This window comes from Magnolia sinica, chromosome 16 (assembly GCF_029962835.1).
Source record: "Magnolia sinica isolate HGM2019 chromosome 16, MsV1, whole genome shotgun sequence".
NCBI lineage: Eukaryota > Viridiplantae > Streptophyta > Magnoliopsida > Magnoliales > Magnoliaceae > Magnolia > Magnolia sinica.
The window spans coordinates 72549232-72621320 of NC_080588.1; the positions used below are offsets into that span (position 1 = coordinate 72549232).

General features: G+C 40.5%; 2 protein-coding genes across 2 annotated transcripts; one reads left to right on the forward strand and one right to left on the reverse strand.

Moving 5' to 3' along the window:
• The first annotated feature begins 2566 nt into the window (after positions 1 to 2566).
• LOC131228654 (uncharacterized) lies at positions 2567 to 14555 on the forward strand. The gene is made up of 9 exons (XM_058224469.1): positions 2567 to 2748; positions 3311 to 3359; positions 4574 to 4662; positions 4861 to 4917; positions 6675 to 6737; positions 6824 to 6889; positions 12460 to 12546; positions 13245 to 13338; positions 13828 to 14555. Exons 1-9 carry the CDS (start codon positions 2644 to 2646, stop codon positions 14382 to 14384), a joined length of 1167 nt encoding a protein of 388 aa, XP_058080452.1. The 5' UTR covers positions 2567 to 2643; the 3' UTR covers positions 14385 to 14555.
• A 2225-nt stretch (positions 14556 to 16780) lies between these two features.
• Positions 16781 to 27987, reverse strand: LOC131229116 (outer envelope pore protein 24A, chloroplastic). Its single transcript, XM_058224990.1, has 3 exons — positions 27670 to 27987; positions 26745 to 27107; positions 16781 to 17031 (listed from the first exon to the last, which is right to left on the reverse strand). Exons 1-3 carry the CDS (start codon positions 27868 to 27870, stop codon positions 16951 to 16953), a joined length of 645 nt encoding a protein of 214 aa, XP_058080973.1. The 5' UTR covers positions 27871 to 27987; the 3' UTR covers positions 16781 to 16950.
• Positions 27988 to 72089: the final 44102 nt, after the last annotated feature.

The window sequence follows — 72089 nt, forward strand, 5'->3', positions numbered from 1 at the left end:
AGATGGGCCACACGAAAGGGAGTAGTTGTAATGCATGAGCATTTTCACATCGGGTTCGAGTGAGGTCGCTTGTGGGATGCAGGGGCACATTCAGGGTGGGCGAGGCCCACAGGAGAGGTCTCGTGTTCAAAACTCTTCACCGGGAGTGATTAATGCACATTTCACACCAAGCTTGAGTATGGTAGCCTGTGGGATGCGGGGACACACTCGGGGTGGGCGGCTCGTGTGAGGCAGTACCGATGTGATTTGGGGCCCACGAGAGGGTTCGGCCAATGTCCTAACCCATGAGATATGAGGCTTGAACTATGGGATAAAGGGATCAATTCGTCATACTCTAACAGTTTGAGCTTTTAGAGCAAGTGAGTCATTCCAATGTAGGCCATTAATTGTTGTTTTTAAAGGTTTTGAGCATGATTTTACATAATGTGGCCCACTTGGCTTTTAGATGCCACAGAAAGCACAAGGGAACACATTATAGACAGAATCGATGTCATGAAAATGTTAAAGGTATGCTAACAATCGTGGTTATTCATTTCCTTTAAGGCTTGGAAATGAATGAATCCATTGATTTGGTGAGCATAGCATGTTAGGAATTGATGTTTGGATACATTAAAAATATAAAAAATAAATCAAAAAATTATTTCACTAGGCTAAATCACGTATAAAATACACTGTCCTTAAAGCGTGATTCGCTCCCTTATCAATTACTGATGGATTATAGGCGAATTGCTTCCAGGATAAGACAAGCCTTATCTAAATCCAGCGCGCAACAATCATGACAGGTTCGCAGACTCAGACGGTAAAATAATCAAAGTATTCTATAATAGAGATTTGGATTGTATCTGATTTGATGGAAGAGATGGTGTATTGAGATGATGAAATTGGACTATAATGGTCCAGTTTATATAGGCATCGGGTGGTGGACCATTGCTAGATGGCTATTAATGGTTCAGAACGTTTGGATTACGTTTCTGACCGTTGATAATTAAATCAAGCTGTTTCTAGTCATTGGATCAAAGGATCTGACTGTTAGATCATCTTGGTCCGTCCGTTTTCGGCATTTGACTTTCAAGGCAGAAATCCGTTTTTAGAAACTGCTGAACGTTTTGGATTTATGATCCGACCGTTCTTAGTTTTCTATAAAAAAGTGCAAAGTGCGCCATCTAGCGCTACTACAGCAAAACTGCCCACGCCCGAGCGCATGCGAGTATCATCTCCTCCAAAAACTCCAAGTAAGAATGCTCTTCACAAAATCTCATATAAACCACAAAACTTTTCTTCACATTTCCGATGTGGGACAAAGCACATACATCATACTTTTTAATTCAAAAATTTTAAAAGGCGTTTTGAAGGAAATTCTTGAAATTTTGAAAAAATCGAATTTTCTTTTTATTTTTTTAAAAGCCACTAATTCTCAACATAGCAAGTGCATTTTTCGCTTAAAAAAAGAAAGAAAGAAAAAAAAGACATTCTCATTGGGTATGTTAAGAATCTGTACTATAACAAATGGGCAACCTTATGCAGAAGGCAACCGGTGATTAATAATGCTGAGGAATGTTGTTAAAACAAATGTCTATAATCTTGAGTTCGGGGTGCTCGACCAATCGAGGGACCACTTATGCACCGACTTTGGAAAAATTCAGAAACCACCTCAAAAGAGAGGACTTATGATTCGAACAACTTCGAATCTCACCCTTGCTACAAGGAGTTCAAGTCCCTATGGGAAAAACTCTTTCTAATCGAAGAGAGAAAATAAGACCAAACGGGCATGAAAATAGCTTTATATAGACTTCAACTTCAATGGTGATGTTATGAAAATGTAACATGCCATCAATGTATCCTAGCCAGCCATGACACATTCAAACATTCCACACCCACTTGGCTCTACAAAGAATACAGGGCGGGTGGGTATATGAAATTTCTGCCTCTGATATTTCACCTCCTCTACAAGCAAACACAAACCACGGATGATCAAACCCTTGGAAATGGGCCATGTGGGGCCAACCTCTTGACAGCCACCAGTGAACTGTAGACCTTACCTGACAAAATTCTAGAATCATATTAACGAAATGCCATTAGATTTATGTTGAACACATTGGCAAATGAATGGCCTGCCAAGTAAGGGGTGAAACCCAACTTAGAAATGACAATGGGAGAATGGACATCACCTTTTTCATTAATGGGCTGAAGTCCATATAAGCTGCTCTTCCAGCCCTTTTGATTCCACCAGGATGATCAATGTCTACTCATGCTATGTAAATCCATATCAGTTATTGTTCACGCCTCTACATATGTAGCTCAATACCGGTAAGAAACTAGACCTAGAGTTGAAGGGGCCTGAATTCAGGTAGCCCAGATACTAGTAATGTTGGACCCAACCCATTGACGGCCCTACATATGACTCCACTTACAGGGTGGAAGTAGAAAATGCGAACAATATTTCAAGGTTGAAATAGATTTTCACATTAGTGAGTTCGTGGCGTAGACGAGTAAGACGGTTCCGGGTTCATTAAGTACGCGACCCGAATCCACTCCACCGTCCGGCGGTGCTCCGGTCCTAATATAATTACCTTACTTTATTTGTATCTCGCGGCGGTCAGAAGAGAAGAAAAGTGTGAAGAGAGCGGCGAGCAAAATCTATCAATGACGACTCGAATCGCTCCAGGCGTTGGAGCGAATCTACTCGGCCAGCACTCGGCCGAGAGAAATCAAGATGCTACTGCGTACGTCGGCAATCTTGACGCTCAGGTCCGTCGCATTTCTCCCTTTCCATCCCTCTCTCTGTCTCTATATATAATCGCAGCACCTGTCTAGGGTTTTTAGGGTTTCTATATAGATACTGCAACTAGGGTTTTATTATCACAGTTTTTATGTAGCTTAGACGTTTTAATTCAAGGGTATGTTGCCTTTAAGAAACTTTGAGTCCCGAGTCAAAATTCTAACGTCCCGGTAGCTAGTTTCTGTAAAATCAGCTGATTTTTGGTTTGTCTCGGTCGGTTGGAACTTGGAAATGAGTAATGAGTGGAGGCGGATTTTTTTGAAAATTAGCTAGTCATGTACTGCACGTGTCATGCTCGATCTTTTGTCAGTGTGAATTCTGACTACCCGTGCAGAGATATAGTCTAGGTCATGTTTTGATGAACTGTGGAATTGAACCGAGTTGCAGTAATTGTTACAATGTGTTAATTTTTCAGCATTGGCTCATGCAGGCAATACTCGTAAATTATGTGTATTGTATTACTATTGCAATGATTCAAAAATCAAAACCATATCAAATTTTAATTATAATTATATTTATTTATTTTCACAGGTTACAGAGGAGTTACTATGGGAATTGTTTGTCCAAGCTGGCCCCGTTGGTATGTTTTGTTTATTTTTCTTTATTATTATTATTTTTTTATGTGGCTGATAAAAACCTAACTCTATTTAATAATATAAAAAAAATTGCTACAATAAAGGGAGAGAATTTCCAACATTGACTGAAAGATGATGCGCACTGTCTTGGCTAAGTAAACAACTGTAGAATTAGCTGGACTGCACCCCCAAAAATGAAATCAATATCTTGTTAAGAGATGGTTCCGCTATCTTGTTACTTACTGAAGGAGATAGGTTTTTCGAACCTTCTTAAGACTAAAGATGGTTGGGAATTAATTCAACACTGCTGCATGACCCTTGGCCAAACCATCTAGCTCCCATTCTATGAAGTCAACTGCTTTGGTGAGCCTGGGGGAAAAAAAGAAGCTAAACAGCCGTCCCTCTTTCAATCTCTCAGGACTATTCTGAAGCCAGAGTGTGCTGCTGCTACTGGTGAGGTCCAATATGTTAGAAATACTCTCATGTAAAAAATGCAAAGCAGTAAACCATAACATGTGTACAAGATCTGGCCTGTTCATTAGGTGAGCCTAATGGACCCTACCCAAGAAGTCCAGCTGGTCTGCTCATCAAGTGAGCCATGTTCATGTTGCATGTGGAGCATTAGATATCCTTTTTTCCAACCATCCATTTTTATTTTTATTTTCCCCGCACATGCACAGCTCATCTGAAGAGTAGACCATCTTGTTTCATTGGGATAGGGAACCCACTGTGGATCCCACCTGATGACCACTCCAGATGTTGCATGTCTGTGCTGAATCGGTGCATTTTGGGCACATGTTTTTGGTGTTTGTAGATGGGTGCTTAAAAACTCGAGCACCACTTTCATCAGAAAATATATGTAGAGTCCATGTGCATAGGGCTGTAGACGATACTGGTATGGGGTTGGCTTTGGCCCAGATTTGAGCTGGTTGGGCCAGCCCTACTCAAAAATTTCATTTTCTGTCCCAGGCATTGCCTGTTGACAGCCCTACTCGTGCATTATCAGTTATTACCAAAATTACAAAACTGAACTACAAAGAGGGGCACATTGTCCGAGGTTTGATGAATATGTAACAAGATGGTTATTCAGTAGACATTTTCTCGACTATTGTATTTGGCTAAAAAAGATCGAAGACAGGAATTGGCAGCCAAGTTTGCATAGAAGTGTCTCTTGATGGTATAATAGCTCAATCTCACCCTTTTTCATTTATATTTCCAGTTAATGTTTATGTTCCAAAAGATAGGGTGACAAATCTCCATCAAGGATATGGCTTTGTGGAGTTTCGTAGTGAAGAAGATGCTGATTATGTAAGTATTACTTATCGATTAGAAAAAGAAGACCATCCAAGTATTGCCTGTGATTTCTTGATTTCTTTATACCGATTACAGTTTGCGCATAGAAGGTCATGTGATTTATCATGTGTTGGTGAGCAGTTCTTTACCTCATGTTGGAAGTCTCTCTCTCTCTCTCTCTATTTGTATTTATGTTGTCATTTTTCAATGCAGGCAATCAAGACTCTGAACATGATCAAACTTTATGGGAAGCCAATACGCGTAAATAAGGTGCTTACATTTTTTTAATATTTATTAAACTTTATGGGAAACCTATACTTATAAATAAGTTGCATATGAGTTTTGTCTTTTCGGCTGGTGGTTGTCCAGGTTTGGTTAGTGCTTTTGGACCACCTAGGATGTATTCATTTTGTTCATTATATCATTAGCTTTATTCCATGTCAGTAATGTAACTTCTGTCACAAAACACATTGTGTCATTAGATTAGTATGTTACTCAATAGCTGCTTAATTGTCTTAGTGCCCAGTGCGCCTTGTGTCCTTCTAAATTCATTGGTATTGCATTTTTTCTTGATTTTCTGACATGTCCTCTTCTGCAGTACCCTTTATGGGACACAAACAAGTTATCTGACACATCCAAACCTGATTTGCCTCCATGTTTTGGACATCGTTTGTTTGTTGCGGCATTGTGTTCGCATACATGTGTGTACTGACAATTGTAATCAGTGGGATGCCATTGAAATGATCTGCCAAGTTAATACTGATTGCAATATGTAGAATTCACTGTTTTATGCTCTACTGTACCATCTTTCTAGGAGTTACACTAACCGTCCGTCATGGAAAAAGGGGAAATTTACTCAAACATGCTTGTTTTGAATTTCCTAGTCTTAAATCTTCTCAAATATTGTGGGGTTTGGACCAGGGGCTCAATGGTAGGCATGGCTTCTTTCAACATTGAGGCTTCGATTTTGAGCTGTGCTTTACCTATCAACTCAGGAAAAAAAAAAAAAACTCGAATATTTCTTATTTGCTATTGGGTGTAACATTTCTAGAAATATTTAACAAAATACTTTTATTATAAGCTTCCATCTTTTTTAGGGTGCATTTTCGTTTATTAAAACAATTTACCCCTACTTTTAAGAGGCTTTTTGTTTCATGTGGAATGGTATTCCTTGGTTTTTATTTTTCCCATGGAAACCTAGGGAAGGTCTTAGATTTCCTGGAAGTAAAATTCTATTTGGTCGAGAGTATTGTTTTCTAGGGAAAGTTTGAAATATGTTTGGTTAGCACTTGGTGCTCATTGGAAGAGTCTGAAATTTGTTTATAAGGACAAATATGTCGTACAATTGGCACTATTATGAACATGTGTGACGGATCCAAACCATTCATCAAGTAAGCCATTTACAATGGTGCAGAATGGACCGTTGGTCTAGATGTAAGTTAGGCTTCACTACTTTAACCATTCAACCACCTGAATATATCCATCTTTTGTTTTCCATTGCCTGACACATGGTGTACCTAGTTCTTGATACTAAATGTGCCATTCAACCACCTGAATATATCCATCTTTTGTTTTCCATTGCCTGACACATGGTGTACCTAGTTCTTGATACTAAATGTGCCCGAGTACATGTCCCAGTGAAGTTACAAGGAAGTGACCAACTAGAAAAAGTTTAAACCTGTAACATCTTATGAGGGAGCTGGAATAAAACAGGAAATATGCTGAGATGTAGCACCTTGTCTTTCATGGTTGGTACATTTAGTCTTGGACAATGATGTATGGGGCTTAGACTATTATCTTATGAACATGAATATTATACATACTGGGTTGATGATATGATCTGTTTGCTTTAAGTCTTCCAATCCTGCAAGTCTTAATTATCTTTGATTGATACCGTCTTCAAATTTGCCAAGTACTTATAAAGTCTAATTGTGTATGGCTATGAGCTTTTCCAAAGAATTACACTGTTCCATTCATGACCTATCAGTGCTGCAAATGTTATCTAATGCTTCTTTTTTGTGTCTTAGGCTTCCCAAGACAAGAAGAGCTTGGATGTTGGGGCAAACCTTTTTGTTGGAAATCTTGATCCAGTAAGGCATTAATTCTCAGGCATGTGCATGTGAGTGTGTGCATCTCAAAATTTGGTACTGGACCTAACTCTGATATCTGTTTACAGGATGTGGATGAAAAATTACTGTATGATACTTTCAGTGCATTTGGAGTCATCGTGACAAATCCTAAGGTCATATCTTCTCTTACATTGGTTGTATTGAATAGTTTCATAATTCCATTGCAGATTTCTTTTAGTTGCCTTTGTTAAAAAGATCCCTTTCTTTCCTTTTTGTAACTTCCTATTAGGGAGGTCACTTCCATGCATTCCCATGTAATTAGTTTTAAACATTTAATAGTCAGCCTTTACTGATATGCTACCATCTGGACGCTTGTATGAAAGGCCATAACTTTAGGTAGACCATAGGTCATCAAGTCTTTTCTTACTACCTCCACCCATGTCCTTTTGGTCCCGTCTCTTGCCCTTCTAGAGCCTTCAACTTGCACGGTGTAGTTCTTGGTCTCCATTGCACATGATCAAACAATCCAAGTCTGCTTTCCCTCATCTTATTACCCCTTGGTGCTGCTCCAAGTTCCATCGATGCATTTGTTTCTATTTCTATCCTTCCTTGTCTTGCCACTCATCCATCTCAACATCCCATTTCAGCTACACTCATCTTATGAACATGTTCCTTAACTGCCAACATTCTGTCCCATAAAGCATGTCTGGTAGGCTGGTCTTATAGCTATCCTCTAAAATTTCCCTTTCAGTTTGGTTGGCACAGCACACTCCCATAAAATTCCATCCACATCTCCATTTCTTCCACCCAGCATAAATTCTATCAGCAACATCCTTATCAATCATTTACGTTCATGAATTATCGACCCAAAATATCGAAATGATCATTTCTGGAAACTTCTTGGTCAACAATCTTAATTAACTTCTCGTTTCCACTCCGATTGTTACTAAAATTGCACTCGGTATGTTCTGTTCTATTCCAACTAATTTTACATCTGTCATATTCTAAAACCCCTCTCTACAAATCTAGCTTTGTGTTATGCTCTCCCTCGTCTTGTCAATCAAAACTATGTCATCTGCAAACAACACACACCATGGGATCTCTTCTTGCAAATGTCTCATTACCTCGTCCATAACTAATACGAAATGGTACAAGCTCAATGCCAGCCCTTGGAGCAAGTTTATAGTAATTGGGAACTCTCCGCTCAATATCTTTCAAAAAGAAAAAAGAAAAGAAGAGAAAAGGGAACTCTCCACTATTGGTCCTCACATTTGTTACTGCTCCCTCATACATATATTTAATCATGTCGATATATCCTCTTGAAACTCCTCTTTCCCAACACCCACTAGATTATCTCTCTAGGGACCCTATTGTATGCTTTCTCCAAGTCAATAAAGACCATGTGGAGATCCTTTCTCCTCTCCGTATATTTCTCCATTAATTGTCCAAGTAGGAAAATTGCTTCAATGGTAGATCTCTTTGGCATAAAAGTGATGAAACCAAACTGATCTTCTGATATGTGTTTCATGCATCAGTCTTTTATCAGTTACTCTCTCCCATAGTTTCATAGTATGGCGGCAGGCTAGCTGTATTATACAAATTCAAATATATTTTTAAAACTTAACAGCTCGCATCAACTCGAAAGTCCATTTAGTTGAGTTGAGTATCTTGGTTGGGCTTTTATTTATTTATTTATTTTTTCCGAACAAGATTTTGGTGTTATTTAGTATTTAAAATTAGTGAAAATTACCAAAATACCTTACTTTTAACAAATAATTTCCTAAAATGGCCTAAGAGTACTGAAAATTCTTATAAATCCAACTTTCCAGAAGGTTTTTCTTACTAGTCCTGTTTTTGTCCTCTTGTGAAGCTTTCGTCATATTGGGACAAATTTTCTCCACTTTTACCTTTTAAAACTGCATAGTGAAGGAATGTGTATTCACAAACCGAGAGGCACTCAAGTAGAAATTTCATGAGATCCACACCATCCATTAGGTACGCTGCCTCATGTTAACTGTTGAGTCCGAACATCATGATAATCCAAAACTCAGGTGGGCAACAACATAGGAAACAAGTGGGATGGAACACCTAAAATTAGTTTTGTATAGGGCCCACCGTGGTGTTTATAAGCCGTCCAATCCATTCAAAGGACGTGCCTCATCAAGATGAAAGCATTACCCAAAATTCACAGTATTCCAAAACCCAGGTGAGACATAACCACATAAATTTAGAGGTTTTAGGTATACCTTTTCAGTGTGGCCCACCTGAATGTTGAATCAGCCCAATTTTTTGTGATCAAGGACAAGAAAGGGTGGCATACCTGATGGATGGAGTGGAATGGATTTCATGCACATTAAGTCATTTCCCCCATGTCAGAGAAAGTAACTCTGGTGGGTAACTAGCTAGACGGATGCAAGTGTTTTCCAGAGCAGAGAGTCTATTATTCTCTCTCTCTCTCTCTCGGTTGCTATCTACTCTCTCTAACGAACAAAAAAGGGTGTTTTTATACTATGATGGAATGTGGTGCTCTAATACAAGGGCCCTTAGAAGATCTTCACTTGGCAATTTTTACTGAACCCAAATCATCCAAATTGTGTAACCTATTGTAGATAGATTATTCTGCTCTCTGATTAATGGGCATTTGATTCTTGATTTTTGAACGTTGATCTTTCTTATTCAGACGGTCCATTAGATGTCCACTTCCTGGCCATTTAAAAAAAAAAAAAAAAACGAGTGCAATTTCGATTTATGCTCCATCTAGGTTGGGACCCACACTTTGACAGGCTATCGTGAAATACCTATATGCGATGCATAAGGTTGCCTGGTTTATGAACCATCACACTGCCAAGTCAGCTTATGAAAGTAGCAGCGTTTTCATTTCAGGGAGTTATCTGATACTTTGACATCCTATGTTTGATATACAGGCACTCAGAAAGTGCATTGGTGGGGTGGTATTCAACCGTGTCCTCTATAAATAAATCATGATCCCAAAATCAGATTAGTGTGACAATCTTAACTTCTGATTAGTAGACTCTGGTTTGCTGAAACAGGACCATTGGATACTATCCATTTCTACTGTCTAATAAATGTCCACTGATCACATGGTCAACCAAATTAGTTTAAGTTTTGGTATATAATGTCTAAACGGGAATAATAATTTGGGCGGTTTAATTTGAATTACTTGCACTCCACTTATATGACTTCTTAGTGCTTGCATATCATCCATCACATCCTGCAGAAATATCAAAGTTATTTTTTTTTATTTTTATTTTTTTTTAAAATAAAAAAAAATAAAAAATCTTTCCTTAAACAGGAAACTGGGAGAGAACAGAGGTAGCAGGTGATGTGGTCATGACTTGTGGCACGTGGAAGGGGTGTGCCCGCTGCTAACATGAGGGAGCTTAATGTTCACGAGACCAGCCCATTCATTAGGTGTGCTACCTCGTTTTTGGCATTGATCCTGAAAATCTGGCTGATGCAAACCTCATGTGGGCCACATCATAGTGAATGGTTTAAAATCATGCCTAAAACCTCTGGATTAACATGACATGGGCCATCTGAGTTTTGGAATAGTGTGATTTTTTGTCCCTTTATCGTGGTGAGGATCATCAATTGCTTGGATGGCATATAATTTATGTTGTGCATCCCCCACCCGACTAATGGTGGCCAGTGGCCGTTGTCATCCGCCTGTTGCCTATGGTGTGGTCCATCTGAGTTTTGGTTCGGCCTGTTTTTGGGTCCCAAGGTGAAGATGAGGCACCCCACTTGGTGCTCAGCTAGGGGTAACTATGTCTATTCACGTGGTTCATTTGTAAGGGCATTTTCGTCCATCTGCTCTAAAATTCTCACTAAAGTCCAAAAACAGGACCTAAAGGAAATTAAAAGTAAAAACAGAAGTCACATGGAGCAGTTCAGCGCTATGTTAGAAAAGACAGGCTTTGAGGAGAGAGACTGAAGACCCTCAAGTGGTTGCCTTACCTTTTTAGTAGGGCAGAAACAGGTCTGATCATAGGGGAATAGCCAAACCAACCCACTATAGCCTATAGCCTATAATCAGTGAAGGGAAGGGAAGGGGTCCTGGGCAGAATTAGATGGCTGTCATCCTGACGTCTAGTCTCTGATCACAGGCCAATAGAACTGCCACTGCCTAGAATGGCCAAAGCTGGGATCCATTCCATTCAGATGCGACCAGTGAGTTTTTTCTTTATCTTTTCTCCCCCCTCTGGATCTCAATGAAATCTGATGAGGTTGACTGCGTTGAGTGGAGTCGAGGCTTTTTGAGTTTTCAAACAGAGAGTCATGTATTCAACAGATCTGCCTATAGTCTTCTTAGCTTCAGATGCATTCTAATCCCAAGTGTTCTTAGCACATCCTTCGTTTGTTATGAAAATTTTATTGATACAGTATCTTGTTACAGTTACTACCCATTAGAAACTTTTATGCAGTCGGTAGTTTTTATTACATATCTTCTCAATAATGTGCGCCAATGACTGATTAAAAAAAGGTACAACCATGGCAATTGTAGATGAGCAGTTTTGGCAGGCTATATTTTTCTTAATTTGAATGCTTTTGCAATCCCTGTGTTCTCTGCATATTCTAGGACATTTCTTTAATACTTTGAGGATTTGGTTTCGTAACTAGTGGACATCGATTTTACTCATGGGTGAACGATCTTGTTACTCAATTCTCTCTCCCTCTCTCTCCCTTTCTCATGCATGCATGTTGGAATCTGTGTATCCATCTAGTTATATTTAGGGGGTCGTTTGGATGCCCGTAACCGACTTCCACAAGTTTTGTTTCCTCAATATGTTTGGATGAGTTCCTCCAGTGGTAGTCTTCATCCAGTGGAACTCAATTTCTCTAAGAATAGGTAACTTTGGCCCCAAGTGAAAAGCTATGATGCATAGTTAATGCATATTTACTTCCAGACAGGAATTTCCTGCAATGGGGGAACACCATTAACAAAAATACTGTGGGGTCCACTGCAATATGTGACATCCACTCTGTCCATCAGTTGTGCTAGCTTATGATAGGATGTGAGCCTAAAAATCAGGCCGATTGAATGCTTAAGTGGGCCACACCACAGGGAACAATGGGAATGGGGTTGTCCATCATTGAAAACTTTCTGGGGCCGCCATCATGTTTATATGCCATGTCCAAAGTGTTCATAAGACAATTCCACTAGGGTGAGTGCATAAACCAAATATAAGCCTATCTAAAACTTCTATGGACCCCAGGAAGGTCTCAGTGGCCTAAATCCAAGCAGAAAATGTCCATTAGTCAAATGTAATGATAATAATACTAAAAACAGTCACTTGATTTTGGAACAATGACTCGTGGATGGTGGGTCCTACAATTTGGACAGTTTGGTTCGAGTTAACGCATACGATGTGCAATGCCTGGGTGCCTGTGTATCAACCCTCGCACTTTGCCAAACTATCAAATAACTCCACCGCCTTTGTCTCGCATGCCAAACAATGGTAATCTGGCTTCCCAGGAGTCTTCTTCCTTCAGTTACATGGTCCCCCACCCTCAGTAACCCAACTTCCTCACACTCAAATGACCCCTAATAGGTGCTCACAAAGATTTACCTCGTCACCAAGGATACACTATAAAGTATTATTTATGACATTCTTTTGAGAAGTTAACGGGTTGCTATTTTATTGGTCTGTGATAACTGAAATTGTGGCAGTTTAGCTGTCTTTGGACTAATGTAAAGAAATGTTTTTCTTTTCTGTTCCAGATAATGAGAGATCCTGAAACTGGGAATTCTCGTGGTTTTGGTTTCATCAGCTATGATTCTTTTGAAACATCTGATGCAGCTATTGAGGTATCTTTTTCTCATGTAATCATTTGTCTGGAATCTGTGTATAGTTTGTGTGTTTGGAGAACTAGGATCCAAATGAACAAACCAGGTTGAAATTCAAAAATTTTGAGTGTATTATGCTGTGTATTGTGGAAGTACAATCAAGGATTAAGCGTTTGCCGGGTCCCCACTCATGGCTCGGTGGCAGACACTGTGTTTCAACACTGAGGTCACGGGCTTGAGCGCCCATGTGGTGTGTGGGTGTGAGTGTAAAAATAAATAAATAAAGCTTGATTCTCAACCCAGTTGACTTGATTGTGTTTCTTTACTCCACATTCTTTTGGGTTCAATGAAAACCAAAATTAGCTGTTTTCTCTGGTCTCTATCCAGTTGCTTTTGAGCAGTAAATCTGAGCAAGAGGATACAAACTCTTGGTTGAGGTTCAAACCAAGGTTTTAAGATTCGTCCGAGTAGGGTGCAACTCAGATGAGTTGACTCGGACTCAGTTTTGCCCGATCTGGTTCAACACTATGAGTCATCCTTCCAAGTCAGCCCAACTTGATTTGGTGTTGAACGAGTCGATCTGAGTTGCTGAGTCTTTCGACCATGTTCATGCAGCTAAGTTTCCTTTTGGTGGTCCAGCAATCCAATGTAATTGATTCTCCATCTTTCAAAAGAAAGAAAGAAAAAGTAATTGATTTTTTTTTTTCCCATTTCTACAGGCCATGAACGGTCAATATCTATGCAACCGTCAAATAACAGTGTCGTATGCATACAAGAAAGACACGAAAGGGGAGCGTCACGGCACTCCAGCTGGTAAGTTGCTACTGTCTCAATGCAACTCCTTTGTTCCCCTTGCTGGAATGGGAGCAAACCAGGTTTAAAAACTAATTTTTTTTTGACTTTGGACTTGGTGATGGCCCAGCTCTGAGCTCACCCATGACTTGTTCAGTGGTAACCAGTCTTTCCAACTGTGGAAGGCTTATGCTATAAACTGATTATCTACTTCTTCGGGTACTTGATTCAATTATTTCTGGAGCTAGATTGGCCTGATGGTGCCAACCCCTAGCAGTTGGGATAAGGCTTAGATGATGATGACAGCAATGAGATTGGCCTGATGACTCAGAGCTTGAAGGTGCTCGGTTGGTCTGATGGCCCGGACTGTGAAGGTCCATCGGGACTGTCCCACACTAACATCAATTACCATGGGTTGCCAAGTTGATTTAGGCTAGTTGTGATTCCTGTGAGGACAAGCGATTGGAGTCACCGGCTTCTGAAAATGTCTTTTGCTCCCTTTTAATGCAGAGAGAGTCCTGGCTGCTAGCAATCCTGGTGCTCAGAAGAATAGGCCTCACACTTTGTTTGCAAGCGGACCGCCCACTCTTCCGAATGGGCCGCAGGCCAATGGTGCTATGGGTGCAGCGATGCCTCCTCGACCCTTTGCTAACGGCCCTGTTCCTCCTGGTCAAATGCCACCTCTTCGCCCTGCGCCACCACCCCAAGGTGGGTCCTTCCCACCTCCTCCTATGCATATGTCAGCCCCACCTTCATGGCCTGGTCAGCCACAGCAGCAGGGCCAGTCAATGGCACCACCGGTCATGTCGTCACTGCCAGGTCAACAGTTCAGGCCTCAAGTGAGACCTCCGCCGCCGAACATGCCACCACCTCCACAGGGGATGATGTTGAGGCCTCCACCGCCCCCTATGGGGGTTGGTGCCCCACAGCCTATGTGGCGTCCAGGCCCACCACCACCTCAGCAACTAGCTGGGATGCCCCTCCCCCCACCACAGATGTCCATGCTGCCACCGCCGCCGCCACCAAATGCTCCTCCTCCACCACCACCAGCTGCTTCTACTGCTTGAAAACATCGAACCATTTTGGATATGTAACTCTTGACAAATTTTGCTAATGCAAGAAAGTGGGTAGTTTCCTGACGTTTTTCATTGGATTTGTCCTTAATCAGCGGGCGGTTATTGTAATGTCTGTGCACTGTGCTCTGATATTCTCATAGAAAGATTCAAAAGATGTTACCATATGCGTGTCCGATGTGGATTAACCTTGGCATGCCAGAATATGCACCATTTGAACCGTAAAAATAAATGTGCGGGGCACTCGTGGGTGAAAATGGCATCTTCCGATCAGGTGGTGCTATTTACACCACTCCACAGGGACACTTGGACAAACGAGTAGATCAATCCAAACCGTCCATTGAGCACAAAATACATTTCATTGAATGATTTGGTCCATTAGTTGATATTTCATTTCTGCTTGGTTGCGGAAATGCATTTTTTGAACAGCAATTGGATTCCTTTCAATCAGAACTTGAGTAACATATCTGTGAATTGCCTGGACCTTTGAGGATGCCTTTCCTAGGGCCTGTTTGGATGCATTGCAGATTTAGCTCAAGATGCCGTTTTGAGTGTCAAACACCCCTTTAGAGGCCCATTTGGACGCACATCCTCAAAAGGGGATTTCCGGAAATGGATGGTTTTTGCAGAGTCAGCGTTTTTGTGGCCGTTTCCTCTGGCAAGAGAGGAGACGGGGATTTAAAGTGCATCCAAACGCAACAACTTCCAAACAGGCCCCCAAAAGCCTCTTTGGATTGTGCGTTCAAACAGGCCCTTAGAACAGTGGAAATTTGCTTTGGAGGCAATATTCAGTAAAAATCCGGTAAAACCATCTAAGGCTGTGAACTATGTTCTGGGCTTGAGAATAAGCTTGGACCCGGTCCACAAGGTTCGGGCCAAAGCGCAGGTCATCAACAAGTTGGGATTGGACTCACTAATCTGGTCAATGCGGTCTCTTAAGCATGGGCCATCCACACAAGGGCTAAATACATGGTCTTCATGCAGGAGTGGAGGCGTCTATCATAAATCAACGTTATGTCCGTCTCATCACACGTGAGCACGGGTCATCAGGTCAAATATTTTCCTGCCGTCCATTTCTTCTGTAACCAGATAAGCTAGCTAGCCTGATTTCGGCTGATGGAATCTAAATGGGTAGGGTCCTATGGTCCCACCTCACAATCTTGCTTGGTTCTTGTGTATCATCACATGTGTTGGTTGGCAAGTGCACATAGCAGGGCCCCCCAATGCCCGGCACAATCTGTGAGGTCAGGTTTTCGGGGTATGTTAAATACAGAGTGAACAAAGGTCCACTAAAGTTTGGTAAATCAACGAACAGTTCTAGCTAGATATCAAATCAGCTGCTGTCAGTTATCAGCCCAACATTGTAAATTGTTATCTCATAACTGACTGAAAGAAGATTTCTGGGCTGCAACGACATCAAAACAATGGCCTCGAACCGTCACATTTAGCTCATTTTCCCACTGAAAGATATATCAGAAACAACTTCATTTCCCACAGAAAGATGTATCAGAAACAACTTCAAAAAGCTCGTCTCCCGGTGACAGTAGAAATTGAATGGATGAATTTTGACATAAGTACAGCCCTTGATACAAGTACCACCTCATAACTGTTGACATGATTAATCCAGTCTGGACCGCTCACGCACCAAAAATGTTCCCAGATAGAAAAAATAAAATAAAAATCCCAACTCTTCATCTGTTTGCGGCAAAAGACTGGTACAAAAGAGAAGGGGCGGTCTATGTTTAGTAGAAAAGCCAAAGATTTTATCACCTGGATCTCCCAGTCTTGGCTACCTTGGTGCATGGGCCATCCTGGTTCATGCCCACCAAATCAACATTTACAATCACTGATGCGTGGGCCCCACTTGTACAACCTGAAAACCTGTGGCTATCATTCAAAATCTTGGCAGAGTATTGTTTATAATACAACAATTCCTCTTCCATTGTATCAGCAGTGGTAATAAAATTGTTTAATAGGTACAAATAAGAATTTCAAAATATTCAAACCAGTTAAGGTCCGTTTGAACAGGAAATCCCCCCAAATCAGGCTCACGACCTAAATCCCAAATCTTGGGAGACCCCATCACCACCATGTCATATTAGCATGCGTTGAAGCAATGCTTTCCCCACTCAATCACGATGGTGTAATGCTTTAAACGTTATAAAACCATGTATACATGAAAGCACTGATGGACTGCACTTAGCTGCACTGGAGGGGAATGGCCCATCCAAAATCAGGATTTAGGGGATTTCGTGCCCAAACAGACCCTTGATTCATGGAAAAAACCCATATCTATCCTTTGATTTGGCTTATTTTTACAGTCATTGCAATGGCAGAAATACAAATGAGTAGCTGCCATTCATACATGAAAGAAAACTTGCACAAACAAGAACAACCAACAGACCCACCTTTTGGCTAGATTATCAGCTTGCCAACAGCGTAAAAATCATACTCAATGGAAATAAAGAAACAGTTGGAAGCTGAAAACTTCAAATTGTTACAATCAATAGTGAAGAGCTTGATTTTGGCCACATGAATTTCAATATGAAAAGTTTAAAAATCACATCTCAAAGTCCCAAGTACTCTCAGCACTGAGTTTTGGAGCTTTGATTTCCTCTGCCAAATTGAGAGACGCCGAAATCTGAGGAGCAAGAAAGCCAAAAGTTAGAAATATGGTACACTAAAATGGATCCGAAAGCAACATTCATTGGAAACTTGATGCCCGAGTGGAGATTTAAAGATAATGGCAATGCGGACCTCATCAATATTAAAATCTGCCACATGTTTTTCTTTCTATGATCAAGAACTGTTATGAAATGAGAGAGCTAGAACAAGAAAAGAGATGTATGGGAAATGCAGATACAGACCCATAGATCCCGTCTTTTATAGTTATAGTTCCAAGCATACGAAGAGCACCACTGCTGCTTCGGAATCTATCAGTTCTTTATATGCTTTAGATCCTAAAATAGCATATCTAAGACCCAGAACCAAGGAGCACCGAGCTCCTAAAAGGGAATTTCTCCCAGTGAAGTTTTACCCCAAGAAAAAGAACATTCAGGACTGATTTTATCCAAGGAGATGCTAGAAGGGAACAAATGCGAGAGCAGTAACTATTGCATGGGGTGTGGACCATACTTTTTAAACCAGTAATGCGCTACTCCCCTCTGAACTAAAATCAAACCCAACATCCATTCGAAAGTACCTGAGAAGGGGCAAGAGCTATTAATAGGGTCAATCTGAACACGACTGGCGCAACATGAGTTTGGGTTGGGTTGTTAGGGTCCTCAGATTAGTTCAGGGTTGGAAAACTCGAAGCCAATTTGAAATTGGGTTGGGTTCGTTTGAGCAAATCTGGGTTGGGTTAGGTCGGTTGGAAATAATCACATGTATTTGGGTTGGGTCCCGATGGTTTAGGGTTGCGTATAGAGGTTTAGGCTTGGGTTCAGGTGGGGCACCTAAGGTGGGTCCTCTTGAGGTCAGGTCAGGGTAGGGTTGACCTTCAACCTGACCCAACCCGACCCAAGTTGCACCCCTAGCTATTAAAGGATCACTCAATATAGGAGTGATACGATTTTGGGAAGGAAATGGAGCTATGAAAATGACTAGGAAGTCAAGGTGCAGTTTGTCGATGAAAGTTCTTGCATTCAAGGATTCATAATCCAAAGACACTACCCGCTACACTCCCCCTTGTATTTTGCTTCCGGAACTATCAAATGAATGAACCCTTGAGGCCTCCTTTACTCCATTCCATAGAAATTAAATTCAGCCAACCACTGCCATGATTTGCTAAGAATGATAAACATTTGGCTGAATCTAATGTCAAAACTGCCTGATGAAATCCGGATAGTTCGTCTTCAAATAGAGTAAATATATCCAAAAAGGATAAAAGATGCTGCCTTTCCATGTAGCTCAGAGACCTTGAAGATACTCCCCCACTAAATCTGACATAATTTGATATATTGATCCTTATAGTTTGAAGGGAGAAGCAAGTCATTCAGCGACCATCATTACAATCTGCATACCCCACACAATATGCCAGCTTTTCACGAGTGACTCACTCCACATAACCTACTTTTGTCAGAAAAACTCAAGTGTAATAAACAGTCTTTGATCAAGAACAAACCATATCCATTGTAGCTCTATAATCGACCCATCAAAACCTTGTTTCCATCCACATGGAATCAAACAAAAAACCTGCATGGCCACATCAAATAGATGTTTTCTTCTTTTAATGGTAATGTTTTAACTTTTAATTGAATAAGCACAGACGAGAAAACTATGGCAGGAAAAATACAATCAAAGCCAAACGACCAAAGAAGCTAAAGGTGGCCCAATACATGTGATCTAACTTGGCCCTTCTAAAGACCATCTCCAGCGAGTTGCACCAATTGCAGTAACATCTTTTTTTTTTTCTTTTTTGAATATTATTAAAGCTCAAAGGGCAGAAAAAAAGGCAGAACTAAAGGAACGAAACTAAAAGTACAAAAGCCAAGAGGCACCCAACACCCCAGCAGAACAGTAAAAAAGACCAATCTCTCACAAAATACATCACCCTAGTGCAAACCCCATTAGCAGATCTACTTCTATTGTTGAAATAGTGGTCGTTCCTTTGTGTCCGAACAGCCCAAAGGACAGCAACGAAAGAGAGATCCCAACAGCAGTAACACTTTTCATTCCTTTTTGCCCAAATGGCCCATAAACCTGCCAAGAGAGCAAGCTTCCACAGTGTCCTGTTTTACCAGTGCCTCCCCTGTGCCAAGTGAGGAACATGTCCCCGATAGATACAGGCATCATCCACTGATACTAAATCAGGCCCATGAACCAATCCTAGACTTCCTTGGCAAAGGCGCAATCCGAAATAAGATGGCCAATGGATTCAACATCCTGCATACACATGATGCAACCAAGCATCAAGAATGAACATATGCCTTCTCTGAAGGTCATCCGCTGTGAGTACCCTGTTTCTAATGTACCAGCCATGCCAAGGCCACTACCTTAGGGTGGACTCCATAAGACCAAATGAACTTAGTAGGGATCCTCATTGATCACTCCGTTGAAGGATCTGACTGGACACCTCCTGGTCTCTCCCATATCCACGTCCATAGATCCCACTCAGAGAAAGATGGGGACCAGTTCTATAGAAGCGACAACAACCGAATCATATTAATGCAAGGGCATTTTCACACCGGGCTCGAGTGGAGTGGCTTGTGTGAAGCGGGGCACACTTGAGGTGGGGCCCACGAGGGGGTTTGGCTGAGAGCCTGACCAGGGCTATGAGATAACGGGATTGATTCGCCACGCTCTATTAGTTCGAGCTTTTAGAGGAAGTGGTTAGTTGTCCTGCGTCGGCTATGTGAAGCAGGGGCACACTCGGGGTGGGCGGCCATGTGAGGTGGGACCCATGTAAAGTGGGGTCCACGAGGGGAGTTCAGCCGAAGGCCTGACCTAGGCTATGAGATAAAGGGATTGATTCACCACACTCTAACAATTCGAGCTTTTAGAGCAAGTGGTTAGTTGTCCTGTGTCACATGTATTCCAATTCCTCAAGAAGATTCCTATAGCAAGATGGAGTCCAAACCAAGGTGTTTCCAAATAACGAACAATACTGAGATACAGGGGTATTAGGGTTTGAAACTAGTCTCGCCAATTGAGGAAAGACATCATGCAATAGACTGTTGTCACCACACCAAACATCATCCCAGAAGCTTTGTATTAAGAGGATTCTCTAGTCATCCAATCACATTCACCATTTACAAGAAATCACCTTTTTCCACAAACCATTCTCTTCCATACCTAACCTACACAACCATTTTCCTAAAAGTGCTAGATTCATCAATCTCAGCTCTCTTATACCCACTCAGCCATTCCACCTTCTGCCACTGGCTCACACACCACATTCCATTGCATGAGGTGGAATTACATGATCATAGGTAAATGGTTGGTTAAGAAGGGCACAATAAGGTCACCGTGACAGTTGTATGACTGAGAAAGGGGTGCACGCAAGACTGTGAGAAACACATGCTAGAAATACCTCATTTTATTATATTTGCTTATTATCATCACTAGTCAAACTGATTCATTTAGACAACTGCCTAGGCCAACTGAAGCTTTTCTAAGCCTGGATTCAAGTAATGATTAGAAAAGTGACTCTCCCTCCCTCTCTCACACACAACACCTTGGTGGTCACTAAAATGCATGAAAATATGTGAGAAATAGGAGGGAGAAACACATGGTATTCAGGAGAAGCATACAAGCACTAACATATCATGGTCAGCTACATCACAGAGCACATATAATGTATTAGAGATCATGATTTTTTTATTTTTTTATTTTTAGATGAGAGATCATGATTATTAGCCATCGAGATTATTCGGAAAAAAAAAAAAACATGAAACTAAGTCATTTTTAGGTGTCTATCACACAGGCCCTAAATAAATGACCTAACACGAGGCACGTGGGACACTCCAAATGTCCACACCTCTCTACTAGCAAGCAATTAAACCATGTGTCATACTCATCAATGAAAACAATTTCCATGAGAGAATTGCAAAAGCGCAAGTATGTTGATCATCATCATAGTGTTATCCTAACTAATTGGGGTCGGCTACATGAGTCATGTTCTACCATTCCACTCTATTTGGAATATCATATTGTTCGGATTAATGATGAAAGTTATGGCACGCTGGTTGCCAACTTGACACAACCCTCCTCCTTTATCCGTGCTTCAGATTTGCAACGAGAGCACAAAACTCCCACAAGAGCTATCTAATATACTGTTACACAGATTGTTTACAATCAAGTGCTATCTAATAGGCTATTATGCAGGTTGATTACAATCAATGAGTAAGTACGTTGATCCTTTCAGAAAATACCATATCCATACTTCAATCTTTGAGAAATACAGGATCCTCAATTCTCCATGGCCCATGGTAGGAGTCCTATGCTTAAAATGAGCTGGAAAATGGATGGACAACGTGGATAAAACACATACGTCATGGTGGGGCCTACAGGGTACCATCCATTTTCTGTAATGCAATTGATAAAATAATAGCTAGCCTAATCGTCCATTTTTTGTACGTGTGGTTTACCTAACAGTTGCACAACCTATGTTTTGAACAAATGATCCACGTAGTTGGTCCCACCTGATAAACGGCATGCTAGCAAACCTCCATGCCATTGGATTGAGTCGGTATGATTAACCATGCCATTACCAATGGTCTGGATCAACTAACCATGGGCCCAATTGTTTGCACTGGGTGCACATCCAGCGATAACTGTCCCGGTACATCAGACCCTTATAATTCCTCTATCACAGATAGGAACAGTCCACACTAGATTGTAATGATATTTCCTTGCATTTAGAATGCAGAAGTGGCCTTCAAGTTGCAGTTATGCTCCTTCTACGTAATTTGTTTGTATGTTTCTCTCCCTTGCATTATGATAAACATATTTTGGATTGAAAATGAGAATTTGTTTGTATGTATTTTTAAACCAGTAATGTGCTACTCCCCTCTGAACTAAATCAAACCCAACATCCATTCGAAAGTACCTGAGAAGGGGCAAGGGCTATTAATAGGGTCAATCTGAACATGACTGGCGCAACCTGAGTTTGGGTTGGGTTGTTAGGGTCCTCGGATTAGTTCAGGGTTGGAAAGCTCGAAGCCAATCTGAAATTGGGTTGGGTTCGGTTGAGCAAATCTGGGTTGGGTTAGGTCGGTTGGAAATAATCACATGTATTTGGGTTGTGTCCCGATGGTTTAGGGTTGCGCATAGAGGTTTAGGCTTGGGTTCAGGTGGGGCACCTAAGGTGGGTCCTCTTGAGGTCAGGTCAGGGTAGGGTTGACCTTCAACCTGACCCGACCCGACCCAAGTTGCACCCCTAGCTATTAAAGGATCACTAAATATAGAAGTGATACGATTTTGGGAAGGAAATGGAGCTATGAAAATGACTAGGAAGTCAAGGTGCAGTTTGTCAATGAAAGTTCTTGCATTCAAGGATTCATAATCCAAAGACACTACCCACTACACTCCCCCTTGTATTTTGCTTCCGGAACTATCAAATGAATGAACCCTTGAGGCCTCCTTTACTCCATTCCATAGAAATTAAATTCAGCCAACCACTGCCATGATTTGCTAAGAATGATAAACATTTGGCTGCGTCTAATGTCAAAACTGCCTGATGAAATCCGGATAGTTTGTCTTCAAATAGAGTAAATATATCCAAAAAGGATAAAAGATGCTGCCTTTCCACGTAGCTCAGAGACCTTGAAGATACTCCCCCACTAAATCTGACATAATTTGATATATTGATCCTTATAGTTTGAAGGGAGAAGCAAGTCATTCAGCAACCATCATTACAATCTGCATACCCCACACAATCCGCCAGCTTTTCACGAGCAAATCACTCCACATAACCTACTTTTGTCAGAAAAATTCAAGTGTAATAAACAGTCTTTGATCAAGAACAAACCATATCCATTGTAGCTCTATAATCGACCCATCAAAACCATGTTTCCATCCACATGGAATCAAACAAAAAACTGCATGGCCACATCAAATAGATGTTTTCTTCTTTTAATGGTAATGTTTTAACTTTTATTTGACTAAGCACAGACGAGAAAACTATGGCAGGAAAAATACAATCAAAGCCAAACAACCAAAGAAGCTAAAGGCGGCCCAATACATGTGATCTAACTTGGCCCTTCTAAAGACCATCTCCAGCGAGTTGCACCAATTGCAGGAACATCTTTTTTCTTTTTCTTTTTCTTTTCTTTTCTTTTCTTTCTTTTTTATTTTTTTTATTTTTTGAATATTATTAAAGCCCAAAGGGCAGAAAAAAGGCAAAACTAAAAGTACAAAAGCCAAGAGGCACCCAACACCCCAGCAGAACAGTAAAAAAGACCAATCTCTCACAAAATACATCACCCTAGTGCAAACCCCATTAGCAGATCTACTTCTATTGTTGAAATAGTGGTCGTTCCTTTCTGTCCAAACAGCCCAAAGGAAAGCAACAAAAGAGAGATCCCAACAGCAGTAACACTTTTCATTCCTTTTTGCCCAAATGGCCCATAAACCTGCCAAGAGAGCAAGCTTCCACAGTGTCCTGTCTTACCAGTGCCTCCCCTGTGCCAAGTGAGGAACATGTCCCCGATAGATACAGGCATCATCCACTGATACTAAATCAGGCCCATGAACCAATCCTAGACTTCCTTGGCAAAGGCACAATCCGAAATAAGATGGCCAACGGATTCAACATCCTGCATACACATGATGCAAACAAGCATCGAGAATGAACATATGCCTTCTCTGAAGGTCATCCGCTGTGATTACCCTGTTCTAATGTACCAGCCATGCCAAGGCCACTAACTTAGGGTGGACTCCATAAGACCAAATGAACTTAGTAGGGATCCTCATTGATCACTCCGTTGAAGGATCTGACTGGACACCTCCTGGTCTCTCCCACTTCCACGTCCATAGATCCCACTCAGAGAAAGATGGGGACCAGTTCTATAGAAGCGACAACAACCGAATCATATTAATGCAAGGGCATTTTCACACCGGGCTCAAGTGGGGTGGCCTGTGTGAAACGGGGCACACTTGAGGTGGGAAACCCGTGTGAGGTGGGACCCATGTGAAGTGGGGCCCACGAGGGGGTTTGGCTGAGAGCCTGACCCGGGCTATGAGATAAAGGGATTGATTCGCCATGCTCTATTAGTTCGAGCTTTTAGAGCAAGTGGTTAATTGTTCTGCGTCGGCTATGTGAAGCGGGGGCACACTCGGGGTGAGCGGCCATGTGAGATGGGACCCATGTAAAGTGGGGTCCACGAGGGGAGTTCAGCTGAAGGCTTGACCTAGGCTATGAGATAAAGGGATTGATTCACCAAGTCTAACAATTCGAGCTTTTAGAGCAAGTGGTTAGTTGTCCTATGTCACATGTATTCCAATTCCTCAAGAAGATTCCTATATCAAGATGGAGTCCAAACCAAGGTGTTTCCAAATAATGAACAATACTGAGATACAGGGGTATTAGGGTCTAAAACTAATCTAGCCAATTGAGGAAAGACATCATGCAATAGATTGTCGTCACCACACCAAACATCATCCCGGAAGCTTTGTATTAAGAGGATTCTCTAGTCATCCAATCACATTCACCATTTACAAGAAATCACCTTTTTCCACAAACCATTCTCTTCCATACCTAACCTCCACAACCATTTTTCTAAAAGTGCTAGCTTCATCAATCTCAGCTCTCTTATACCCATTCAGCCATTCCACCTTCTGCCACTGGCTCACACACCACATTCCATTGCATGAGGTGGAATTACATGATCATAGGTAAATGGTTGGTTAAGCAAGGCACAATAAGGTCACCGTGATAGCTGTACGACTGAGAAAGGGTTGCACGCAGGACTGTGAGAAACACATGCTAGAAATATCTCATTTTATTATATTTGCTTATTATCATCACTAGTCAAACTGATTCATTTAGACAACTGCCTAGGCCAACTGAAGCTTTTCTAAGCCTGGATTCAAGTAACGATTAGAAAAGTGACTCTCCCTCCCTCTCTCTCACACAACACCTTGGTAGTCACTAAAATGCATGAAAATATGTGAGTAATAGGAAGGAGAAACACATGGTATTTAGGAGAAGCATACAAGCACTAACATATCATGGTCAGCTACATCACAGAGCACATACCCCCCGCCCCCCCAAAAAAAAAAAAAAGAAAACTCCAATAACAATCAACTAACGTGAAACTAAGTCATTTTTAGGTGTCTATCAAACAGGCCCTAAATAATTGACCTAACACGAGGCACATGGGACACTCCAAATGTCCACACCTCTCTACTAGCAAGCAATTAAACCATGTGTCATACATCATCAATGAAAACAATTTCCATGAGAGAATTGCAAAAGCGCAAGTGTGTTGATCATCATCATCGTGTTATCCTAACTAATTGGGGTTGGCTACATGAGTCATGTTCTACCATTCCACTCTATTTGGAATATCATATTGTTCGGATTAATGATGAAAGTTATGGCACGCTGGTTGCCAACTTGACACAACCCTCCTCCTTTATCCGTGCTTCAGATCTGCAATGAGAGCACAAAACTCCCATGGGAGCTATCTAATATACTGTTACACAGATTGTTTACAATCAAGCGCTATCTAATAGTCTATTATGCAGGTTGATTACAATCAATGAGTAAGTACGTTGATCCTTGCAGAAAATACCATATCAATACTTCAATCCTTGAGAAATACGTGATCCTCAATTCTCCATGGCCCATGGTAGGAGTCTTATGCTTAAAATGAGTTGGAAAATGGATGGACAATGTGGATAAAACACATACATCATGGTGGGGCCTACAGGGTACCATCCATTTTCTGTAATGCAATTGATAAAATAATAGCTAGCCTAATCATCCATTTTCTGTACGTGTGGTTTACCTAACAGTTGGACAACCTATGTTTTGAACAAATGACCCACGTAGTTGGTCCCACCTGATAAACGGCATGCTAGCAAACCTCCATGCCATTGGATTGAGTCGGTATGATTAACCATGCCATTACCAATGGTCTGGATCAACTAACCATAGGCCCAATTGTATGCACTGGGTGCACATCCAGCGATAACTGTCCCAGTACATCAGACCCTTATAATTCCTCTATCACAGATAGGAACAGTCCATACTAAATTGTAATGATATTTCCTTGCATTTAGAATGCGAAAGTGGCCTTCAAGTTGCAGTTATGCTCCTTCTATGTAATTTGTTTGTATGTTTCTCTCCCTTGCATTATGATAAACATATTTTGGATTGAAAATGAGAATTTGTTATTCCCTTAAGTTACTGTTCCACGTTGAAAATGAGAATTTGTTATTCCCTTAAGTTACTGTTCCACGTTATATGTATTTTCAATATGTGGGCCCATTTTTATGTCCCACCTGATGATTAGTTTAACTTAAGAATTAGCTCAACTATTCATATTCTGTGCCAAGCTTTCTTATGTGTCAATCAGATTTTGGAATTATTCCCTACTTCAAGCTTTGCTTAGTGTGAATATGTAACTTCTTAGTAGTAACTAACTTATAAGTTAACGCAAACACAAAAACCAACGAGTAAGTTACAACTTACATCCAAACAGGATTACTTGTTACTTTCAACTGCAAGTAACTTATGTTACTTACAACTTATAAAACTTATAGGCATCCAAACGCGCCCTTAGAGTTTTGCACCAGAACCAATTTGAAACTTAACGGAATAAAGGACTCCACCAATGAAACAGAATCTTGGCCATTCATTCTCAAATCTAAATCAAACAAAGAATGGAAAGCACCCAAAATCCTTACCTTGAAGGATCCAGACACCTTTGAATTCCGGGCCCACTCCAGGCCTACCAGCTTGTTTGACGTCTGGTATGATGCCCGAAGGACGTCGTCCCCATAGACCCTCTGTGACACAGCAAAGTCCCACGAGTTCTTTGAGAAGTCATAGCATGGCTCGAATGTCCTCCACCCCTCACCGTGCACGTAGGTGTACTTCACCTTGAGATTCCCGGACCCAAAAATGTAATTTGTCGACACCTTATTTGCCGGGTCCATGACGAGGGTCCCATCGAGCGTCGTCCGATTCTCGCCACGCACATGCGAGTATGTCAGATTCAACGGCTTGTCTGAGACCCGAATGGTGTTCATGAATTGAAATCGAACATCCTACATACATTTTTTCATAAACAAACAAATACATAAATTACCATCACCATTTCCTGGAAAAACTATAGGATCACTGCAAGCCATCCTGTAATAGGGAGGCCTGTGGTTTGGCAATCCACACCCTTGAGCTGATGCGCCCAGAAAATTGGGTATGCCCCAACAAATTCCAGGATCGAATATACTAACCATCCAATCCGCGGCCTACAAACAGACGGTGAACAAAGATCGGAAGGCCGGGATAGGAGGGCCCGCCATCCTGTGCAAGGGAGGCCCCTGGTTTGGCAATCCACACCATTGAGCTGATGGGCCGAGCAGATTGGGGATGCCCTAAAAAACTTCCAGGTTCGAATTATCCCGCGACCTACAAACAGACGGTTTTCGCTGAAAAGTGGCCAAAGATTGGAAGGCCGGGATAGGTGGGCCCAATCAGATAAACGGTCTGGATCATCTGTACAGGACGGGGGCATTAGGAGACCATCTCATGTCCTGATGCATCAGGACCCTACAACATCCTCGACCTTCCTTTCGGGAGGTGAGTGGCAGGGATGGTAATTTCGGAGACCTTTTTGGGGACATTGTAGTCGATGAAGAAGGAGCCGGGCTTGTCGATGGAGAGAGAGAGGCCGTTGAGAGAAGGGCCGTTGACGAGCGTCGCGTCCGTCATGGACGCGCGCAGCTTCACATCTCCGGCGTTGATGGAGAGAGTCGCGGACGCGCTGCTCTTGTCAGTCGCGCATCTGCCCTTCACGGATGCCTTCATCATCGCGCGAGGACCGACGGATGAGGCTTCGTGGAGCGGGTGCGTAGGTTAAGCCTCCTACCAGCTGGCTTCTTTTTTATCGGTGAAAGAGGGGTCGGGATTTCGGAGATGTCAAAAGGACGACTGCCTTTTCCTATTATGCGCGCCTAACGTAATGCGCATCCCAGAAGAGGAACATGAATCCATGCACCAACTTTTTACACCCAAGTTTGCGGGACCCATCATCTTCTATATGTTAAATCCAATCCGTCCGTACGTCTCTATCCACAATTTTATGTTCTGATAAAAAAAATCATCTATACCCACATCTCAGATGGTCCACACCATATGATAAAATGAGGATGGATGACAACCTTATGTTTGTGTATGGAGTCACCATGGTGTGTATCTCTCATCAAAGCCGTTAATCAGACGTAAATACCTCTTAATTTGTTCTGACCATCCACCCATTTTGGGTTCGATGATCTTAGTCGTCCCATCAACAGCAGCTAGGCAGCTGTTCAAATCAGGTATTGGATGTGTCCGTTGGATTGACGTTTGGCCTTAGAAGATACAGAACCCGAGTTCGATTTGCAGAAGAGTCATGATCCGTTGGATTGACACTTGGCCTCAAAGATACAACCGTTGCCATTGAGTTGGGGATTGGGCCACACCGCCACACGTGGTTCGATTTTAACTTGTCTTACACGTGTGCTAGTACACATGCTGCCAGAATATATTCTACTTGGCTGGATTAAATCTGTTAAGATGGGCATAATTACTCCGTTGCTTGATAAAATAAATAAATAGATAATTTATGAAAGAGAGGGCTAAGCTTATGAATAAATTTCTTTTACATTGAAAATAAAAGGTTTTTATCATAACGGTTATAGTTTGATAAGATTTGTTGTAAAAATAATGTAAGAAAATAAAATAAAATAATTTAAACTAGCATTGATATATAAAAGTAAGATAAAGTAGAAAAATTATTGATAACAGCGTTGGACATAAGACAACCGTGTGCTAAGGGGTCGTTTGGAGGGATTGGAGGGGGTTTCAAATCCCCTTAATTGTTTGGCGTAGAGTAATCGGGGGTTTCAAATCCTGGGGATTTCAAATCCCGGCGATCAAGGGTGAGAGCTTGGATTACACTTAAAATTATTTCAATAGTTACATGTGTAACATGTGTGTTATTGTACACTATCATTCTATTGGGCACATGGCCGACTAATGATGATCTACACCGTCCAAACATTGTCCATGTAAATCAACATCGCCCAAACATTGTCCAGCATTATCCAAACATTGTTCATATTAATTAACAATTAAAAATTATTGGTTAGTCACTCAGACATGATCTTGTGCTTGTGTTTCACCTGGGACTTGAAATTTCATCATTTTCGGGCAAAGCATATATTTCAGCAGGCTTATCACAACCATAGTGTCAAAAATTATATATCTTACTAACTAGGAATATTAAAATTGATTTAATAATTACATTTAAACCCCTATAAATATACTATGCATAGTTATTTTTAAATTAAAGTTGATTTACACTCCAGGGTGCCAAATACACCAGGAGGATTGCCAATCCAGGGGATTTCCAATCCTGAGGGTTCCGAATCTAGGGGTTCCAAATCCACGCTCCCAAACAGGCCCTAAAATGATTTTCAAATCTAAACAATCGTCGGTTGAGAAATTGTAAAGTATGGATGTGGGAATTTGTAGACCTAAGGATGGAGTTATGAATATTTATTTAAACCAAGTTGATTTGCATTAGTAATGCATTAAATAGAAATGAAAATTAAGTTATGTTATTATAATCGATTCAAACTCATAAATTAGACTAACCAAAGATAAGATAATTATATATGAGAAACAAAAGATTGGTAGGCAGTGTTGAGATGAAAATAGTCGTGTTTAATTAGATAGGCAAGGCCTAAAAGCTCTTCTTTACCTGCTATGGTGTTGGATAGAAATAGAGATGCTAAATTAGATTAAGGTATGATAATATCGGAACAGATTGGGTGCTCTATGGGCCCCACCATGATGTATGTGTTTCATTCATTCCATTCATCCATTTTTACAAATCATTTTAGGGCTTGATCCCAAAATTGATAGGGATATAAATCTCAAGTGGACCACACCACAAAAAAACAATAATAATTGGATATCCACCATTAAAATGTTGTAAGGCCCATTGTACTGTTTATTTGACATCCAATCTTTTGATTAGGTCGCACAGGCCCAGATGAAGGGAAAAAACAAAGATCAACTTAATCCAAAACTTTTATGGCCCCTAAAAAGTTTTTAATGGTCGACACTCATTCAACATTGTTTCCTGTAATGTGGTCCACTTGAGATTGGGATATACTTCATTTTTAATCTCATACAATAAAATGATTTGAAAAAATAGATGGACATCATGGATGAAACACATACATCATGGTGGGGCCCACAGAGCACCGACCACCCGCCATTGGCTGGTGGCAGGGGAGTAGCCAGTCTTTTCCTAATAATATAAGTGTCCATGATAGATGAAAAATTGATAGGGAGCTGAAAAGATCTGTGTTTGATTGGATTGGTGAGAGTTCAAAGCTCTTTTTTCTATACTGGTTTTTATAGATTTAGAGAAGCAGTAACTTCGCATATTGTACCTTAAATTTTAAAGTTGGCATTCCATAAGTTAAAGCCCTGGCTTGATTATTATTTTTATTTTTTTTAAGGAGACAAGGTCAACTATACAATATACCTGTATATGGAGCGTATTTTCATTTTTAGACAATTTACTTCTCTTGGAGCACTGCTTTGTAATTCTTGACTGTGTGTGGCTGGCCATGTGTCCTTAGATGTCACTACTTTTACCTTTCAATGTCAAGTATGTTTCTCGAAATATTTCACATTTGCATAGTTTGTGCTTGCTAACCCTGGAGAATGATTGCCTCTAGAGTTTCGTCCATGGGGCATATCTAAGTATTTTAGTTTTCATGGCATTGCATGTGTCACTGGGATAAAGTTATTTGATATTCTTATAATCTCACCGTCTATACTTTGCTAGAACCTTCCAACACCTCCGCACAAGTGCACTGAGATGTGGTGGCATCCTATTTATCATCTCTAATTATAATAGGTTGTTTATAAACAACATCACCTATTCTATTTTCATTCTAAGCCATACGTGGATAGAAACTGCTATATGGATGGATCAAATCTAATTGAAAATACAATGACAAGGTAACTAGTGATGTACGGCCTTCCTGATCTAGCACCATGTTTCGGCTGGGCACATTTTTTTTCCTTAATCCTAACCTTTTTTGGAAAAAAAAGAAAAAGAAAAAGTACTTACTTAATATAGAATTATATTTTGACTGCTTTTCAAAATGGTAGGTTGGAGGTCCCATACATGGGTCAACTGCTTAAGTGGGCTCTACTGTGATGTTTATATAAAATTCATATGGATGACCAGGTAGATCACCTCTTAGTATGTCAAGGGCCCAAAAATCACCTCAATTTGTATTTCACAAGCCACATGATTGGAAATAATGTATAATGCATTGATTTCTTCTAAATTATTTCCTACCGTATGACCCACCTAAATCACTAATGGATCTAATTTTAGGCCATAGGGTTAAATTTTGGTGTGACATGTAATTCTATAAGTGGATTTCATATAATCATCATGATGGACCTAGTAAAAAATCAAGGGTGTTGAAGTCTCTCTCTCCCCACTATTTACTTTGGTGTGGTCCACCTAAATCACAAGGCAGCCTCCTTTTTTTTTTCGGCTCTTGAGCCTAAACTAGCGTTACACATTCAACATTCAGAGTAAATTTTGCACACACATTACATTAGAACCACCGAAATCAAGTCCAATTGCACTTCTCCAACCTTGCAAGAAATTATTAAAAATAAAAATAAAAAATGAAATGGATGCTACTCTTGATTTTGATCAAGCCATCACGATGTTTATGAAAGATCCACTTTAGCCATCAAACATTTAGGCTCATGTAAGGCCAAGAGACAAAAACTCAAGGTCACCTGTGATTTTGGTGAGTCAAATCAAAGGAAACAATATGGAGAGATGTTAACCCTTCAATTTCCCAAACTTGCCATAATAATTATATAAAATCCATTGCAACCATTAAATTACACATAAAAATTTAGACATGTGGCCCAAATATCACACTCATACAATTATCAAATTGGGCCTTGCTAATGAAACTAGTATAGCCACGTCTGTTATCATGTATACTATTTCAATCATGTGGTCCACCTAAATCACAAATAAAGCTAATTTTGGGCTAACACTTATATGCGGAATTGGCCCACGAACCTAGTTGTGCATAGAATATGATGATGAAGAGAAGAAATATGGCGTACCTATCTGAGATGCCATAAATGAAAAGGTAGAATACCAGAATATAAGTGATATAATGTTTAGATATTCCTTTCCTTAACACCCTTATGATAAAAGAATCGATGAGACTTTGCCTTCTGTGCTGTGGTATAGGACCGGAGACTTAGCCTTCTTTATAAATTGGCCGTGGTGCAGAGAGTTTAAATTCCATCCTAGTAGTCTTCAAACAGCCACTACTTATTATAGTTATATCATTCCACCCCATATGCATACTTGTGTAGATACACCGCGCAACTCACAATGAAGTGGGGTCCACTGGTTTCCCAATCATTCAGTCCAATCCATAGGATAATAAGGACCGTTGATAAATAAGGCCCACCTTATAGAGTTTTTACAGGTGACCCATCTCAAGGTTGGGTATATTTTACGTAAACATCAGGGCCCACCCGAGCCACCGATCCATTTGTTGGCACGTGATTGTTGGAAGGCTATTGATTATTAAATGGTGAGACGGCGTTTGGAAAACTTTTTTTGAAAGGGCATCTGAATGTAAATTATATCTTCTTGGGTAGTTCTACGTAAAAAGTCGTTTATTGTTATACTTTTAGCTAGACGCTTGCAGAAGAAAATATATCTTCTACCTAAGTGATACACGTGTCATGGACCCAACCATGTATATAAACCACGATCCAGGCTTTTCAACTCATCCAATGGGCAGAGAACATACTATAATCCACGTTCCAGCTTTTCCGTTCATCCGATGGGCCACATCTGCAAGTCAAATAAAGACCATTGGTAATTTTCTCATTTTTTTAATAGAGTAGTTGCATGATACTCAGGCTGCGTTTGAGGCTTGATACACACGCACTCAGAAAATTTACACGTCGCATGTAATAACTTAAATAAACCGATTAGATTGTGCAGACCACTGTTGCCAAAGTAAGAATTTCAATATTAGATTAGTTTAAAAATCCTAATCTCTGATTCGTGGACACTTGTTTGTGGAGATCAGATGGTTAGATTTTTAATTTTTAGCTGTCCAGTACATATCTACCAATCAGATGGTCAGGTAATCAAATAAGCTTGATGTTTGGTTCGTTGATACATCAAGGTTGGGTATCATAATTTTGACGGTTTAATTTGGCTATTTTTATCACTTGAGCAATTTCTAAGCTCATGCGTATCATCTGCTTAACTCTACCAGAGTACTAACGTTTTTCTTTTCTTTTCAGCAGTACGTTTCCGTCCGAAACGTGTACCTCGTGTCTAAGACCTACCCCTGCCCGGACGAACTCGGTCCAGGGCTCTGTGGGGCCCACCATGATGCATGTGTCTTATCCCCATCATTTTTTCCATATTATTTTAGGCTATGGTCTGTGAGCTCAAAAAGAGGGGCGCCCATGTGGGATCCCGGACGGGGATTGCGTCCTACCGCCGGACGGATCTGTGGGGGCCATCGTGATGTAAGTGTTTTATCCAAGCCGTTCATCGCTTTTCTCAGACCATTTTAAGATATAAACATAAAAATTAAGCAGGACCACAACTCAAGTGGACCACACCAAAGGAAGCTGCAGTGATAATGAGATCCACCGTTGAAACCTTTTTAAGGGCCACCGTGATGTTTTTTTTACCATCTACCTATTCATAAGGTCATGTGGACGAGGATGAAGTGAAAACAAAAATATCAGCTTGATCCGAAACTTCTCAAGCTCCTAAGAAGTTTTTAATGGTGGACGTTCAATCCCCACTTTGTGGTCCACGTAAGACCTGTACCTTCCCGGTGGACATTCAATCCCCACTTTGTGGTCCACATAAGACCTGTACCTGCCTCATGTTTTGTCTCATATTGTAAAATGATACGAGAAAAGTGATTAACGGCATGGATAAAACACTTACATTATGGTGGGCTCCACAGATCCCTACCCGAACAGATTACCGTCCGCATCGGTGGGATCCCTGACGGTGGGACCTACTAATGTATGTGTTCGTATCCAGACGGTCCATCCATCTAGAAAACTCATTTTAGGAAAAGATCCTGAAACTGAAGGAGATTCAAATCTTAGGTAGACCATAATACAGGAAACAATGGCAATCAACCATTGAAAACATCTCACTAGGCTACAGAAGCTTTTTTTTTTTTTTACCAGGCTAATATTTATAAGATCATTTTAGAATGTGAAACAAAACTGAGGCAGATACAAAACTCAAAAGTGGCACCAGACCACAAGAAACAATATTGATTAAATCCCCATTGTTGAGACCTTATTCGACCCAAAGCAGTTTTGGATCATCGTTTCCTGTGGAAAAGGCTTACTTGACTTTCTGCCTCATATTTTGGAGGTAAATGGAATCATAGTCTTGCTACATATTTGGACTTTGGTGTGTTTTGCAATCTTTGGTTCTTACTATTATTTGGGTGTGATGGGAGTGAAATGTCTTGTTTGCTCTCTTTTCAAATGTCTGAGAGCTACACGTGAAACAAAGGTGTTGTTAGGCTATCAATATGTTGTAGACCTAGCATGTTAATGATACACCAAAACAATCAAATTAACGGCTGCAATACTGAAATCACATTAATAGATTGATCTGAATTATCCAAATGCTTACCATCTAAACAGCTAGAAAAAAGTTGATGAGTTGCTAATATGTGATCATTATGTTTTTTACCCACCTGATGCTTGGAATTTCCTCACCAAATCGGGTCACCACATTGGCATGGAAAGCATGCATCATTTGATGAAAGCACTCTAATCTGGTCACCTGCTTGAAGGGGCCTGTAAACCATCATAACGTGGCCCCTCACCAAATGCCCTTGAGTCAAGGCAACATGGCACATGAATAGTTGCTTGAGGGCGAGATGAATAGTTGTTCTAGGACCTCGCACTCTTGAGAGTAGGATGATGGTTGAGATGGAGTAGGGAGCCAACCTATATTTCCCTTGGGCTTGCCTTGCTCATGATCTAAATAGACATTGGGCAACAAAAGGGAACCAACCCTAGCCCCTTTCAAAAAGCTTTGCTTGGTATGCATCGCTTACTCACTCAGACAATGCTCTGAACACAAAAATTTACTGTTTTGTCTCATTCTCAATTTCTCATCTTTTGCGGAGTCATAAGCTATGCCTCGGAAAACACAAATGAGTCACATTTAGGGAAACTTGCATGTGTGGTTCTAGCTAGTTCTAGCCAATGACTCAGGGAGCGGATTAGCTGGTACCCTAACCGCGTGGGGCTTACCTTGATGTATTTTTTGTACATTCACGTTGTTCATCTATCTTTCCATCTCATTTTAGGACCGATCCCAAAAATTAAGAAGATCCAAATCTCAAGTGGACCATACCACTAGAAACAGTGACAAGTAATCATTAAAAACCTTTTATGAACCACAAAAGTTTTGGATCAGGCTGATCTTTATATTGTCCCTTCATCCAGTTCTTCTTGACATTATTAATAGGCTGGATGAAAAATAAACATTACTAAAACCTTATGATGGGCCCTTTGAAAATTTTAATGTCGAGGCACTCAAACACCACTGTTTCATGTGGTGTGGTCCACCTGAGATTTGGATGTAGTTAATTTTTGGGATTGCGTGCTAAAATGAGATGGAAAGACAGATGAACAGATTGGATATACAAAAATACATCAAGGTGGGCCCCACGATTAGGGTAACACCCACTAAGTTGTTACCCATGTAACACCTAATCCGCTCCCCCAGTTTACCTCATTGTATATTTTTATGGGCTTATTATAGTCATTACTATCAAATATCCCATATTAATGCTAATTTAGGAAATTAAAGCTAAATCAGTTAATCAAAATAATATTCTATGAATGTACTCATGGTTTCCAATGCATTCCTAATATAAGCTTTCAAAAGGAAGGTTGGATTCCAATGCACTCAAGTTATAAGTTTTAAAATGAGACAAAGGATTTGAAATCATCTTAATTCTAGTATACTTGTGAGTTGTATTCCAATGCATTACAAATATAAACTTCCGATCCCTTAGTAGGTGATTAGTTCTCTTTTACTTGATACTTGACATATTAAGATGTCTAATGGAAGTCTCTTTAGAAGTTAGACAATTCTTCGTTTTAGTAAGTAGTAGTGTATACCCTGATCCTTTTGTTATATTCATTTGGTGGTCCATTTTGAAGCCAAATCCTTTACCATATTTATAGAAAGCTTATTTTACAAAACGGGCGTGCGGCGAATCATGATGTATGACACAAATCCTATGCGTCTATAAGATTTTACCTTTCAACCCTCATACCAAAATATCAGTACTAAAGCACAGGTGAGTCACACTGATGGCAACAATTGGGATTGGCACGCCCATCATTAAAATTATATACAATTTGTGGAGCCCACCTTTTATACGCCATCAAACATAGCCGTCGAATCCATATAGAAGAAAATACCCACGAGGATGAATGGTCCCCTTAAAATTTAGGTCATTTCAAAGAAAAAGTGAGCCTCCCCAAATGTAGAGTTTGTGACATGTGTGAAGGATTTCACAAGTAAACCTGTAGCGCCCTGAATTTCAGAAGTCGAGCATGTACTTAATTCTCAATATTTCAAGTGTCACTTATGCTTTGTGGAAGTATGATCTTTCGATGTGTTTAACCTGATATCCAAGCAATCATAGAGCTAAGCTAAACAATGTAACATATTATGATATAAACACAAATAAAGTAAATAAATCAACTAAACATATATAACATGTCTATCCAGAGTACAGGGTACGCAGCTAGGGCCCAATATACAGTTCCAAAAAATTAACAAATGTGTCAATCGTAAGGTTTCATTAACTCCCAAAATGTATGCAACATCTCGCAGAGCGGCGCGTCCGTTACATTGGTCCATAAGATAATTAGAAGCACAAGAACTGTTCCTTTAGGTCCATGTACGCGTCCTTTAACGCATCCCCCTCAATAACCCCTACATTTACAATATTGTCTGATTGGTGTTTTAAAACACCACTCATGAGTAGGAGTGGGTGATCAACTCATTAGTTCCATTAGTTCCAAGTTACACATCTTATCAACTCAATTAGCGCAGGTAATCATAAAGTAAGTAGACAATCACTTCCTTGATACTCTTGTTAAATGCATGTATGAAATTATGATATAATGCATGACCTTATAATCTAGCACTCCCTCACAAGCGACTTTAATATTTATTTTGTAAATGCCAGTACTTCCTCACAAGGAACTTGAACGCCAAATCGCAACAACCTAACTAATGCGATGCGATCGATATGAATGTTAGCTGAATATTTATTAAGTCTCATTCGCCCAGCATATTGGGAAAGCTAGAGTACCTCTGTTTTATCATTGGCCTCAACTGGATCACTAGGCTTGGGAAGCGGCTGAAATGGCTCCTGACTTGTGTCCCTTAATCCGCTTAGGTTCGTCAATCCCGATCAAACACACACAATAGACAAGTTGTCGAAATGTTGCTCAATGGATACTACATGGAGGCTCGTCACCACAGCGTAGGCCGACAACACAAATACGATGTCCTCTACCACCATGCTCGTCTCACGAGTCTTGTGGATTGTATCGCTAATGGTTTTCAGTAAACTCATCCAACGGGAACAGGGTATCCTAGATTTAATTGGTCGTCATCATACATTATGAACATATACGATCAATCGGCCGTGAGACTAATTTGATTAACCTGGGAGAGCCCCGACGCAAACAGCATTGAGTGCAAGCATCCCGCGTAGTCCAATTATTGCCGGTCGTCCGTGTTTGACCCCAGGTTGATCAAATGAGTATGGGGTAACCAACCCAACACGGGCCACCCTTTAATTCGGTCAATTTACCGATTGCCCAACATCTAATACAATTCTAAATGGCAAGGACTAAACATGCATTAGACAATCAAGTGAGCCACTATGTAACCTTAAATCTAACAAATTAATCACTTATGCATTTTATCGAGCATGTAAGCATCCATAAGTAATAGGATGAATTAAAATTAAGAATAAAAATATGACATGTTAGCATGCTTCGAACTATTTACAATATGAAATCATTCATTGATACCCCCAATGGTCGATAAACAACAACCCATGAATAATGGTATCCATCTACTTAGCTCGCCCGACTTGGATTTGCTCCTAATGTTAGGGTTTTAGGGAAAGATATCGGACAACCTAAGAAAGCATGTGGGCTTGTAAGATTTGGAAGAAATTAAACTATAAGACCTAAACTTACAAGTGTGATTTAACAATTACCTCCAATCGTCACCCAAGAGACTCTAATGAAAAACCTATTCATTGCTAGATTGTGGATCGAATGGGAGAAGGATAGCCTCTTCCGATCGACCTCTCTCTCACTCACTCTTTCTTCTTCTTCTTCTTCTTCTTCTTCTTCTCTCTCTCTCTCTATGTATGTGTGTCTCTCTCTCTCTCAAGGCTAGAGTTCAAAATTCGTATGGGAAGAAGAGGGGGTAAATTTGTGGGCTATTTTGTAACACCCCGTACCTCTGGTACACGGGTGTTACCCCTTTAAGACAACGACTACGAAAAACTAATGTCGATTAACTAGACGACTTGAACTTGACATACATAGATGGGACTTCTAGTCAACGTTGAACTTGTCCATCAAAGGCCTGAGAAACGATCGCACCCCACGATAGTTAAGAAGGTAACCCTAATTAATCCCCTTGAGTTAAAGCAATTCTTAAGTTAACTAATAGTAAAGGAATATACTGACGCCCTAGTAATTGATCTTCGAGGGCTAGTAGATAACGAACCGAATAACCACTGCGACCTAGACCCACTTCTGGCTATTGAAATCGAAAACCAAGTCAATCCGGCCACTGGATTGACGATATTGGCCGTAAGATGGCCTGAGAAGCGTGATATGGCCCACCTGGGCCTCGGCCCCACCCTAAACTGGGTCGGAACCCCTGCATCAGGGTTCTAAGATGAATGGACGAATTGGATTTGTCACAAACATCATGGTGGGCCCCACAAGGAGTGCGTGTACACCCCACACATAAGTGCACGAGGTGCACTGGAACGGCGGGCTCGATCAAACAGTTGTTGACCAAGCCAAATTTGAAAACAGGTCCTCCTGCCTGTTTTAAACTTTCAAACTTCCGATCTTTGAGCTCCAAAGTGGGCCACCCTGGCCACTTTCTGAGCAATCTGAGCCGTTCAATTGACTTAGGGGCCCTGACTTAAAAAAATGGTATAGGCTTTTAAGCCCATACAAAGGAACGTGGAAGATAGGTTGTCATCGTCCACAGTCTTGCATGTGGCGGATATCTGCAAGGTGGGACCCATCCGGGACCACATGAGTGGCCCGTGATCGTCCTAATCAGGCCATCCCAGCCGTCCATCGCCAGGGAGAGCCATGCTCTCTCTTTTTCAGAAATGGCCAAGCAAGGCCTACCTATAGTGAAGTAAAAAGCAAGTTTCCACTTCAGGAAAGAACTGCTGGCACATTTATAGTCGTTCTTGGGGCCACGTGGTGTCATCCTAGCCGCTGGTTCGGGACGAGATGAGGAAACGTATCATCTCATGAGAAATGGAGATTCTCGTGAGATGATTTGAAACTAATATTTGGGGCCACAAAAGTAGACCCCACGTCGATCAGAGGTTTGATCTGGTCCACTTAAACGGACCAAATCATGGTGAAATATGTGGCACTATGATCTGCCATTAGAGGGCCGATCATCTTCCCCGATAATTCATGTAAACGAGATGACGAGATAGGCCCCACCAAATCAGAAAAGTTACTTTTCTGGTGGGCCTAGGGGTCAACTATCCATCCTAGCGTGTAGATAGGCCCCATGTAGGGCCACCTTTCAATCACAACTGTGCAAGGTGGATTGCTTTGATCCAACTGTTAGGAGCTCTCTCCCCATCACTATAGATAGATGTCCTGTAGACCTCAGGATTCGCACTAAGGAAAGAGAGAAAAGAAAGGAGAGAGAGAAAGGAAAGGGAATGGGGAGAGAGGAAGGAAAGGAGAAAGAGGGACTAGTCAACCTACTGGACTCAGTTCCCACTGCTCCAACTCAGTCTGTGCAAGGGTTGGACCGAGTCGGATCAGTGTGGGGCTTGTAGCTTCACAGACAGAGGGTGAGAGGAGGAAGTGAGGGGAGTGCATTGCCAATCCCTGAGTCCGGTAACCCATCCTCTTGCAGTTTTCCTGTTTAAGCTTAAACGACACCTGAGTGGACCATAACTCAGCCAATCGATGGCTGTGTTTCTGGTTGGAAGTAGGTCAAACAACGGCTGCATAATGAGCCGAGGCCATGCTAGACAGTGGCTAGATTTCGGGCTACGTTCTGGCCAAGTAATGGTCGTACTAGTGGCTGTGGATTGGACCAAGGCCATCCCGCACCATGGCTATATCTTGGGCCGAAATCAGGCCTGACAATGGCGACATTTTGGACTGGAACCAAGCCAAACAATGGCTATGGTTTGAACTGAAAACCCGATAAAAAACAGGAGCTCTGTCTTGGGCCGAGACCAGGATGAGTAGTAGTTTCGTTGGAGGCCGAAACCGGTCTAAATAATGGCCATGTTTTGGGCAAAAAATGGATGAAAGTCAGGCTCTTAATCAAGTTGTGATGGAAGCTAGCAAAGAGCCTTCAATCAGGCCTCGAAGTGAAGGAAGTAAGGTCCCTTTTGTTGGGCCAAATCTGGCCTAAAAAATTGGGCAGAAGATGGGCCATAAATGAGTCTCAAATCGGGCCTCAAACTCAGCTGCAACAGGCCCTGAGTAAGTTTTCCATCCAAGCTGAAAATAACTCCTAACCAGGCCTCAACATGGGCCCTAGATCAGACCAAAGACAGACCCTTAATATGGCTCTGTAATGGGTTGAAAGTGGCCAGCAACTAGGCTTGGATTTGAGCAGAAAATCGAGTCCCAACTGGGCCCTGATTTGAATCATAATGCAGACATTTCAGCTGGGCCGAACCCAGGTCAGTTAATGAACCTTGGGCCTCCAAGTCTGGCCACATCTAACTGCATACTGGGCCCTAAATACCCCAATGATTGAGCCCAGTTTCTAGCCAAGAGACGGGCCAGGCCTGGGCCTTAGATTCCAAGAAGAACTAAGTAGGGAGATGGGCTGAATTCAAGCCCAAACCGGACCATGTATGGGCCACGCCGCTGGGTTGAGTAACGCCCTCCACCGGGCTCTCAGTCCGGCCCAACATGCGGGTCTGCTCGTCTGATGGGTCGTACAGTAATGGGCCACACCAAACCATCAGTGGGCCTCACCTGCAGTGGGCTACACCGCACCTTGCATTCAGGTGAGCCGTACCAAACCATCAGTGGGCCGCACTAAGATTAGAGTTCTGGTGAGCCGCACCAAACCGTCAGTGGGCCGCACCAACATCCTATGGGTCGTACCAGGCTATGGGCCCCATCATTAGAAGCAGCCCCACTTAGGCTAAGGTTGGACCCAACAACTGGGCCAAAGCAGGCCCAGTTTAGCCCGCATTTGATAATGGGCTTGGGCCCAAAGGCTGGGCCACTTGACATAATGAAAGTTTGGTGGGCCCAGTCACTTTGAAACATGCCCAAATACCCTAACTCTTGTCTGATGCAAACTGGTTTTCTAGGGAGTTGCATGCGTAGCTTGGGCTCACTATCTTCGAACAATGATTGGATTTAGGGCTTTCAACAACCTTTCTAGTGATGACTTTCTTTCTCTTGAACTTTTCATCTCTAAACTAGATTAGAAGTAGTCTTTTGTAATAGTTGTAAATGATCTCATCGGAGTAAATGATCATTCAACTTGTTTAAATAAATATCTATCTCATAGTTTTATTTAGCCATTGATTAGCTATTGAACATATATTTTAGAAATGATCAAATGCTTATTCTATTTCATCATACGTCATAGGACTATCATTGAATTGTTTACTCTATCATATGTTCTTGAAATTTGTTAAATTGCTAAGTTCAACTTAAAAGCCTGACTTAGATTTACTAAAAACACATGCTTTAGAAATTGGTAAGTTAGGATTATATGATTCTTGAACTGTTCACATGCATGAGTTTTATTTTGAATATCTAAACATGCCTAAATCTCTACGAGTCATATTGATTGTAAGACATACAATATTCGAAACCTCTCTACGAGAACTCCTAATTAAAGAGAGTCCGTACTTAGGGTGTAATTAAACTATTTGAAACAAGAATAGACCCTCAATGTAGAGGTTATGCTTGGTGCTAGTTGATTTATGGGATTTACCATCTATGGAGTGATTTCACCTACCTGACTATGAAACAAACTTTGTGACATTTATTATCACCGTCATTTACTTGTATTTAATTCATACATACTGTCTCATTTTAATCGCCGCATTTAATGATTTCAATACTCCATTCCTAGGCAGCATATGGTGATAGTTCCCTTGTAATAAGAATTGATTGGTCACATGTTGATGGGTTCTATATGCACCCTAAGGCAGTAGCCTCATGAGCCGTAGATGGTAGTATGAGACCTATGACCGAGCTGTCGGCCTACGCTGACAACTAGCCCCCGTAGTAACCTTTGAGCTTATCTAAATTGGCTGGTTGTAAATTGACTAATAACAGTTTGGCTAATCATGCATACATGACACAAACCAGCATCTATTGTTATCGTACATGACGTACGTATTAGTCCAATTAGATGTTTTTTTTAGGTTGATGATTACATGGGTGACGAGCTCAATGTCCGCACAAATGAGCATCCCCGGGGCAATGATTTCATTCATGCATCCATGCACATAATAAGACTGCATTTGCTATGTTTTGGATTGTCTGTATGCTTTATGTTATTTGTTGTTTAGGGCGGCAATGTGTAATCTTGAGGGAAGATCACACTGAGCTAGTCACTCATTCATCAATGTTCAACCGTACAGATGATACAGGGGTTGATGGACTCGCGGCGGATCCAGAGGTAGGGCAGTTGAGGAGGAGCCTTACGATGAGAAGTTGTACTGGGAGGTGACTACATATTATGGACTTAACCAATAGATTTCATTTATTATAGTTTGTTTGGGATTATTACATTTGAGGATTTTGTATTTGGCCCCTAGCTAAGTGGGTTAGGATATTATTCACATATTGGGTCATATATATGCTATGCTTCATTCCGCTATTTACACTTTGGTTTGCATATTGATTACCATTATCATCTTGTTAACTCCTTGGTTTTTTAGATGCGAGTCATATACTCGGGTTTCGAAAACCGGGGCGTTACATATTTATAGTGCCATAAAGTGCACAAATGACCCCAATGACCATTTGTCCATTATACCAATCATAAGGAGGGTTGCTTCCAACCAACGGGATCCCATGGGAGGTTTATGGATCAATGTATGCCATTGGATAGGTGTCCCACTAGGAGATTGATGTTTGGACACAACCATCCGATGATTGGGCATGCAGATTAGCCGGGAGGTCTCTAAGTTAGACCGATGATCATCGTGCATCGATCAGGTCCCCAACTATACGGATGAGGGCATAGAAGTGGTCTCAATTGGTGCCCTAAATTTACTTGTCATCTAGCGGTCCGAAAGTCACAACTTCGTGAAAAAATAAATGGCTAGTTTCACATGAAGTTTAGTTTCTTGCCTAAGGCATTCGCACATCCCATGCACCTGTCTTTCGGCCTAAGTTGAGCGATTATATACACTATCCTAGTTCGATACCTGCAATAGACATCAGGCCAGACAAAACAGACGTTATTTTATAGTTTCAAGTCTAGTGGACCACTGACATGCGTTGTAGATCTAATCCGGTAAATCGGGGCATTTAAGGGAGAAGTAATTCTTAGAACTTCTCACGGGTTTCGATTTGTGTTAGAATTAGTTAAGTTTGCAATGCTAACCATTCATGGCTAGTGGAAACGGGATTTAACTCTAAATAAACAAACCTAACAATTTCGGGAAGATAAGGGTGACTAGTTGGGCTAGTACGGTACTGTACTTGGATGGCTCCCCTTATGGATGTACTAGGATTTTAGTATAGAATTTTTCAGGACATTACGGAACATTTACATCATGACAAGGATACAAGCAATAAAACTACAAATTTGTAAATTCTACTAGTAGTGAAACTATAAAATTGCAAATTTTAAAACTACAAAATCGTAAATTCTATCATGGCTGACCCTTGGAAGGTTTCAACGGTGGGCTTTGGTTCATACTTTAAAATGATCTTTCCAAATGGATGGAGGGTATTGATACAACACATACATCATGGTGGGCCCACATAATATGTTGACGTCACTTCAGTAGAGTCTCGCTCCTCAACCTGTCAGTATTGGATTTGAATGAAGACTCATGTGGGCCACACCACGTGAGTTTAAAAATTTTGGCATGCTTTTACGCCATTCCCTATGGTGTGTATGGTGTGACCCACCTAAGTCTGGATTTGAATAAGTTCTAAAAACGCCCGTGAAGCTGTGACGCTGCACCTGATGGACGGTGTGGATCATATGCATGTTTCTCCCACGTAGCGATCAGTCAGCGCTAGTCACAACGCCAGAGCCCTTCACCAATACTCCGACGTAGATCTTCGTAAACGAAAGTCCCGCGGACGCGGACTGCTGTGCGGTGGACGTTTCCGTTCCCAGTATTTCGTGTGGTGTGGCCCACATAAGTATTGGATCTGCCTGATTTTTAGAATATTGTAGTCTTATAGTCTTGCAAAACTGATGGACAGAGTGGATTTATCACGTGCATCTCTGAGGCACCCACGCCTCTCACGATTAAGTGCTTTAGGTGTTTACCCGGTTAATACGTTAATGGTTGTTGCCCAAGTGGGGCCACCTCGATTTATTCGTTATACATCAACGCCGGCCATCTGTTTTTTCAAATCATTTTAGAATAATGCCCCCGGCACATGCAATTCCTATAGTTGGAAGCTCTGACAAATCCACTCCGTCCATCAGTTTTGCAAGACTACCATAGGATTGTATTATAAAATTCAGGTAGATCCAAAACTCCTGGGGGCGACATGAAACAGCCAGGACTGAACGCTCGCCGTTGGAAACTTTATGGGGCCACCGAAGCTTTATATCAGGATGATATTTTTTTTGTTTTTTTGATTTTTTTTAACCCACGCACACACACACTAACGCTAGTGGAATTTCAAAACCTATGGATGCTCGAACCTTGAACCCTTGAACGGGTGTTGGAACTCCTGAGAGTCTACCACCCGAGCAAGGGCAAGGATCCAGTATATCAGGATGATATCTGTGCCTACAGTTTATCTGAGTGGTAATGACCTCCGAACGGTATAGATAGCATATTAACATCACGGTCAGCTCCAGGAAAGTTTCTGCGGTGGACGTTTCCATTCCCACTGTTTCGTGTGGTGTTGCCCACTTGAGTATTGGATCTGCCTGGTTTGTAGGGTACTCTATCCTTACGGTCCATCAATGGTGATGGACATGGTGGAATTGCAACGGGCTTCTCTGCAGCCCCCACACATATTACAACTAAGGGGTCGTTTGGCACCATAGGTTTAGGGGATTTCAAATTCCACGGTATGTTTTGCACCATAACTTATTTGGTACGTAGCACTATAGAATCAGGGGATTTTAAATTCCATAGTATGTTTTGCACCATAACTTACTTGGTATGCGGGATTAAATGGTATGAAATTGTATTAGTGGATTTTAAAATATGTAGAAACCCAGCGTGAGACCAAATGCAATTCCATCCCACCGAATCCTAACCCACCGTGTCTTTCCTAAATGCTGGATGTAACTTGTATAGGATCAAATGCAATTCCATCCCAGCTAATCCAGCTAATCCTATATATTACCATGTGTCAAACGGCCCATAGTAATTTGGGTTTCAAATTCAAGGGATTTTAAATCCCCTAAAAGAAAAGGTTTGAATTCTAAGGTGAAAGCTTGGATTACATTTAAAATCCTTTTAAAAGTTACATATGTAACATACGTATCCCTAGGCTACTAATTTATTAGACACAAGATCAACTAATGATATCCTAAAACAATTAGATTATCAACTGCATCACTATAATTACTTTTACAGGATAATCTACGTTGTCCAAATATCATCCATGTAAATCAGTGGTTTAAATTCATTGGTTAGCCACTTGGAAGTGATCTAGTGCGTGTGGTCCATCTCAGACTTGGAATTTCATCATTTTTTGGTAAAGTATATATTTCAATGGGCTTATTATAACCATTGTGCCAAATATTACACCTACACACTAATTAGAGATATTTAGAATGATTTAGTAATTAAATTCAAACCCCCCATAGGCCATAGATATACTATGAATAGCTACTTTTGGACTATAAGAGATTTTGAGTTTTGGGTGCCAAACACTGAAGGATTCCAAATCCAGGCTCCCAAACAGACCCTAGAGGAATTGAGTGGCCGGGGCACAAGTGGTTTGAGTGTTACCCATGTAATAAGTTAATGGGTGTTTCCCTGCTATTGGGGGCCCACCTTGATGTATTTGTTATACATCCATGTGGACCATTTGGTTTTCTAAATCATTTTAGAACATGGTTCTAAAAATGAAGCAGATCCAAATCTCAAGTGGCCACATAACAGGGATTGAATGCTCACCATGAAAAACTTCTTGGAGCTAGAAAACTATCTGAGTTGATATTTATTTTTTCCTTTCATCTAGGTTTGCATGACCTTCTCAACAGGTTGGATGGCAAATAAACATTATGATTTAATAGTTGCCCTTCAATCACCATTGTTTTTTAATGTGGCGTGGTCCACTTGAGAGGTGGATCTACTTAGATTTTGAACCAGGTGGAGGCATGGATATACAAATCATATATCAAGGTAGGCCTCATGATCAGGGCAACAAGATCATGATCATGGCCCCAGCTGTATGTGTCATTGTATTGACACTCTTCACGGGGGCAAGTGTGCGCACTAAGAGGCATGGTTTGTGTGGCTGTATGGATTGCCTGGATGTGTTTGTGAGATTTAGAGTCACTACTAATTGATGTAGGCCTAAAATCTATGGTCGGCTAGATTTGTAGAATCATCATGGGTTAGAAAATCGAATACGCTCAAACAAATGTAGCTCCTATTTAAGGTTTGGGACTAAGGATTCTAGGAAGGACCTTGGTGATATAGAAAGAATGAGTTAAGCACCCTTATTCATTCACAATTGTATGCAATACAAATCAGCTGGTTGCCGACAATGTAAGAAACTAATTAGTAAACCACTGCTCATATGAGCTAATACCAATGAGATCGCAATGTCTCATTTGAGCTGAATTTAATGAGATAGTAGCTATATAAAAGGAAAAATAATGACAAATGTATTGTGCTAATAAATAAATAAGAAATGTTCAAACAAGACTTGACTTACGATATACCATGATTTGAAAGTTTGATAAGGTGTACAGCATACAATTCAGAATTGTTCAAATTATAAGTATATGGTGTATAAAATTGAGGATATACAAATGTAAAGACAAAAAAAAATGGATGGTCGGGTACTCTTCTTAGGAGGAGATGATTGTAGATTTTAGATCTTAACCTTGCTTTGTTGCTCATGTAATGTAGAGATAGCTTGGATGCTTGTATAGACTGTGTAAGATGGTCGATTTGAATGGGTGCCCTCACTCTTTTCCCTACCCTCAGCTCTCACAAACTCATTCTCCCAAAAGTTACCATCTCTCTTTCCCAAGCCCAGGTGTCATAGGTTGAGAACCAAGTATCTCTTTGAAATAAGCGGGGTAAGCTTTTGTTTGTGGAGGTTGTTATGGTCCTTGGTAAATAGCACCACCTTGAAGGGCAAATGCACTATGTGAAGTAATCTAATCGATAAAGGAACACGTGGCATCATAAATTTGTCTTATAAGTGGTACAACAAGTAATTTAATTTCTCGGGAGACGTAAAATGATTGTTTTACTATTGGAATGCGATAATATTACCATCCTTATAAAGGCTCCCTATTTACGGCTGTTCAGAAGATCTTTGGAAAGATCTCATAATCTCTTTGGGTTTGCAAAGATAATATTGTCACCCTCGCACAAATTTTGTATTTTTTGGCTCAACAACCCCTGGGGTGATCTTCTACATGCTATAACTCTCGCTGAAAGAGGTTGGGGCGGCATTGTTATTGATGCTCATATGATTTTTGTGATGACCCACTATGGTCTTGGACAGTTAAAATATACTTGTGAAGTTTAGATGGAGTTTGTCCTCCAAAATTGCTTTTTGCGGAGTGAAGTGACTCTACGAAACCTTGGTCCTTATTATAAAATTGGGTTGGATGGGAAGGCTTTCTACCAGTTTTAAGCTTTTAAGTTATTTATTTGATTTTAAGATCAGTGTACGATTTATTGGGATGGAGCGTTTATTCTTGTATACCTATACTGTCCACCTATTTTGCCAACTTGTTTTAGGATGTGGTTTTAAAAAAATAAAGCATACGTAAATCGCAGGTAAACTATATCACAAGAAATCATGGTCATTTAATGCCGGTCATTAAAAACTGCTTAAGGTCCACTGTAATGTTTATTTGCCATACAATTGGTTGATGAAGCCACAGGGAGACTTGGTTGAAGGGAAAACACATACTGCAGTGTGATCGAAAGCTTTTATGGCCTAGGAAGCTTTTAATGGCATGAATTCAATTCCTATTGTGTAGTCCATTTGGGAATTATATTTGTTTCATTTTTGGAACCATGCTTTAAAATAATCTGGAAACATGGATGGAGGGCATGCATATACAATGCATACATTAAGGTGGGCCCCATGGTAAGGGTTGCACCCAATAGAGCTAGGCGACCGTGGGCTCACTTCGATGTATATACACGCCATCCATCCAATTTTTTTAAACTTGCATGGTCCGAAAAATGAAGCGGATGCAAATCTCAGGTGGATCACACCACAGGAAACGGCCATTGAACACCCACCGTTAAAAACTCACATCGTATTGTTTATTTGCTATCCAACCTATGGATAAGGTCACATGGACATGGAGATGAAAGGAAAACACATGTAACAGCTTGATCTGAAACTATGTGGGCCCAAGAATAGTTTAATGGTGGGAATTCAATCCCTACTACTTGTTCCACCTAAAATTTGTATCTGCTTATTTTTGAGACCATCAATTAAAATAAGATGACAAAACGGATGGACGTCATGGATATACAATGCATACATCTAGGTGGGCCCTACGGCCAGGGTTGCACCCACCTGGCTCGATCCGCGGCTGCAGCTAATCCGCGTCCGTCCATGCCACAAGCTCAGAACCGGGCTCGGATTCGGCAGTGAACATAAATGCATACCAGCAGCCACACGCCGTGCAGCCCTCTCTCCCTCAATCCTTGCCACCAGCCACGTCCGCGTGCAGCCCTCCCTCTCCCTCAATCCCTACCACCAGCCACGTCCGCCTCACCTCTCTGTCTCTCTCTCTCTTTCTCTCCCTCATTCCCTACCCCCACGCAGTGCAGACCTCAGATTGAGCGTTACAGGTAAGGCCTGTGTTTTTTTTGGTATGGTTTCTGTTTTAGATCATGAGCGCTCGCATCTGGATAACACATCATCGTCATGAATTTTTTGTCTTGTTTTGTTTTGTTTTGTTTTGTTTTGTTTTGTTTTTTGTTTTTTGTTTTGTTTTTTTTTTTTGTTTTTGTATTTGTTGTTCTTTTTGTATTTGTTTTTGTTTTTTGAGTAATAAGCAGCTAAAGCAAAACGACTTATGATACAAACGAGCCCTAAATTTATCCCTATGCCATTGAAAAGTGCTCGTATCAGATTAAGCCTATGGTTGGATGTAAGCAAGTCGTGTTCAAGTAGGTGTCTTAAGAGGCTAATTCCCTGGCAGATTCTCTTGGAAAGGAAAAAAGAAGAAGTTGAGGTCCGGGTTTATAACAAGATCTTAGATGTGTACTCCAAATGTGGTTCAGTGGACAATGCTTACCATCTGTTTGAGAAAATGCACGTCCATCTTCTTGGAAAGAAACGTCTGTGGATTCCTTCTCTTGCTTTCTCCAAAGTTAATGACCATCTTTCATAGGTGGTCCTAACAAGTTGGAGGAATTGGGTCATGAGGCCGCCCAAGGCTGCTGCATCCACCCAACAATTAAGAGTCTTTGTGAGAGATCAGCATGTCCTTGTGTATGAAGATTCGACCCATTGATCTAGTGAACCTCACAATGTAAGTCTTAAATTAGGCCAATTCAGTCATCTGGTGAGTTAAAAAGGATTTACCATTAGTCAGACATTTGATATGTGGTCCACCCAGTGATGAAGCCTGCTTAATTTTTAAGGCCACAGAACATGTAAGGTGGGTCCATCTGATGAACAACCTTGCATGTATTGGCATGTGTAGAGATTTGTAGAGCCTAGTTACTAAATGTGCTATAGCATTAAAGAAAGCCCAACAGGGAAGCTGGACCCCTTGCTTCTGATGGAAAGCATGGTTTTGGAGTGGAGTGGACCACCTAAAACTGGTCCACCTACAAGCAAAAGCATGAGAACAACCTGCGGAGGGAATCTTGGAACAAAGGTCAAGATGAACGGATATGAAATGTTGGATCTTCTTGCTAGTTGCACACAAATAAAATAAAATAAAATAAAAGAGTGGAAGGATCTTTCTTTGATGACACCTACTGTGGGATAAGAAGCAGAGCAATGTATGAGGTTCATGTACCAATAGATAGGAATCATACCACCTCCACACCCATTTCATAGATATCTGACATGTCCTTGCATCGATGTCAACCTGCTTTCAATCATTTCTGATAGATCACCAAAAAGAAAAAGGCAAGAAAAGCTTTGGAAGTTGATAACAGATCTGTGGCTTAAATCAGCTGGATAAGATATGATCCAATTATTTGGAAGAAGATGAATTAGATTTCTACTGTGAAACCGCTATATTTAACTGGTTGAAAGATTGTATTCCACTTAGATGTATTTACTTGCTTGGGTCTGTTCCTAACAGCCTACTTATGACCTTGATTTTGATGGTTTTTTGGTTGCAGTCGGGTAGGTCCCATCCATGATAGGGTGGGACACTCAATTCTTATGTCCTCATGCTGTTCTCCTCGTGTTATTTTCCTCCAAAATCCTAAGCTTGTATCCTGCCTATAATAAAAACCCCTAGGGGAATTGTTCTTAGTCTGTGATCTGTGCTAATTGTGCTACTCAATCCAATCAGACTACTCTAATCCAGCAGCAAATCTTTGCTAATTGTGCTACTCAATCCAATGAGACTACTCTAATCCAGCAGCAAATCTGTATTAATTGTGCTATTCAATCCAATCAGACTACTCTAATCTGGCAAGCTAGATCAGCAATAGACAACACGGGGGTGTTTGGATTGCAAGTTAATTTAAATAAGCTACTTATGACTCAAGTAACTTATTTTGGTTTTTTTGGTTTTTTGGTTCAACACTTAGGTCTTGGTATCGATTCCCTAGTGGGGGTGGCTAACAGTGAAGTGTGAACTGACAGTGGGTGTACTAACAAGCTAACAAAAAAAAAAGTAGCTTATTTTGGTTAAGTATGTTTGGTAAACAACTTACTTATCAGCTAAAAAGCAGAAAAGTATGTTTGGTTCCCAACATCAGATTAATACTTATCCCTCAAGTTTGATTGGTCCACCCTTAATATCCACCGTCCATCAGATTAATACTTTAGTAGTATTAGCTTCAAGGCAAGAGGTTCAAATTGCAATGAAATGACATCTCACAATGGGGCTCATGCGTCACCCTGCTTCTGTTCGTTCAAATGATATCTGCCTTCTTTTTCATGCATACACCCTGTTTTCTACCTCTGGTATTAGATCGGTATAAAAAGTTTCAACTATTCTACACCGAAAGCAGAATAAAAGGTGTCTGTATCAATTCAAATATCCGTTTCCCTTCTTTAGATGTTATTGTTATCATCATTAGTTGATGCATCCAATGACATCAACTACATGTATTTGTTTCTATTATTGATTGTTCTTGTAAGTGTTAGGAAAATTAATTCGTGTTTGTTTATTGTCATTTTTTTTTTTGTTATTTTTTTATTTATTTTGTTTAATTTTGAGTGAAACTCTATTTGTGGAGCTTTCTAAGACCACACACGTGTTCCATACATGGCACAATAGGTCCGAGATTCAATCCATCCATCAGTAAGTTCCATGATAGTTCTGCCCTAGCCCAGGAATCAGGTTGATCCACTGGATAGGTGGGCCACAGTTTGCAAAACAAATGTACAGCTCTGAAAAACTTGACTGAAGTGGACCAGATTTATTTTTGGTAAAACATAGAAGATTGGACAAACCTGATGAGTGGATTGGATCTTGCACCTATGTGCAATGCTGGCATATGTGTGGTACGTACACAAGCTTTATTGCACTGGCGAGTTCTCTTAGCAAAGCTCCAAATTATGTTAGAAAGCATGGAAACTACAGATTCTGCAGAACGTCAAGTAAGGAGCATCAAGACTATGAAATCATAGATTTATCCCTTTCTCCCTTGTAGATTAATAGCTTATATTCGCACCTTAGATTTATCCATTCACGAAAAGTTTAGGTTCGTTCGGTAAAATCTGCTGATAATGCAGCTGTCTAGCTGCTAATCTTTAATGAGTGCTCTTCTCATATATTTCCTGTAATCTATTCTGGGTTTCTTTTCCCACTTATTTATCTCCACTTTTTACACACCACCTTCAAGTTTGATGAGTAATGGTCTGATATATACAGTTTTCTGTTTTACTGTTTTGCAGCCATTTTTTCCGCTATGTCAGCGGCAAGACCTTGGGCTGATATCGCATACTGTATCTATGCACTTGCTAGACGTCTCGCCAAGACACATAATTGGGCGGTATGTGTCCACTATGCACCATATCAGACCATTCGAACAGCTACCATTTTGTTTATTTTTCAAAAGTCAAATGCATTGACGCTGTGAACAGATCTTCGATATGTATGTAGTGCCTGAAATTTGGACAATATATTTTTGAGACCTTGTAATGATGCATTTTGCACCAACTTCATCATGATCATCATCGATTTTTTTTGCCGCTATCATTCTCGCTCTTTTGCATGTAAATTTCACTGGAAATCTCTGTTAGAAACCGTCAACCCAGGTGCCACTACTGCTTCTAATTGTGCCTCTCAGTCCTGTTCCCGCTCCAACATCCCAGCTGTCTATGCTTCCTAGCATTTCAAAACAGACTAGGCATCGTGGAGCCAAATGCACATGGAGTAAGCAGGTGAAAGGTGAACTTAGAGAGACTTTGTTATTGGAGAGACTTTGTTATTTTTCTATGTTTCATTGTTTTTATTTTTTATTTTTTCTGAACAAAGTCCGAGGCCACACTTGTTGTTGAAGTTGTTGATTTGGAATATGGGATGACAGCCAATGTTGGCTAACTAGGGAAATATGTAGAGACTTTGTTATTATTATTTTTTTTAAATTTTTTTAATTTTTAATTTTCCTTGTTTTACAAGATCATTGTAATTAGCTAATTCTTGAATGTGTCCTTTCGGTACATTGAATAATATGACAATAAATGTAAATTGCAATTCCTTAATCATGTATTTGTTATTGTGGATGTTGCATTTGTGGGTTGTATGTGGCACCCAAATATGGTAAAGTAAAATAACCTTCTACTATTCCTGTGCATAGGATTCAAAAACCACAAGGTGAGTCTTGCTAAATGTGTCTACAAATTATAGCAAAAGCCAAAACGTGGCTTCTGGAGAAACTGTGCTGGAAGTGCAGTGGAGAAATTGGTCTAACTATTTTTGGGCTTTCCTCATGATCGTATGGGGAAACTTTCAGATGTTTCATCAAGTGACCTTGGTAGTCCTATGTATGCGCTTCAAAATCCATAAGGTTGGGCCTGCTTAATGTGCATGTATAAATTTTTGGTGCCCCAAAAATATGAAATCAAAAATACAATTTCTGAAACACATTGTCTTAACTTAATAGCCATGATGTAAAGCATATTTCAAGGTAGATTCCCACTCTAGTGGGCCTCACATAGTTCCACATAACCCATGGTTACTTGGAAAAATATACACACAAAAGATCACCTTAAATTTGTACATACTTGACCATTTTCAATATAAAAACATCATGAATCAACAATAACCATACACGCAAATGACAACCCCTTTGACAACACTCAATAGACGTCCATGATGGAAACTCATAAGTCACAATAACTCATGGGACCCACAGACCTTTCTGAGGTGGTAATGGCACTGTCATTGCCGAACCCGAGTCTAAAACCTCTCACACACGTGTAGATTACACGTTTGGAGTATAACATATGGTTTTTCAGATTGTTAATAGCACCGTATCTCATTTTTAGTTGTATTTTTTTTTTTTTTTTCACTCACACGGTCTCTCGCTTGCTCTCTGTCCTCAAACACCGCAACTCAGCTTCGACAGCGCGGGAATCCCAACGCAATATCGATTTTCTCCAACTACGTTTTTTTTCTATACCTGTTAGAAAGGTGAGTTCCCTTTCTCTTTCTCATCCTAACTGCCCTTGTTTTTCAATCACATCAATCAGTTCTATTATTAGGTTTGGGCTCTTGATTTACCTCTCTGCCATTGGATCGGTTTGGGCTCTTGATTTTGTTATGAATATCCCTCTGATTGTCTAATGGGAGACTCCGAGTCGACTCGTGACTCGAACGAGTCGAATTGGTACGGTCAGGAGTATGTTTGAGTCAACTCAAATGACCCCGTCTCTCTTCTTCTCTGCCCGCTACAGAGGGTTTGTGAGTAGGAGCATAGTGACAAATCTTGTTCTTGGGAGTTTCTCAGATTGGGATTTTCTTAGGAGATTTTCAGATTTCGATGTTTTCCTTGTGATATTATCGGGGAAATCTTGTTGATAATAAAATGTTAAGAATATTTATTTTGTAAATTACTAATTTAAAATAATTAAATATATGCGTAAAATGAAGTTTTTACATTTAAATATTCTTTCATGTAAATTTTGGGATAATTTCGTGATAAAATTGCAAAATTTCAACATTGGCGAGATTTTAAAAATATTGTGATATTATCGTGATAACAACGCTTTGTAAAATTTTGCAAAAGTATTGCAAGAATCAATGTTGTTAAATCGCATATGCGATCGTGTGCGATTGCATATGCCTGTGCGCTTATGCGATTGCACAATCGCATATGCGGTCGCACATCAACAATTCTACATTCTACAATATAGTTAACTTAACTTTTAATAAATATGAAATATCAACATTGAACATTTAACACTACATCAACAATCAACATCAACACACTTAGTAAACAAATTGAAGAAGTTATTTATTTATTATTCATCTAATCATATACTATATACATTGATCTATTTGCCATTGTGGCATATCACCACCACCATCATCATCACTATTATCATCCGAGTCATCTCCTTCTTCCAAATACACTTCTTCTTTTTCCGTTTCTTCATCATCTGTTTGTACTAATACTTCATCAACATCTAATGATGGATCTTCAGCTTGATCATTATCACTATATCATTCTTCCATCTCCTCAATCTCTTTAACGGGTTGACGGCTATTACTCGCCCCCCGGCTCCCCCCATCATTCGCATTCGAGTGGTACCTTCACCAGGTGTCGATCCGTATGTGATATCTTCAACTTGCGCCCATGTCAGGTCCTCTCCAACAAATACCGGGTTCTCTGTCTCTACGAGCCACTCATTATCTACATCCAACTCATCTAAGCAGATAGGGTCAAAGAAACCAAACTTTTCTTTCCTAGTTTGGAATCGTTCTCGCAATTTTTTATTATATTGAACGAAAACTAAGTCGTTGAGCTTTTTTCGCTCAAGGCGATTTCTCTTATTAGTATGAATTTGCATAAAAGAAAGTGCATTTGACATTAGCTATTTAGGTAACTAATTTAGCTTAGGCCTTACAATAAATAATTTAAGTTTACAATTAGTCAATTACTAAACTTACTGCCTCGAACGTGCTCTAATTGCGCTCGCAACCACTGGCAGAATACGTGAGTCCATGAATCCTCATAGCTAGCTTCTTTAGAGCTGGATTCTTCCTGTTCGGGTCCACTCCATAGGCAGCCCACCAGTCAGCTGAGAAAAATAGTTTAAGTAGGTTAGAGACACTTTGCAGAAAAACTATTTGTAAGACACTAAGATTGACATTCATAGTAGTACTTACTAGGTAATTTCATTGTCCAATGCCTGATTACGATATCCCTTAAGAATATCCCCTCACTCTTTGTATAGAAGTCTGACAAAGTTGAGATCTTGTCCTGTTCTTCTCTATTTGGAATCATTTTTTTCAAAACATCAATAAATTCAACCATATGTATGGTAAGTGCTTCTGCTATATCAGTAGAAGTAAATAAAAATGCTTGGTTAAGGATGTAAGCGGTTGAATACAATGGAGATGACATTTGGCTACCCCATCTTCTATCCATAATATCTAAAATTGTCTTGTAATCACGGTCTCTATAGTTAAAATGGTCCATGATCTTATTTTTCGCCCTCTTCATTGCATCATATATCTAGCCCATTGCAGGCTTCTCATCCTCGTCCATCAATCGCAACACAGTGACTAAGGGCTCGGATGCTTTTAGCGCCTTTACCACTTGTGTCCAAAAACTTTGCGAAAGGATTGTTTGTTGAACCTGTTTCCCTTCAGCCTTCTTTGACCAAGGCCCACTTGTAAAATCGGCCGACACTACAAAGCTTTTAAGTTCTGATTTTTTTGTATGTAATCTTTGTAGTGTTAAAAAGGTTGTAGCGAAACGGGTGACTGCTGGACGTAGCAAGTTACCCCCAGTGTGTTTTCTCATTCGACTGATAAGAAGGGCGTGTTTGTACATAAAGACCGTGATTCTTCTAGCCCTTTCCATCACATTTATAAATGACCTACCTATATCTTCTAACAGAAGATCAAAACAATGGGCTGCACAATGGGTCCAAAATAAATGACGCATCTTCTCCATAAGAAGATGACCGACTAATACATATGAGGCTGTGTTGTCTGTAATTACCTGTATAACATATTTCTTACCTATTTTCTCAACTACATTATCTAGTAAACTAAACAAGTATTCTCCCGTGTGTGAATGACGTGATGTATCTACGGACTTTAAGAATATTGTCCCAGCTGGACAATTTACCAAAAAGTTAATGAAAGACCGACTGGATTTATCTGTCCATCCATCGGCCATTAGTGAACACTCATATGTTTTCCACGATTCCTTATATTCAGTTATGAAGGATCGTGTATATTCAACTTCAGTTTTCAGGCATGTCTCCCTCATTTCATGATATGAAGGAGGTTTAAGCCTAGGTCCAAATTGACCTATAGCCTCAACCATTACTTTGAAGCTTCTCGATTTAACGGCGTTGAAAGCAATGATGGTTTGGTAAAGCCACTTAGAAATATATTGAATAGTGGTTTTTCTATCTTTTTGTTTATACCGGTTCTCTAAAGTTGTTTGAGCCGGCCCTTTGCTTCGATCCCTTTGGTCGATCACATCCTTGGGGTGTGGTCTACACCATCTATCCATGGGCCCATGCCCTCAGACTCTTTTCAAGACCGTTGGTTGTACTCATGGTCTAGACCGGCCTGTCGAAGTAAGGGGAGTGAGACTAGCTTCATCTACATTCACTATGTTTATATCTTCATATGCATTTTGTTCCAAATATTCCTCCTGACCTAGGGCACTATTGCATCTCTTTCTTGACTGTTTTTTCATAAACTCCATGATCTCCCTTCAGATTTCTAGAGTAATTTTGTCGCATGCTTTTGTATTTGACCCTGGTAAATGGGCAAGGTGTTGCTTGTGCCTTGCAATGCCACCGAAACCCACATACCCAGATAACTCACATACTATGTGAGTTTTATCCGAAACACTATGCTAGTGCCCATACTTCCAACCCGGGTCATTCGACTTAGGTTTCAAAGAGGAAGATTAGGAAGAAGACATTATGTTAATGGTGTGTGTATTGATTGCTAGTAGCCTAGTAGTAAAAAGTAACTAGAAAGTGAACAAAAAAGTTAAGAGACTAAGAGTAAAGAGACTAAAGAGATGGGATGAGAGAGAGAGAGAGAGAGAGAGAGAGAGAGAGAGAGTTGAGTTACACTTGTATAAAGGGAGAAGAAGAGGGAAAAGAAAAGGAGAGATAGAGTTGAGTTACACTTGTAGACTTGTAGTAAAAGAGAGGGGAGAGAGATTTACACACAAACAAAATTACAATTACACATTTAAAAAGAGGTTCCAAATTCTGCAATCTTCACTTCTTGTCTAAGTTGTCTTCACTTTTGCCTTGAGTCCTTGTCCTTGACCCTTGAGTCTTGATCTTGATTTTAGAATTATGTAGAATGTAGACTTGTAAAGTCGTAAGTTGTAAGTTGTAACACTAAGTCACTAACACAACACTAACTTATAACTTGTAACTTGTAACAAAGTAACAAATTAAAAAAAAAATGTTAGAAGTTGTTAAAAAACTTAGAACTTGGATATGAATATGATTATGAAACTTTAAGAGAGAATGAAATAGAAAGAGAGAGTGGTGGGTATGTCGTGTGAATATTTATAACTTGGAAAAATTAGAAACTAGAAAGAAAGTTCAATTCAATGGATGATGGAGAGCTTGGTTGTCTTGTAATGTCTCTTGAATCTTGATTCTTGAATCCTTGTAGATGTATGTACTTGTCCCTTGATTGAAACTTCAATCTTGAAAGAAATATGGATGGAAGAGTGGAGTTTGGGGCTTGAAATTGTGTAAGGGAGAAAAATAGAGATAGAGAGAGAGTTTGAGCTTTGAGTGCATGTAGGAGTGCTTAGAAACCTTTTTTTTTTTGAGAAAATATCAGGATTAAAACAAAAAAATTCCAACGGTCAGAAAATGGTCAGATTTCTGACCGTTGGCAACTATGCGATCGCATACATTGCATATGTGATCGCATATGCCACTGTCGCATATGTGATCTGTGCACATGTGTACGCATATGCGAATGTGTGATCACACATGACAACGTTGGCGAGAATTTGAAAATCTTGAATAAGTAGGAGGAGAATGGGTCGGGGCTTCATATTTGGAGAAATGAGATGATACTCTACTAATGTATGGGGGATTATACATTGGAAGCCCACTGTAAACATGGCCCATTTGGGAGCTTGTATTTTGAATGCATTAGAATCCAAATCACAATTACATTGGAATCAAGGTGATTTTGAATCCACAATCGTGTTTGGCGGGAATGCACTGGAACCCAAACCTTCTATTTGGGAGCTTGTATTTGTAATGCATTGGGATTCTTTATTATATTCACATGACCTAAATTTGATTACCTATATCGGCTTTAATATCCCAAATTACTACATGTGATATTTGATAGAATGATTTAATAAGCCCATTGAAATGTATACTTTGGCCAATGTTTGGACAGTTTGGATCATTCTATTGATGTGATTTTAGTGTTGCAACCGATCATTGGATTGTTTTGGGGTATCATCAGCGTGCCACATGCACAACGAATTAGTAGCATAAAATCACCTTTGTTACACGTGTGACTCTCTTGCTTGTACAAGGGAGCTTAAAAATGCATTTTACTTAGATTACACCCAAATCACAACAAAAGGTGAGATTTCAAAACACACAAAAACGGTGTATTTCAATTTTCAAATATTTTTGATTCCATTTACCTCCATATACTTGGCTGCCAAAAGCAAAAAGGTGACTGTTGGATTTGAAATACACCCAAGTATTCTCAAATCCGTGTTGCCAAATGACCCCAAAGTGAATCTAAACTGTCCAAGATGTTGGTACCACAATGGATAGGGCATAGGTCAAAAAATCAAGTTGTTCAAAGAGTGGTTGCCAAGGTTCGGGGGAAAGATGGAGGAGCTAGGGAGAGGAGAGGTGGCATTGGGGTTTGGGAAAGAGAGAGGAGGCGAAGAGAGGAGATGGGGGCATTGGATTTAGGGAAAGAAGGATGAAATAGGAGATAGGAGAGAGATACGAGAGTATAATGGTAGGGGCAATGGGGTTTGGTGGCTTGCAACAATAGTTGGGTAAAGCTTTCATTTCAAAAACAAACTAACTAATATGCATCCGAAACTCGCATCAAGGTGTTTATGAAGGCAAAAATGAGGGGGTTTTCTAGGACTATTGAAAAGGGAACGAGTTATATGGGAATGCGGAAAAATAGAGGGAGCTATAGTCAAATTTGTTTTTTTTTTTTTTGGCTTCCCCAATCTAAAGATGCAGCCCATCCTATAAATGGTTCGGATCATTGGAAGACGACCCCATATCTAAAGGATAAAGTCCCAATACATCTATATGAATATGTCGGGATGTACTCTAGTGAGAGAAAAACTTCGACACTCTAGTAGAGTGCAATCGATGATACACATGAACTTAGAAATTACTTAGAAATAGCAAACGTGGCTTACAAATAATTCAAATGAAACTGTCCAAATTATGGTCCCAATTTAGATGTATCATTAACAAAAGAAGTATGTTTATTTGATAATTCGACTATCAAATTGGTGGACATTTTTTGGATGGTTAAAAGTAGACAATGTCCATTGGTCCTATTTCAATAAACAAGCGTCTAGGAATGAGAGGTTAGAATTGTTGAACCAATCTGATTTTGGGATTGTGACTTAGCAAAAGTGGGTTTCATAATTTAATCAGCTTAATTTGAGTTAGTGTATGCCACGTGTACAATTTCTAAGTGCCTACATATTAGTCGTCATCCTCGCCGGTGTATTAAAGAACTTCCCTCTATCAAAACTCCTCTTGTTTTTTCTTTTTGGTACACCCGTGCATGCTACCCTATACCAACATCCTTGCTCCCCGACGACTCCTTACACCCCAACATGCCTCCGCAATCCAAAGTCCCTCCCCTGGCATTTTAATCCCATCTTGCTCCATATTTGCTAACATGAGAGAGAGGACAAGAGCCTCCATCATTGGTGGTTTCTTTTAATGTTATCTAAATCACCCGAGCCCTTGCATTTTCCATTTTTAGTCTTGCCAACCAGATTACGGTTCATTTGTGATTTGGATCGCTACTTTTTGTGACTAGAAGCCACCAACAGGTAAGAGGAAGAGCTAGGTCACAACCTGCTTTGATACTGTGAAAAACTTGAGAACACACAACATGTGATTCTCTTCAATAAAAAAGTGAAATATAAAGGGCTAACTTCTCACTATAAGTGAATGAATACAACAAGGGGCTTGACTCCTTTATATAGAGGAGCAGCCAAATGCAAAAGTTATTCACAACTGATGTGGGACTAAATTGACATAACAAAAAAACACGACGACGGAACGAAGGTTCCATACTAGTTATAGTATTAATTTATGTTACAATGTAGAGATTTTTATTTTGATTTATTCAGTAGCATGCATATAATATAAAACTATGCATCTGAGGTTTATAATAATAACATTACTGATGTTATATATAAATTGCAATCTTCATTCATTTATAAAACCATATTGCATACACTTAGTGTATGTATTTGAGCGGGCCACATGATGCTACCCCTAGCGTGCCACATTATGGAGGAAGTTGCAACCGTGTACCCATTTCTGTAGCATGTACCAAAGGGATCTGCGATTTGGGTAACCCTATTTCGTGTTCTCCTAGCTAGAAGGTGTTAATTTTTGGATCTCTCTCTCTCTCTCTCTTTGCGATTTTTTGCACTATTCGATATGTGAATGGTGTTTTTTTTTTTTTTTTTTGAAGATTGGAAATTATATTAAAAAGGGAGGTGAAGCAACCTAAAAGAAGAGAACAACAAACAACAAACAAATACACTGAAACCCAAAAGTAGCAAAATAAGGGGAAAAAACAACTAAACAACTATACAAGTCAAACCCAACAAAACCAGAGAGAACCCTAGAGAGAATACAAGACAAGAAACTATACAAGACATAAGCTATTACGAGTAGCTACAACAAAAGACGAGAAGCCATAACAAGCCGGAGAAGAACTATCCCAAAAGAGAGGACCCCCCCTCCCCCGCAACAAAATAAAAATAAAAAATTGCTTTCCTAAAAAAAAATTACTTGACCTAAAAAAAAAAAAAAAACTGCTTTCCAAAAAAAAATGGCTCCCCCCCCACCAAAAAAAAAAAAAAAGAAAGAAAAAAAAAGAGAGAGAGAAAAAAGAGGACACTATAGAGTCATCTGCATATCGGAGTAGATAAGGTTAGACACCTGAGTGTAGGTAGAGGAGGTATCCCTAAAGCACCGATTGTTGTGCTCTTTCCAGAGGGCCAAAAGAGGAGCCATCATCACAAGTCTCCAAATATCCAAGGAGTCGTGGTCTGCTGTCCTTCCATATCAAGCAAACAACAGATCTGAGATGGAAGCATGCATCACCCAAGGCTACCTGAACTGGCAAAGGATAGAAGACCGAACTCCATTAACAAAGGAGTAGTGAATGAATAGATGGTCTATGGATTCGGCGTTATCCTTGCAAAGGAGGCAAACAGAAGGAAGGATCATGCCCCTATGCTGAAGATTGTCCATCGTAAGGGTTTTACCTCGAGTAAGAAGCCACACGAAAGCCGCTACTTTACGGAGAAGGATTTGGTAGAGGTCTCGAAGGGGGATAAAGTCTAGCGGAGAGAGTCTTGCAATCTTTCGGAAGGCTATACTCCTTGGAGAAGCCTCAACAGGTCTAGGTAGGCCTCGGATTCCAAATCCAAAAACCCTCTTCTAAATAGAGGACACCACACCCCTAATCCAACAGAGGAGAAACGATCAACAACTGAGATTGATAGATTGGTGGTAACTGTAGCCAGAGAAGGGAAACGAGAGGTTAGGACTATCTGAGATCCATCGATCTTACCAGAAATTGATATGAGATCCATCTCCCAACCTAAGAGAGACACCTTCTCGGAAGGAAGGGAGGATCTTGGCAATCTCTTTCCAAACTGATGAGGCCCTATAAAGTGGGAAGGGTTTGGTGAACCATCCTCCCTCCACAACCCTGTATTTGGCAGCAACCAAATCCATCCCACCAAATTCCAGGTTCCATTGCAAAACGCCATATCCATTTACCCAAAAGAGCTGTATTAATTTCTTCTAAAACTTCGATGCCAGCTTCTCCTTCCGAGAGGGGTCTACAAACATCATTCTGGCAAAGGAGATGAAACTTATGCATTTCGGGTTTGTTATTCCATAAGAAATCTCAATGGATTTTATTAGTTTTGAAAAGGATGGATTTGGGTAGCAAAACAATGAGAGAAATAGGAGCGCAGGATGGACAAGGAATGTTTGATCATAGTGAGATGACCACCCATAGATGGTCAACGACTTTTCCAAGGGGAAATTTCCCTCTCCATTCTCTCTCTCTCTCTCTCTCTCTCTCTCTCTCTCTCTCTTTTTGGTGTTGAAACGTAACACTACCTGGGATTGAACCCTGGATCACTCACACACACTACATTGTCTCCACCAGCTCAGCTAATGAGCAGGAGACGGTGTAGTTTCCTCTCCATTCTTTTGATAGGCTTGGGGGGTGTAATTTCCTCTCCATTCTTTCAATAAGGTGTAATTTCCTCTCCATTCTTTCAATTAGGTGTAATTTCCTCTCCAAGCTTGTGAATCTCAAATTTGCAACATCTCGAAGATGTTTGACCAGTTTGCCAACACAGAGAGGGGGACCTAATTAGGAGGAAGGAAAGGAGCTAGCTTTGTAGCCGAACTCCTTAACCAGCTTGGCTAGGGAATCATATGGGATGGTTATACCCAACATTTCTCTCTTGGCTAGATTATTCTTTAGCCCATAAAATGGCCTCATAATAGTGAATCACCTTCCTCAAGTTGACCATAGCTGGGGCTGAGTCTTCGCAGAAAAGTAAAGTATCATCAGGAAACTGGATGTGAGTAACGGAGGTGCTAGAGGGGAAAACTTTGAACCCATTGAAGAGCCCTATGTATTCCCCTTTAGCTATCATTCTAATGAGGCTATTAGAGGTGATAACAAAGAGAAAAGGGGAGAGGGGATCCCCTTGTTTGAGGCCCCTAGAGGAGGAGAAGAAACCTTTAGGGGAGCCATTCACTAGGACAGAGAAGGAAGCAGGGGAGATGCAAGAGTTGATCCATTTTCTCCATTTATCTTTGAAACCAAATCTTCCCAAAAGATAGTCCAAATAATCCCAATCTGTATGGTTAAAGGCCTTCTTTATATCCAATTTGCAAACCAGCCCCCTTCGACCTTCTCTATTATGGGAATCAATGAATTCGTGGGCCTGCAGAGCACAATCGAGGATTTGCCTATTAGCAAAAAAGATGCCTCGAGATCCTGAGATAATTTTGGAAAGCACAACCCTTAGTAAGAATCTTGTAAGGGCTGCCTAGGTGACTAATGGGCCTATAATCCTTGAGGTCCGCAACACCTTTTTTGGGAATTAGGGCAATAAAGGAAGCACCCATGGATTTCGAGAGCTTAGTAGAGGTGAAAAAATCCTGAATGAAATTGTGGCCAGGTGAAGTTGATGTCCAACAAGGGAAGGTCAATGAGATTGTGGCTTCTCAGCCAATCCGAGAACAACCTCATTCTTTTGGAAATGCGATGGCCATTGGACTTCTCGCAAGAGAGCCTAACGACGTTAAAGTCTCCTCCTATACACCAAGGGATCACTTTTGTTTGATGGCAGTTAGATCATCCCAAAGGTGTCTAGAGGAAGCAGAACTAGGACCGTAGATTGAAGAGAGGATCCACTTAAATCCAGAAGTAGGATGTTTTAAGACAACGGAGGCAACAAAGGATCGTATGAGGGAATCAACTTTGGCCTAGGCTATAGAGTACTAGGCCAAAAGGATATCCCCAGAGGATCCAAAAACGTCGGTCTTTATTATGAGAACCCCATATAGCATTTAAATCCCTTTGAGAAAAAGAGGGAGTTTCGTTTTTTGGATGGCAATGATTTGTGCTTTATACTTGCGAAGAATATCCTTGACTTGGATTTTCTTATTGGCGCCTCCGAGGCCTCTAACATTCCAAGAGATAATCCTCATCGAGGGACTGACTTACCCCTTCTACCTTTATTTATTTATTTAAATGATCTGGAGTTAGAACTAGCCTCGTAGTTGATGAAGGATTCTAGACTGCTCAACTCTCTCCATCCTGTAAGAGACTTTGAGCCTTTCAGGGAAGCCACCATCACCCTCGCTCCTTGTTTTTCGATGAACTGGGAAAGAGCAATGTAAACCTCCTCTTTATCCTTGAAAGACAATCTCATACCTACTGAAGTCCATCAAACCTTCCTAAACTCTTTGAGGATCTTTGCATTTAGATAATATCGGGATTTGACCAAGACAGCAAGACCAGAGGCTTGTTTCTATTGATCCCAGATTATAGGCGTAGGGTTGTCTTTCTAGATAACCTGAAGGGGGGAACATCGAAAACAAAAAAGAGAGGAAATGTTAGCTTGAGAAAGAGGAACAGGGATAGGGGGCAGGGAGGAGTTTGTCTAGGCCGGCTGGAATGATTGCCCACTTTGGCTGTGAAGAGGTAGGATTTTTGGAAGGGAGAGGAATCTCGGAGGGGAAGGGGTTAGAGACATTAGTAGGTCTTCGGAGGGGCAGGGGCTCAATATGTGCATGGTTGCTTTGGCAAGTAAAAAAAACCATTGCCAATAGTCGGTTGCCCTACTGCAATAAGTTTTTTAGAGTTTTTTCCTTGCTGGATTTTGATCTTTGGCCATGGCATTAAAAAACGTTTACATATCACCCGATATGTAAAGGAATCGTTCACCACCCCTATTACACAATATGGGATTAAACAGGTTCGTTATGAAAAAAAAGGGGGTCGTATCTGCCCATGTCAGCCACTACCCTTAACGAGATGATATCGCCGTTACAAGTTGATACACTCATAAAGGGTGCATTTTGAAAAATTTACTTTCAGTTTTCTCTTATTTTCCTACTTCTTTCTTCAATTTAACAATGAAGAAAGCTTAGGAACTACTTTTAAACTGGATCTTGGCCAATTCGAGGATCAAAACACAAAAATTTGGAGCAGGATACGATGAATCAAGGAGTGGACCAATTTGGGAAAATATCTGAAGAAGGGGTAACCCATCACTTTTTTGATTTTTCTATCTTTTTTTGGTTGTATTATATGTAATGGGCCATAATCTATCAAATCATGCTTTATTAGTGTTCTATTAGGACCTATTTTGTCGAATTTTAACAAGCCAAGCTAATATTTCCCGACATGCAACATTTTTACCAAAGAGTGGCTCATTACACCATATAGAGAGATGGAACACACTCTTTGTTGGAGTGCGAGTAGAGTTCACTGGAAGGCCGGTCAGGGGAGCTTGAGTGTGGTAATGGCGAACATTGGAGCAAACTCTTTGTGCTCCAGTAGAGCACCAAATGGGGAGAGGGATGCTTGGCACTTGGCCTACACCTCTTGTACGATAGCTGGCCCTAGGTCCTCTTATAGGGCATTGCGTGGCCTTGATGTCAACATCTCCTTAGAGGCGGCTCAATGTGGGTACAAAGACATGGGTTGGTGGATCTTTCGATGGTAGATGGGATGTATTCCTCGTAAAACGGCTGCAAAAATCCAGTGATGTCTAGATTAGATAGATTTTTGTTGTCAGTGGAGTGGGTGGAGAATTTTCCATTGGTCTCTTCGAGAGGGTTGCCAAAACATGTTTCAGACCAGTCCTATTTTTCTGGAGGTAGAGGTAGAGAGTTGGGGGCCAAGGTCTTTAGAGGTGGATGGGCTTTCTGACCTAATCAATGAGTGATGGAATTCCTTTGTCGTGGAGGGTTTTGCCGGATTTCGGCTGAGTAAGAAGCCGAGATTTCTAAAAGGCAAAATTATTTCATGGAAGAGAGAGGTGCGAGGGGGAGATAGATGATCTACTAAAAGGAATTCATGCCCTAGATATAAAAGCAAATGAACCATAGTTATTAGTGGAAGAAAAGAACCGCAGGGTGATGCAGTCTCAAGAATATTCGAGTCATCTTAAGGAGGAAGAAATCAAATGTAAGCAATGCTCGAGGGCCACCTGTCTAAATGAGGAGGATAAAAATTCTAGATTCTTTCATAATATCGCCAGTGTACAAGCCAGAAGCAATAAGAATGGCAGTGTTGTTGTAGACGATAGAAGAATCGAAGAGAAAGATTAGGTTTGCATCTTAGTGGTTGAATTTTACAAATCTCTCCTGATGGATGAGGGGTAGGGTAGGCCCTTGATGGATGATCTCGAGATTTGCGGTCTTTCCGACGTTGAGGTTGCATCTATTGAGAGGCCTTTTTGGAGGATGAAGTTAAGATTGTTGTGAGTTCTTTGGGAAGGGATAACCTCGTGTCCCGATGGCGTCTCATTGGTCTTCTTTTAGGAGTTTTGGGAAGTGGTTAAAGAGGATATCATGAATTTCATGTTGGAATTCTACGCAAGGGTTCGTCTATCAGTGGAGCTAGGAGCGTCTTTCATAGTCATAATCTCAAAGGTCACTAGAGCGGAAAGCTTTAAAGACTTCGGGCCAATTAGCCTAATTGGAGGGCTGTATAAGATTCTAGGTAAAATGTTGGCTTCAAGATTTCGAGCGGCTTGGTGAGTGTTGTCTCCAAGAATCAAGGTGCTTTTATTGCGGAAAAACAAATCATCGATAATGTACTTACAACTCACGAGTGGGTCGATTCTTAGCACAAGGAAGGAGGTAAGGGCATAGTTTTTAAATTAGATTTGGAGACAACTTACAATGATGTCGACTAAAAGTTCTTGGCATACATGCTAAGGTTGATGGGTTGCGGGCTGAGATGGAGAGGGTGGATAAAGGAGTGTATTAGTTCAGCTCGCTTCTCAATTTTGGTTAACGGGTCCCCCAAAGGGTTCTTTAGGCCTTTGAGGGGAATTTGGCATGGCAACCCTCTCTCCCCCTATTTGTTTGTGGTAGTGGGCGAGGCTTTCAGAAGGATAATAGCTAAAGGGCTGGCCTCGTTCGTAGGTTTAGGGTGCACAAGGCGAATCCCCCAATCTTCCACCTCCAGTTTTCCAATGACACTTTTCTCTTTTGTGAAGCTGACAACATTGGTGGAAAACTTGAGAATGATCATCTTATGCTTTGAAGTAGTGTCGGGTCTTAAAGTGAACATAACCAAGAGTGAGATATTGGGGGTGTGAATGAGTAGGGAGGAGGTTCCTCGGATGGCATGGATTTGTGGTTGGCATATGGGAGCCTTCCTCTCAACTTTTCTTGGGCTTCCATTCTATACTGGGAAGTTGACTAAGCACTTATGGGACGTGTTGGTGGAGCGGTTCGAAAGGAAATTAAAAAAAATGGAAGCATCGATACTTATCTCTAGGTGGTCGGATTACTCTTATAAAATTTGCTTTATCGAATTTGCCCATGTGTTTCATGTCTCTCTTCAAATGACTGAAGTTAGTCTTGGCCAGGTTGGAGAAGCTAAGAAGAGATTTTTATTTATTTATTATTATTTTTTTTGCAGGGGTTGGATGAGAGGAAGAAGTTCTACCTCTTGGGGTGGGAAGAGCTATGTTAACCGTTAGAAGGGGAGGTTAGTATTGGGACCTTAGAGAAGATGAACTGAGCTCTTTTGGAAAATGGTTGTGGAGGTTTGGGGTGGAGGAAGACTCTTTGTTGAGACGAGTCATTGTAGGCAAACATGGATGCTTGGAAGGGGGATGGTGAGTTAAAGATTCCTCCCTTTACAAAGCTTCTGGGTTGTGGAGGAGTTCATAGCCGGGGTTGGCTTCTCTCTTGGTAATAAGGAGAAAATCCATTTTTGAGAGGATGTGTGGGCCGGGGATTCTCCTCTTTAGGTCGTTTTCCTTAGACTTGCTCCTCTCTCCTTAGAGAGGAATATATTGGTGTCTAAATGCTTCTCATTTATTGGAAACAAAGTAGTTTGGTCCCCTCTTTGTCGAAGAGACTTGCTAGATGAGGAAGTGGAGGAATTTGTGAGGCTTCTTGACTATCTTCATTTGTATTCGCTGGCGAGAGAAGAGCTGGATGGGATGATTTGGTTAAGAGATAAATTGGGTCATGTCTCGATCTGATCCTTCTATGGGATACTTCGGAACTCGTTAGGGGTTGCTTATTGTGCTCATACGATTCATGTGTGGCACTATGGGGACCATTTGAAAGTTGCGGCTTTTGGCTGGATGGTTGGTATGAAGAGAGTTCTCAGCATAGACGATATTCAAAGAAGTCTTTGGTGCTCCCCATGTGTGGGTGTTGTGCATGTTGGAGTTCGAGTCAGTCAACTTCCTCTTCATCCATTGTAAGTTTGCTTGGGAGATGTGGAGTTGCTTTATCAAATCTTTCGACATGTCTTGGGTTATGCCAGAATCTGTTGAGTTGCTCTCGAGTTGGTACAACGTGGGGATTGGGAGGCAAAAGACAACCATTTGGAGGTTGGCTACTAGTGGGCGATTTGGGGGGAAGAAATGGGAGATGTTTTCTTGTAAGGAGGCAAAAGTCTTCTCGAAGGCGAGGTTGTTTGTATTGGAATGGGCCTATTGTGTAAAGCCTTTAGAAGATTGTGATTTGGTTTTCTGCTTAGCTTGTAGCTTGTGCGCCACATTGGCGCCGTATCAATAAAATTTCTCATTACCCCCAAGAGAAAAAAAGAAAGAAAAGAAAAGAAAATCTCTTTGGACTTTTCCTATCCACTCTATTACGCTTGAGGGACGATGAAAGAGAGCCATAAAATAAAGTGGCATACTAGAGAGAGCTGTGTTTATCAACATAATTTGCACATTGAAGGGCAAGAATTTGCTTTCCACCTTGAAAGTTTCCACTGGATTCCTTCCAATACTGCGTTTGAAAGAAGCCTTGCTAGATTCCCAATGCATAATGGAAGGCTGAGGTATGTTGATGGGAGCTTGTCCTTCTTATAGCCAAAAGAGGAAGCTAACCCATCTACTTCTTCACTAAGACAAACACCAAAAGGTTTGCTCTTTTGAATGTTGACCTTCAACCTAGACACTGCTTCATAGCATCAAATGATTTTGCACAAGCTATTTGCTCTATTGGTTGCATGTCCTTTTATAGGCCTTACTACATAGAAAACCGTATGAAACTAAAACTCTTCTCAACTATGTATAACACCAATAGCAAATGGACATTTTGGCCCCCGTAATTAGTTTAAGAGCAGTGTAAGCTTTGAAGTTTTAACTTGTTTAGCCGCTTGAATGGCTTAGATTTTACCTGCTTCCTCCTATTAGCTCTCTCTCTCTCTCTCTCTCTCTCTCTCTCTCTCTCCACGCCTCGCTGACCCACTACTTCCCTATTTGCCCTCTCTCCTCCCCCCGCTCTCTTTCTTTGAGTCCTTTAAGAAGAAGAGGTTTTATAAGTCGTTTACATAATTACATTCACCCTTCTCTATTCACTTTCAAAATTCCCATATTTCCACCAAACACCGCAAAAACATAGAAGAAAAGAAAAGAGAAAATCTCTCTATCAAATGTTCGAAGTTGGAAGATCCTAAATGTGTCCATAAAATTCTTCCAAATTGTCTTTATTTTTTAAAATCTAATTTTAATATTTGAATGCTAACATTCACTATATTTGATATGATTGTTTCCCATAGTCTAAAGCTGCCCCTATAAAAATTTGATTTTTTATTTGCTATGATTTTTCCCCATTGCCCAAAGCCATCCGTAAAAAAATTGATTTCTTATTTAAGGAACTTTTTCGGATTTTTTTTTTCTCGTTATTTGTGAATTTTGTGAGATTATTATGTTTTTAATTTTGATATGTTATTAATCAAAGTTTGAAATTTTTGGCGTTTTAGGGTTTCTTTGGTTTTTTATTTCATTTTTTTTTTCGGTGTTTGAAGATTTTTGGGAACATAAGTGTTTGAGGTATTGATATCATTACAAGTTTTGCTGGTCGGGGATACGAAAACAATATCGACATCGCCAATAATATTGTTAATAACCTGAAATGCAGGGAAACATTGGGAAAACAATAGAATTTTTTGGTAGAACTTCAGTAGATGCTAAAAATACATATATTTGCATATTTATGAATTAAAAAATTGCAAAAAGAATGCATACTTAATAAGTTTCCATTTAATGGGGGCCTAAAAACATGTGTTGAAATCAGTCCAACCATCCCATCTATCCATCCAACCATCCAACCTTCCATCCAAACATTCATCGATATTTCAAAATATTGACAACATTCGTCATTTTGCGCAGAAATTGTCGACAACTGGAAAGGAAAGGAAAGATTGTGGTCTCAATATTGCCCACGTTGCGATAACAATATTATCGTAAACAAAATTGAACACTGCATACAATCATGCGCCTATAAAAAAAATTGAAATGAAAAGTTTTTAATAAATAGATTTTTGGCGAAATATCGCCAATACACTAGTGATACAAGCGACACCTGAAATTTATATAGTAAAAAATATTGGCAATGCATTGGTGATGTTGATGTGTTGGCAATACAAGCGACACATGAAATTTACGATGTCGATAATATTGGCGATATCGATACATTGGCAATACTTAGCAATACATAACCGTTACCTGGAATTTCTTATACTATTAATTTCATTGATATCACTATCGATGTTATCGGTATCACTACTGGTGTTATCGGTATCATAGAGCTAGAGATATGGATAATATCGGGGATATTTCGATAATATCAGGGATACTTAGAACAATGGAAACAATGGAATGAACCTACTGTCAATGGGTATATAATCTTGATTTTTGTAGGGTTTGAGTTGTTTTTCCCCATTTTTTTGAGATTTTTAAAATATGTTTACTTGAGGTGGAGTTCCCTTTTCGTTGTGAATAGGGAACTATTGCGTTCCCAAACTTGGTTGGTAGGTGCAGGGCCCGTGGTTAGCCATATCCAAGCCATTGATTTGACAACTTCCATCATGGATGGACCATTCACAGAGTAACTGCACAATT

What these genes read in the sequence shown, in the direction of transcription:
- LOC131228654 (XM_058224469.1), top strand. Translation starts at nt 2,644, where the DNA reads ATGACGACTCGAATCGCTCCAGGCGTTGGAGCGAATCTACTCGGCCAG. An exon ending in TTGTTGGAAATCTTGATCCA is followed by an intron (nt 6,738 to 6,823) that starts GTAAGGCATTAA and finishes ATCTGTTTACAG; the next exon opens with GATGTGGATGAAAAATTACT. An exon ending in GCGTCACGGCACTCCAGCTG is followed by an intron (nt 13,339 to 13,827) that starts GTAAGTTGCTAC and finishes CTTTTAATGCAG; the next exon opens with AGAGAGTCCTGGCTGCTAGC.
- LOC131229116 (XM_058224990.1), bottom strand. Translation starts at nt 27,870, where the DNA reads ATGATGAAGGCATCCGTGAAGGGCAGATGCGCGACTGACAAGAGCAGC. An exon ending in ACTACAATGTCCCCAAAAAG is followed by an intron (nt 27,108 to 27,669) that starts GTCTCCGAAATT and finishes AAATGTATGTAG; the next exon opens with GATGTTCGATTTCAATTCAT. An exon ending in AGGTGTCTGGATCCTTCAAG is followed by an intron (nt 17,032 to 26,744) that starts GTAAGGATTTTG and finishes CTTGCTCCTCAG; the next exon opens with ATTTCGGCGTCTCTCAATTT.